This window comes from Crocodylus porosus, unplaced genomic scaffold, assembly GCF_001723895.1.
Source record: "Crocodylus porosus isolate Cpor-Errol unplaced genomic scaffold, CroPor_comp1, whole genome shotgun sequence".
In the NCBI taxonomy this organism is placed as follows: Eukaryota; Metazoa; Chordata; order Crocodylia; family Crocodylidae; genus Crocodylus; species Crocodylus porosus.
The window spans coordinates 33,698,993-33,767,991 of NW_017728947.1; the positions used below are offsets into that span (position 1 = coordinate 33,698,993).

The following is a 68,999-nucleotide window of genomic DNA, read 5'->3' on the forward strand; positions in this document are numbered from 1 at the left end:
CAAGCTTCTCCACATCCTTTTTGAATTGTGGAGCCCAAAACTGGACGCAGTACTCCAGCTGCGGCCTCACTAAGGCCGAGTACAAGGGGAGCTCTGGATGAGCTCAACCCAGACAGTAGCAGTGGCAGTGGCCAGGCAGGCAGGTTAGCTGCTCCCTGCCTGCTCCCCCAGGACAGACAATGGGGCAGGCACAAGGAAGCAAGGGGGGTGAGGGAAGGCAAGGGAGCCATGAGCAAGGGTCTGGGGTGCTGGGGAGGCTGGGAGGAACAGTGAGCCTGATCTGGGTTAATGGGAGAAGGGAGGCAGGTGAGGTATTTACACCAAGGTGTAGCCTAGAGTGGCTACAACTTAATCTAGGATGAGCTGTGTAATAGGGATCAGAGATAATCCCTGCCTGGAGTGGCATAACTTTGAGTCAGCTAACAAGCAGTTAAAACTAGTTTTAGGTGTCAATGTGCCTAAATCAAGGTGTCAATCCAGGGGTTAAGAGCTCCAAGAGCCATACAAAATTACTGTGTAACAAGGCCCTTATGGCATGTGCTCCAGGGGCAGGGCTGGATTAATGCATAGGCAAACTAGGCACATGCCTAGGGCTCTGAGCTGTGGGGGGGGGCCTGCTTCTTCCCTCCGCAGCGGCAGTGTGAATGGCCCCGTCAGGCTCCCTTCCCCTTCCTTTCTAGGGTTACCATATTTCCAAGATTAAAAAAAAAAAAAAAAAAAGGACACCTGCAGGGGAGAGGGGGCAGGGAGCCTCTGGAGGTGGTGGTGGGGGGGGTGGGATGTGGAGAAAGGGAGGGGTATGTGATTAGGGGGGGTAGTGATATGCCTGTGCCCTGCCTGTGCCCCTCACTCCTAAGCCTCCTGTCCCTCCAGCCCTGCCTGTGCTTCTCGCTCCCAACCTGCAGCCCCCTGCTCTCCAGTGCTGCTGATGCCCTTCACTCCCGACCCACAGCCCTGCCCCCCAAGTCCTGGCAGTGCCCCTCACTCCCGACCTGCAGCACTGTGTCCCACAGCCCTGCTGGTGCCCCTCACTCCTGACCCAGATCCCCCTGTCCCCCCAGGTCTGCTGCCTATATAGCTCCTGTGTGTACACACACACTTACTTGCCTGGGCCATGCGCAGAACATGTTACTCCCTACAACCAATCACCTTGCCCACTGCTCCCAGCCCCAAGCATCCAAGCTACTCATGCCTGGGAAAAGTGGAGGCAAAGCAAAAACCCAGACATTTGTTTGCATTTTAAAAACTGCAAAATAGACAACATGTCCAGGAAAACCTGGACATATGGTAATCCTATCCCCTCCCCACAGTTGGCCTCACCGCTGTGGTGGCTGCTTTTCACTAGCAGCTCCGAGCCCTGCTCCTTGCAGGTAGCAGTGCCGGGGTGGAGAGGGGGGTCGTGACTGGCCCAGGGCCCATGAGTTTGTGTGCCTAGGGCCCACTAAAAGGTTAATTTAGCCTAGTCCAGGGGTGGTGCTTTAATTTAAAGCATCTTCAAGAGCTGCTCTAATTAAAGCACCACTGCTTCTCCTGTATCTGCACTCTGACACTTAAAAATGGTGGTGGGGCTAGCCATTCAATGAGCTTCAGTTCAAGCACCCCCAGCACCATTTTTAAGCATGGGGGTGCTGATACATGAGATGCAGGAGGCTGCTGGGTTGCAGAAGTTGCCATGTTCCAGCAGACTCCAGCTGTGCTTCTATGCACGTGCCCTTAGATACTGTGTTGCTGAATATGGCAATGCATCAGTCTTTCTGGCTCTAGTCCTTAGTGTCTTCTAGAGCTCTGGCCAATCAATATCCCTCCTCTTGAGACCAAAAAATATTTTTGTTTGCTCTTAGGAATTAATTTAGTGCATAAAATATCATGAGAGTTTGTTTCAGTTGCTTTTGGGTCATTGGCCTGATTCATCAGATGAAATTGCTAAAACTATCTTTTACACTATGTTCACTCTATTAGCATTATATCAAAAATTAATCAGTGTATGCAATTTGGAGACATAAGTACATTGCCAGTGCCTTTTTTGATTAATGTAAATTTTCTCACAGTGCAGTAACTTTAAAGGTAATTTAGGTTATTCCTTTTTAGAATGTATTATCTAAACATACAAGATTTAGCCTGCAGTTGTAATATAGCTAAGGTTTTAGTATCTTTTAAAATTGATGACTAGCATAAAAAAATCCTGAGAGGCAGGGATGAAAATGGTAGGTTGTTTCTAATAATAGGTATCAAAATGTAAATATATTTAACCAAATGTGATTGCATTCTGTTGTTTTCAGCAGTTGATGACTGGCAAATGATAACTGTTAAATATACCATATATGTTATTTTTTTAAGATTACTTGGTTGCTATTCTTTTTGGCCAAGATCATTTAAGTTCCATGTCTTTTTCTCACATTCTGGAAAGAACCATGCTATAGAAGATTAAGGAAGACAGCCATATTCCAGCTCAAGGAATTATATTAATTGATCTCAATACTCAAGGTTCACTTGCATGCAGTAAATCTTTGTGCTAAGCTATGTAATATCACATGAGTTAGTCCATGTAGTAATGCTTCAGAATTAAGTGAGAGGATTTCAGTCAAGAGGACCCCTCTGTCCCCTCATTTTGGCCCCAGTGGCAATGATGCAACCTTAATGGGATCAGTATTATGCACATTGCTTGCTTCTCAGTTTAAAATTATAACAGATTTAGATGACTTCCAATGTAGATGGTGTTCCACAGCAGTATGAAATATGTAATAGATTATCTTAATGAAGGATATATCAGTAATGTTAACCTCAAACCTTTCCAAGTGTAATGTTGTAAGTGGTTAAAATGTGGAACAACACTAGAGGTGGCTGGTAAACTGTAATGGAAATTCAGGTTTAGAACTTACAATCTCATTTATCATATTGTGTCATATTGCACTGACTTACCCCAATGTAGTGTGGTGCAAACACCCAAGATGGATCTGAATGCAGCATTCCATTAGGGCTGATTAGGCCAGATGGGAAGGGCTGTTGTAATTAGAGGTGGCAAGCTGGTCAATATATATTTTTGACTGGTCAAACTTAAAGCAATTTTACAAAAAAGAACAATTTTTTTGGTCGTTTTCTTGAGACAAATATAATTTTTTATTGTTCTTTGACATGGTTCTTAATGGAAAATTTGTGCTTTTTCTGTGTCATTTGAACCTATTTGCAATTTTTTTACACAATTTTTCACAATATTTTTTGGTCAATTGATCAAACTTTATTTGACCGATCAAATACCCCACACTAGTTATAATAATAAACTCCCAGAAGCTGGGTGTATTAATCTGGATGGAGTGCTATGTTAACCTGGCTTGATTACTTCTGGTACCTGATCAAACTTGCTCAGAGGTTGTTCAGCTACTGTTCATGAAACCACATCATGCCATGCAGACATACCCATTGCAGACATGATGAACCAACACTTTATGCAGTATGTGGGCACAGTAATAAAGACATGGACCTGCTTTGGAAGATTGCACAGAAATGTTGTAGTGCATTCACAAGGGTTGCTGCGTAGTCTGTGAGCCTAGCTTTGATTCTTGTTATATTGGTATAATTCCTCTGCATTCCAGTGGAGCTATATACCTCTGTTTTTAACTTTTATTGAATATTCTTGAAAAAATGTGCCTAAAACAGAATGCACCTTTCTACTACTTGAAAATTGTTTTGACTGCTGTGCTGTATGAGGTAAGAGCTCTACTACCAACGGGAATTTAAGTGCAGATCTTGAGCAAATATAAACCATCATAGATTCTTTGAAGTCAATGGAGCTATAACAAATTTACCCTAGCTGAGGTTTTTTAAGACTACTTTTTAATGGTGTTCTAGTGGGCAGTTTCTTTTTTATGCTTAGATAACCCCTTTAGTTTATTTGAGAACAAACAAATTTCAGAATTTATTATGGTACTTTCTTTTGTCTGTTTAATAATAGAAATCATTTAATAAAAGTAGCTCTTCTGCAATAACTCTTGTGGTACCAGCACTCACTGCTGCTATTGCCATAAGTTGGTGAGCATAGAGATGTAACCCTACATGGTCATGCTTAATCTATACACCTAAGTAGGCTACTGGTGGAGCCAACATGGAAAACATAGAGTTGCTTCTTTCCTCACTTTGGCCTTTGCAACAGTTTTACCAAATGCTGCCGTGACACCAGCAACTCAGCAGAATAAAGGCAAAGGATTGATTTCCCCCTTGGGTACAACATAAGGTTATTTTCAATGTAACAGTCTTCTTCTAACTATTGTTGGTAGTTTGTAGTCTTCAGTTCTCTCTTTCGAGAGAGAGACAGTTCTAGTAAGTCCTTAATTAAAGGGCATTTTAGAACATTGTTCTATCCTTTTTCTTCTGAGTACATGCTGTGTTTGAACTGCAAACAGTAGTGCCCCTGTGGGCTACAAAAAATCCATTACAGATATCTTCTGTCTCAGATTTTACATATGCCTGGAGGCGTAATACAGCCTTTAGACCAGGCACTTAATCATAAAAGCAAAGCACCAAAAGGTTAGAGGGCTAGGTCTGGTTTTGCTATTAAATATTTGTTTCTGTCTGTAAAAAGCATAAGGGCACGATGGGTGCTGCTGATATGATTTACAAAACAAGCAAGCCACACATCTTACACATTAAATACTTCATTCACACAGTTTACAAACTGCAATTGGTTGGGAAATATCCAAATCCAAAAAATACATATCTTAGTCATTCAGATTTAAAACACTCACGATCAGTAAAACTTCATATCTTCACTTCTTTCTCTGTAATGCAGCTCAGTGCCTCTTGATTCATTGTCTTTTCATTGCCTGTGCTAGTTCAGTGGAAATGAGCATTGAACAGTACATCTGAGTAGAATCCACCAGTGATGATTTAATAGTATCAGACCAGAAAATACCAGGGAAGCTTGTGAAGGTTTAGAGGGCTTTGTTTTGATTATCATTGGTTGGAAAGTCAGAACATAATGTATTTGGGTGACATGCAACATTTGTAAAATTTAGCAAAAAGCATTTAAAAAAAAATGTTCAGTCTTGTGTGCCTTTTTGTTGTAAAATAGGGAGGGAGTTGTGGTATGTGAATATTGTGCCCTCATCGTGGTCCTGAACATGACAGTCATTCTTCTCTGTTTCTTTGAAGTTGGTCTTATGTCCTAAGCAATGGACAACTGCAAAAATTGCCAGCCAGATTTGTGGTTTGATGCCACAGCTTTCCTACCCCATTTGTCATGCTGAAAGGGTTAAAATTCACTCAGAGCTTACCTAGTTGTTAAAGAGATGAAAACAAGCAAAAATACTTGGAAGAACAGCAGTCACAGGAATCAGGGGGATACAGAGCACTCATGAATGCACTTCAGGTAATATGCATTAAATCTAGTACCTCCATTGTGAGGAACTAGAAAAAGGTACATTAGCCTATTTTAATGTGCATTAGCTAAAGAGCACTTTTTTGTGATGCTTTAATGCACATTAAAATAGGCTAATGCACATTAAAGCACACATGCAGACACACCCACAATGCAGAAGAATTTGTATGTGACCCTTAGGGTTTCATTTTCCATAATATAGGGAGGATATGTACACCTGGGGTTTGACCCAATGCCTGCTTAAGTCAATAACAACAACAGTGCATCTCCATTAGTTGCCCAGGGTCCTGATATGTATAATGCCCTACTAACAGGACAACTAACAGGTTGTTTCTGTATGAAACAACAAAAGAACAGTCACCACTGCACAACTATAATATTTCTGTTCGAGAGAGACAGATTCTAAGTAGCAAAAGGCAATGACTGGTGATGCACAACATTAAATTCAGGTTCCATAAAGAAATATGCAGCAGACCCACTTCTAAAAATGAAATCGGAGCTTCCACTGAACCCCTAAATACCATTAGAAATGAAGTAGGACTGTTGCTTAAGCCTTCAGGTGAAAAGGGCATATTGTTGTTAAGCTATAATGCACCCATGAAACTTTTAAATGGTTGGAGTTCTTAGAGTGCTGATATGCCACCTCCTCCACAAACAAGTGTACCCATTATCTGAGAGGTTTCACAGAGTTGAGGACAATTCGCCTGATGTTAATTTTAATAAAATATGTATAAGTATATTGTTGTGACTACTTTTGGGAAAGTTAACCAATATATGTAGAGGTATACAGCTATACACTGTATACAACCCTCCATAAGCTTCAAACTTATTTATTTCAGTAGTGCTTATGCCCCTTCAAGATTATTTCTCCCGAACAGTGGAGTGATGAGCTTCATTTTCAGGAAGGTTCAATGAAAGCAGAATTCAATCTCCTATGTATGAATATTAAATGGAGAGTAAATTTTTTAATTCACTTGAGTGAATTAATATACCAAAAGTGCTTACTATAAAAGAGCTACACTTATTCAGTCAATACCAGACTCAAAGCCATATTACCATGGTCATTAATTACCATAGCACAAATATTGAATGGTCGCCATGAATTTTTCATAGAATGAGCGGATTCTATGAAAAGAATAACAGATTCACCCCCCCTTAATATGGATGAATACATTTGCATAAGTCATATTTATAGGTAATGGAAGAAATCAAGTATTGAGATATTTTAAATTAGTATATTTTTCTTATTTCTTGATAGTAGAGTTGACCAGGCAGATTACTTCTGTGAAAATATACAGGACACTGAGCTGGCCAGATCTAGTATGAAAGAATCTATCAGACCTGAGAATTAGGTGCTTCTACCCATGTGCTTTAATATACATTAGCCTATTTTAACATGCATTAAGGTGCCACCCAAAACAAAAAGTGCTATTTAGTTGATATGCATTAAAATAGGCTAATGCACATTTTCTTAGTACCTTACAATGGAGGGATATGTGGGGAGCCTGCTCTGATGTGCTGGATTTGCATCAGAGCAGACTCAATTAATCGAGTCTGCTGGACCATGGAAATGGATGCACTCCAGCAGCCTTCCATGTCACGTGTATTAGCATCCCCATGCTGAAAAATGGCAGTGGGCTGCTTTGAAATAAAACCTGTTTGATGAGCTTTAGTCCAAAGTGCTATTTTTCAGCAAAGAGACACTGATACATGTGACACATGGGTGCTTTTAATTAGTGTGGCTCGTGTGGCAGGACGGTCCCTAGGGGTGCTGTGACCTCCCCTAGTGCCCTTGCCTACCGTGCCAACCTGGGTCATGAATGCACCCTCTCTCTCACCCGCCACGTCTTTGATCTTATTATTATTATTAATGGGAGGCTGCCTTCCTGCCCTCCTTGGCACGGGGCCAGTCTTGCTATACCGGGGTTCTGTTCTATTCCCTGTGGTGGTCCTCTCTCGGGGCCTACCTGATATGCTCGCCCCCTCTCCCAGGCCTACTCAATATACGCGCCCGCCCCTGGGGCCTCTCTCAGACTGCACCCTTTTGCCCTCCCTGGGTTTCTCAATGGGCTTACTCTCCTCTCGGGACTCCTCAATTACAGGTAGTGTCCGACCTGGGCCTGCCTCCCATACGTCCCGCGGTCACCCGCACTCAGGCCTGTGCCTCCCGCGGTTTCTATGCCTCAATGGGCTTGCTCCTCTCTCGGGGCTCCTCAATTACAGGCAGTGCCCGACTCAGGCCTGCCTCCCGTGGTCACCTGCACTCAGGCCTGTGCCTTGCGCTTCCCGCGGTCTCACGCACACTCAGGCCTTGTCCCCCGCGCTTCTCACAGTCCTGCCCTCACTGGGGCTTCACTCACACTTCCTGCGCTCGCGTGCTCCTTGCCCTCACTGGGGCCTTGCTCGCGCTTCCCACGCTCGCCCACACTGGGGCCTTCTATGCCCGACTCGGGCTTCCCAGAATTGGGGCTCAGGCAGCCTTAGCCTTACCTGGCCCCCAGACCCACTTTCTTGGGCCTACGCCCCACTGGGGCTCTTCCCAATTGGGGCTCATCCCCATATCGCCCACACTGGGTTGGGGGCAGGATACCCCACTAGCTCCTCCCAAAGTTGCCCAATGGGCTGGGGTTGGGACACCCCAAAACACAGTACCCTCTGTGATGCTAGAAACCCCTCTTCTATTGGGGAGATCCCTTGAGGCCTCTTCCACCTCTACAGCCTCGCCTGGTCCTCCAGTCTTACACAAACAACCAAACAGAAAACCCAAAGCTCTAAGCCAACCAGCAGCAACAGAAAACTAAGCCCCCCTGGCTTTAACATACACTCCTGTCAGGGTTCTCTCCCCCCCGTCTCATCATGTAGACTCTCAGTCAGTCAGACAGCTGTGCCATGCTCTGCTCCACAGCAGAGCTGCTGCTTCTCCCTTCTCTGTTTATAAAGGGCAGGCCCTGCCCCCTGGTGGTCAGCTGACCCACTTAGTTGCCATAGCAATTGGCACCTGCTGCCCTAATGAATGGCAGCTAAACCCATTTACTACTATTCAGTAGCAGGCAACCTAGTTCCCTGCTGCAGCTCGCTAATTAAAACACCTGGTGCCGCACCCCAGAGTAAGTGTAAAAATGCCCAGACGTACTAGATTTGATGCATATTAACTAAAGCATGTTAATGCATGTGTAAGTGCACCAGAAATGAGGCTAGGAACTTAGAAAATGCATCCTGGCCAAAATGCTGCTGTCTAAATGGATTAGGAGAATTCTAACCAAAGGTAGGGAAAGGCCTTATGTATTCTGCAAAATAGTTAAGAACAGAATGAAAAAATTCTTAACCAACCTCTTCCAAAAGGGAGTGACAGAAACAGAAATTTCATTTTGAGATCTGCTGGCTGATGACAAAAGCAATTCTTGACACAGAGACAGATATCACAGATACAACTATTACACTTAACAAAACCTTGAACGGCATCACAGATGCTATTTTCTTAAGGTTTGATGTTGGCCACAAGGTATGCTGTGGGGAAAAAGCCCCCAGATTTTAGTGCTTTCAAAATGGTACTCTGGCTTGTTTCTCAGAAATGGACCACCGCCCACTAGTTCAGCCTGTCAGAGAAGACAAAGGCAGGAGAAAAGTCTTTCTCTCAAGTGTCTGTTCCTGTCAAACACTTTGGGTTGCACAAGCAGTTTGCTGTGTGTGGGGAATTCATAGCTTGTTCTCTTGCCATCCATGGGCATTCTTGCCAAACTTGTAGACTAGCCTTCTGTCCACTCGTTCCAAAATTCCAGTTTTATAATAGTACCTGCGGTAACAAAATTTAAGTGGATTTTCTATTAAAAGCAATTCTTCACATGTAAGGTAAGATAGGAGAATAACACAGCAGTTAATTTCATGTTTTCCAAAGAGCTCTTGTCTTTTTCTTAAGTGGATAGTCTCACACCCACAGCTCCATTTACATTGCAGAGGTTCAAACTTTCCCAGAGTTCTTGAAGGGTGTACTTGGCTCCTTTGAGAACTCAGCCTGCGTGCTTTTCTTTTTACGATGACCACAATTCAAAATGAACTGCTAGGATTATTGCCGAGGCAGATAGTATCATTTTACAAACCTAGGCCAGATTCTCAGCTGATGTAAATTGGCATGGCTCTGCTGCCTTTGAGAAGGGCATGCCAATTTACAGCACTTGAGAATCTGGGCCCATAATCCCATCTGTAACCAAAAGAGCAGTAACTCTGGCTCAAACTTTGAATAAACATTTTTAAAGCTATGCAATAAGTATAATTGTGTCATATAGTGTATTTTATATAACCCCATATTAACACCATGTTAAATGTGGTGACTTTTCCACCTTTTAACTCACCGAAGAGCTCTGCTCAGTTTTTCATATGTCATTCTGTCATTTTTCTTCCTTTGTCCCCACATCTTTGCCAGTGCTTCTGACTTAACAACCCGAAAAATGCCTTGTTCTCTATCCTCCCATTCAAGAATACCGCAGTTTTCTTCAGGAGACAGGAGCAGGTCTCTTACAAATTCCCACAGGTGAGAACTCTGTAGGCCTGCAGCAGGAAAAAAATGTTTTAGCAGACCTTCCCAAAGGCTGAGTTCATGACACAGTACTTCAAAGAAAACATCTTTATAGCAGCTCTTTCAGTCTGGGCTCAAGATCATTAACTACTTGGTTATGCCATCCATTGAATTGTTCAACATTGAGTGCAATGCCTATCTGCATGGCAAGTGGGATCAAGTCACATTTTGCAGACAGAACAAATCCAGAATCTTCCTTTGGCCCCACTAAAATTTGGAATTTAACTCCTTTGTAGAGTTGGGATGAAGTTCTCTCCTTCAGAGGTTTAGCTGCCAGTTATATCACTGATATTTACAGAATGGTAATGTATTAAAGGACAATGGTATTTTCAATAATAATAACAATAACAATAATAACAATACCAATTTGAAGGTTCCCTATAAAATGTTTTAAGTATTTTTACTGCTGGTCAAAGGAGTTGGAGACACCAACATCTTCATTATACATGGACATAATATACATTCATTATACATTGTACATAATATATACATTATACAGGCAGCATCTGTGCAGCTCTCCTTACATTGCTAGATTCCTCTGTTCTGCTTCTGCTAAACCAGAGGTTTTCTTGAGCTGAAAACACTCTATGAGAGATGAGAACCTCCAAAGAAAGAAGATGAACATGGTTTGCATGGGTGCCAGACTGCACTTCTTGAAATCCTGAAGAAGCAAGACCCTAGGAACCAAGTAGATGGGGAAGCTACAAAGCCAGTATTGGTAACCTTAAGCATTCAAAAATCATGAGCCTTGTTCTTCAAAATCTTGAGATCAGCTTAAACATCACGAGAACTGCATTCTAATAACAGCAGCAGTACATTGGATTCTTTCATTTACTTCTGGATTTTGAGCTTCTAGGTTACATTTCATTCATTTTTTAGCTTTTCGCCACAGTTGTGAGGGCTAGAAACGTCCTTTATAAAAAAAAAATGCTTAAATTAACCCAATTCCAGGAGATAAGACTTAAAAAAAAAAAGCACCAAACAGCATGTGCTTCATGATACAAACCTGACAGCAAAATCTATAACTGGTTTAGGTTTGACTTATCTGAGCTATCAAGAAGTGACTCTACCATTTGTGTAATCTCTCAGGCACAATTTTTGTATTTCAAATCTATACTTACTTGTTCTGCCATGACTATGACATTCTTGACTCTTGATGCCACCTGCTCTCAGGCATGCCTTATCATTGTCTGGAACAAAATTACAAAATAATTTCAAGTGAAGGAGGAGGAATTTCTGAGCCTGGTAATACTTGGTCAGAAGGTCAGAGTGTTCAGCTAAGTAAATGCTATGGGGTAGTGGGGCAGTGTGATCTGTTAACTTTATCTTTTAATTAATATAAACAGTTCTATCATAATGATAATCCAAAGTGAACATTAACTCAGTCAGCTGGTTTGTACGATAGATAAGCACCACAACAGAAGGCTCTAAATCATCCTACATGTCATATACCGTATGTCTAGCAATTTTGTTTTATAGAACTTAGGTTGTGTTGTGTTTCTCAAGTGGATCTACAGCTATGATGGAGCTTCCTGCCTTAGTATTCAACATACTATGCGGTGCTTTGGTGCTGGCAAAGTGTTGCAGTGACAGATGAGCGTGAGATTTGGCAACAACCTTGCAGAGACACAAGCTATATCACCTTACCGATAAAGGGGGATTGCATAGTATTATGGTAACATAACGTAGAAGACAATACTGAATAACAACCTCTGGGGAGGGGGTCTCCTAGAATACTTAACATCATTAGTTCTGCAAAGCTAACTTCTACAAGTCACCAATCTATTGTGTCTTGTACACAGACAAGGACTTCAAAGGGAAGAGTTTAACCTTCTTCATAGCATAGCACTTTACAATGAAGACTCATGAAGATATTTTACTGGGTGGAGTAGCAGAGGGCTACTAAATAATCATGATGCAAAATATATTGTGCTGCCCGTGTCATTACTTTATACCATTATGTAAGCCAGTGTTCAATTTGTTACAAACCCTTTCTTAGCAGCTGATCCTCAGTGGTTAATGGGTTAATGGGTTTGCCACTGGTTACAGGGGAAGAGGGGGGATTTAGATTCAGGTCCTTAAAAGGTATTAATAAAGGGAAGTTAGATGCCCAAATCATTTGAGGATCTGGCCTTACTCTTTTTTTGCTGAAAGTGTAGGGGTTCATAACTTTAGTGCTCAGTGTCTAGATGTAAAACTCTGCTGTTGGCCTAACCATAGCAGGTAGAACTACACATTAGACACTATGCCCCACCAGGAAATGGTTAGACAGCACTTTCCCACCCACTTCCTGGGGTGGGATTCTAGCATCTAAGGTCTGGTCAATTTTTGAGTGTCCTTTGTGCTGTCTTGAAGGATGTAATCCCATGTTGAGGGTTTTCCTATACTGCCTAAATTGCGGAAGAATGATGGTAATTCAGTTATATATAAGGATTTTAGCTGAATGTGATTCTAAAAATCACAGGCTGACTCCTACACCTGGTCACAGCAGAACTGGCTGATTTGATTAAATCAAGAGATTTGAGGTGATGGTCCAGTTTCCCAAAGTACCGACAGAATCTAGGTCTTATTTCTTATCAATATGTCTGCCTGGATCCTTGATATGGCCCAATGGAGTGGGTTGCTAGAGGTCTGATTTTCCAGATCCCAAAGCCCTGCAACAGTCAGACTTGTTCCAGGCTTTGCAACTGTGGGAGTCCAGCTGCGTAGACTGCCCTGGAGTTTGGGACCCCTGGCTCTCAGGGCTCTGGCTTGTGTCTTGAAAAGTGGTGGTTGCCAGGTCACTGCACTAGGCCTCCAGTCCTGTACAAAGGGAATTGCAAAATACTTGGTTTTCATTTCAAAACCAGATTTCAAGCTGCCAACCTTCTCTGCAAAATAGAATCACCTTTCCCTGAACAGCTCAGGGTACCAGTGATAGAGCCTCTGATGCATAGGACCTCAGTAATTTCTGTGGTGGGGGCGAGGGGGAGGAGGAAGGTAGGCACCTATGCTGGGAACTTCGCCAAACTTTTCCTGCCCCTTACAGGAATTTGAAGTGTTAAAATGGAAACAAGTGAGATGTTTTGTCATTTGTGAAAAGTCCTCAATGTGGCTTCATACAGATGTAGTGCTAATAATCATGGAATACACTGCATCCTTCGTGGTGACCAAGTTGTGTGTATACAAAACAAATTTACTCACAATCTCCAATAGATGGCTTTGTTTCTTCATTGTCATTAAAAAAAGAAATGCCTGGGAGGAGGGGGAAAACACCCAATTAGGAGTTGAATTATATACTTCCACACTGAGCAGAATGTCTTTACACTGATCCTTAAGGCACAGGCAGAGTTATTTTTCATCATTTCCATTTTATGGACATGAAAGATTATGGTTAAACACCAAATGTAAGCATGACACAAGCCTTCAGATTTAAACATGTCCCTCCTTTCTTCAGATTTCTCCACCATCTTCCTATCATGTCTTGCATCAATTTTGAGCTTCTTAAGGACATTCTTGTGATCCTAGTCAACTATGACCTGCCCCCACTTGTTCCTCCACTTTTCTCCTTGCTGAATGCTTTATGCTTCTGTCACATTCTGTCTACCTCACCCTTGTGAACCATTCTCCTGCTCTCATACTTATTTTACTTTTCTTTACTCTTCCACACACATGAATTAGTCTTCCTTGATTCTTATCCCTCCTTTAAAGAGCACTGTGCAGAGATTTCCCCACTAAAAAGAGAGTTCATCTCCTGTGCCAAAAATCAGATTCTTAAGACGGTGTTGAGCCTTCCTCAATGGAAGTTGAAGATGCTTAATGCTTCATAGGATTGGATCCTTGGTTTGTAAAATCTATAAGACAGTGACTTTGCTGCGCATCAGTAAATGCATTCATCATACCTAGTAATTGCATTATATTAAAAATAATATATTAAATATATAAATGTACATGTGTGTCTATGTGTATAAACAACTTTATTAAGGTTACAATGGAAAAGTGAGGAAATGCCAAAAATAAGGCTACCTGCACTACTTGTATATGGCTCCTTTGTCCATTTTCATTATTATAAAGTCTTTGATTATATTACCACATACTATTTTTTCCACAAGACTTCTGCCTCATTCATTACCCAGGATGGAAGGTGCACAATGAACATCCATGCTTTATTTACTGCATAGTGTCCCATCTCTGAATACCGAGGAATTGTTAATGCCCTCATGGTCTTTTCTTTGGCACTGAGTGGGATTTATATTCCTAGATAACTTTTAAAACACATGGGAATATACCTGTCTCCTGCTACTGATAACAGCCAAGTAATAGTTGGGGATAGTACTATCTTATGGTGGAGTTGTTAGTTGTGGTGAAGCACATGTGTAAATGCTGACCCAGGTGTAAATTGTGCTCGGTCAGCCCAGGCAGCAGGGAGCCAGACACCTGCCTGCCACCCAGCCACATGGCTCTGCATGTTTGGCACTCTTGTGCCCCAGCTGCCCGTCTGCCATGCAGAGCCCCAGGCTGACCCCCTGAGCCCACTGCTAGCCCAGGCCTGCTCTGCTCCAGCAAAAAGTGCTGCTGTGCCTAGGAGCAGTTACCCTTGTTCAAACATCTCTGGAGTTTATCCATTCACATTAAATTGCACATGTGATGCCCAATGGGTGCATATAAATCTCCTCTCACCCACAGTTAAAATTTTAGAATAGCATTACCATCTTTCCTTCCACAAATTTACTTCCTTCTAAATGTCTTGCATAGACAGGCAAAGACTAATTCTTAGGGGAAATGTTCAGCTGTATAAACCATTTTATTTCCTGAAGTCTCCTTTCTTATCCACCAGATTCAGCAACCAGCAATATGGCAGCTTTCCTGTGGACACTAACTATATTCACTGCAACACCCTGATTTACTCAGTACATGTACCATCTGCTAATTCCCACCCTCCCTGCAGCCACTAACCTCCTGTCCCATCTTTTCCTGTCCCCTGCTGTTTTCATCTGAGCATCCTGCTTCAGTTTCCCTTGCGTTTTATGCCCCCAAGTTGTTCCTATCTCTTTTTGCCCCCATATCCTTCCTTGCCTGCCCAGTCCTTCCATTTACATTAAGGCTGTTTCTCTTTCTAGGACACAGACAGAGGGAGTCCTGAGAGCACAGGAAAGATGGTATACTGTCTCTCAGATCCTGTGTCTGGTATCATGATAGTCGCCAGCAGTCAGCAGGCTCAAGGAAAGGCTTGCAGTTTTACCAGCCTATAGATCTCCCAAGGCTACTCTATCCAAGATAGCCAGACTACAGGGACACTTAAACAATATCTTCTTTTTACATGGGCACATACTTTTGTACTAATGACCAACAGGCTTATTTCAACTCTAAACCATTTTGAAATTTGCCTAGATGAGAGGAGCCCTGAGGCTGCTTTGCCTGACATGGGTCTGCTTAGACCAGGGGCAGCATGAGGGACCAGACTGAGGGGCTTGGAGGGCTGGATCTGGTCAGTGGACTGCATATGTTTGGCACCCCTAATCTAAACTGCATTTTACCAAGTCATTCCAGCTAATTTATTCCCTTAATCTCTCATGGGTGACCAAATAGGAAATAAACTGCCCTTTCCATCATTTAAAGAAGACAGGTAATCATTTAAGAGAGATATGAAACTAAAATCAATTACATAAACCTCCCAAAATGTGTTGGAAAATAAATTAAAAAGAAGATTGTAGTCAGGAATGACAACAGGTATATTAAAGTTCCATATTGTACTGATAGCGCAGTTCAGCAACAATCTTTTGCTGGCTAAGTAATAACCAATGCAACCTTTGGTATTCTGTGCTGAACATGGTAACAGTGTACTGAGTTACCCGAGGAATGGACTTGTATTTGAGATTGAATAGGAATCCAGTGCTCATTTGAGATAAACCACAACCAGATTTTGCAACATGGGCAATTTCAGTGGTGAAGCCAAGATTTAGATAGATTTCAGAATTTGCACAGAGTTGTCTCACTTCTAGGGCTGAATGTCTCAAGTTAGGGACAAGGGAAATTGATGGGGTGTGGCTGGGAAACTTGTAGCTATGCAACCTGTTATCTGTTTGCATTTCTAATGTGGCCATCACCATTATCTATAGGGGGCCAAGATATCAGCCATATTCTAGCTTTTCTTTAGTCCCCAGACAATCAATCCAGCACCCTCTACTGGCATGGAGTTACCAAAATAAAATAAAATAAATTGTAAGACTTTTTCTTTATTTGATTACTGAAACACTAACCATGCATCCTGATGTTCTGTAGGATGACGTACAGGTATTCGCCGCAGATGCCCGCAGCATCTACAAACTCCTCTTGACTCATGCTGCACAGCTGCAAGCCATTAATATTAAAGTGGGAAAAGGAGATACAGTTGGCATCTAGTTTATATTGGTCACAGCAAAACTGCAGCCAGTCACAGACATTTTCTTTGCTCCAGTATTCCGGATGAATGGATGGCCAAAATAAGTCAGACCCTGCAACATATTTAGTAGGAAAGAGAACTGAAGTGGAAATACTTATAAAACTCATCATACAATTCATTCCAATAAGTATATTTTAAGCATGAAGAGTCTATACCGGTGGATCTCAACCTTTTTTGTACCAGGACCCATTTGTAAACATCAGTGGCCAGTCCCAACCCAGCGCCCCTCACTCCTGACCCAGTGCCCTCCACCGCTAGGCCCCAGCCCTTCAGTGTGTGGGGCAGGGGGTGGGTGTATGCAGCAGGGGGCAGTGGGTGTGGGGCATGGGGGGTCCCCAAGCAGCCCCTTGCAAGCTGGAACTCTGCCAGCCTTCAAGGGAAAAGCCACATTTACCTCCCTTAAAGGAGAATTCATTTTTAAAGTTTGTTCATGACCCTTTCATATATTTTCTTGCAACCCACTTTTTGGTTGACCCATGGGTTGAGAAACGCTGGCCTACACCTTGTTCTATTAAGACCATAAGCATCTTCCATTATTCCTTTGAATGTATACCAAATACCATCTATGTTGTGGTATCTAGTACAGTGGTTTTCAACCTGTGGTCTGTGGACCTCTGGAGGTCTGGAGACTGTGTCTAAGGGGTCCACAAAAGATGACTATGATCAATCAAAAGTTTGTGAAGTCACCACACCCACACTTACAATTCAAAGAGGTTCAAACTTCTATTCAAAATTTCCAAAGGGGTTCGCACCTCCATTCAAAATGTTTTAGGGGTCCACAAATGAAAAAAGGTTGAAAACCCCTGATCTAGTATAATCTAACTCTTACATCTCATGTACTACTATTCATTATTATTGTACGTCATTCATCCACAGAATCTCAGAGTACACATCTTGTAACCTGATAGGCCCTTAATGTGAGAAACAATGTCTGGCAAAGACCCCAAACCAGAAGCACAATATATTATTTATGCAGGAAATTTAAAATAGCATGGAATCAAATCTTTTAGCATAAGTAACAATGCATGCTACATCCATTTTATGACATTTTTCCTCTTACATACAATTTCCAACCATGAAAGTAGGGGGTGCATCACATCTATGTGGAATATCGATAATTTTGTGAACAAATAGACCATTTTTCTCAAAATGTGACGCATTGGAGATAGTCAAAGCTCTACACAGGCAATACCTGATGAAAATCAGCAATACCCCAGGCTTTATAGATACATAAATATTGTAAACTTCACAGAAATGCTTACTTAGAAGTGCTCTGGAAGTTATAATCACTCACTTCATTTGAGAGACCATAATAAGTGTTAACGCTGTTTAGATCTGTTGAGCTGTGTGAATTGTTTATTTTTAGATAATATGTTAAAAACTGTTGGTAACATTTTGCAGGAACGGGTAAAACATTTTTCTCTCTGTTGCGTAAAAGAAGGAGCAAAGCTGGTGGGACATTTCAGTTGAAAATATTTCAATAAAAAGCATTCAATTTTTTTTCCCAGCAAAGATGGAAGGTTTGCTGAGCAGCAGTATAGCTGTTGGCAAATATTGCAGCATTATTTTTAAGCATAAAATGTGACATTTGCTTTTCTGTGAACATTTTTATGGAAAAAAGTATCCAAAATATATATTTGGAGAAGGCAAAACATAAGACCAAAATAATGAATCCACATGCTATTGGAAGTAGTCACAGACTAGCTATAAATCGCGTACACACAAACAGGCATAGTCAACATGGAATCCAAACTTTTTTAGGAGGCAGAAACATATGTCATTACCACCCAAGCTAACAGATAATATGTATAGCTGACTCCAAGAAAGAGGCTCTTTGACACACTTGCTAGAGGGAAACAAGACCGTGGTATTCTCTCTCTTGGATGTCTATGAATATGCAGACTATGTATATCCTGCACTAGAGTAGCTTCAAGAATTATAGCCAGAGCCGATACAGAGCCCTTTAGTTTTACCTTCATTCTCCCAAATGGAGTTTGTAGGAAATAGAAATGACTTGATATTTCTTTTAACTCATTACATCCATTCTTTTCATTCAAGTCCATGGGGATGACTAATACTTTAGTCTCAAGGGAGCTTCTGGGACAGTGACAAAGATCTCAGCTTTGGAGATTATGGCAGTTTCCACTTTAAAGGGGTTATATCAATTTATAGCAGCTGAGGATCTGGCCCCACATCAATCAAGAGGTTCTTACAGCAGCTCTGATCAAACATATGATAATAAATAGCACTGGAATGGGACTCAGATGTCACAAGGATGAGACCAGTACACATGAGGAAAGTAGATTAGATGGGAGACCCATCCCCCCACCCACTTTTGACTCTTTCATCTGTCTCCACATTGCATCAAGCATGCTGCAGAAAATAAATCATATCACTGCTTTCAAACAAGGTGAACTAAAATGTTCTTTGACGTTCACTTAGTCAAGCAATTTATTTAAGAGAGTAAATGATGCAGCTGGGCTGAATCAATTGACACAAAAATGAGTCTAAATGGTTTAAATTATGACAAATGGCAGAAGCATCAAGAGAACTTTGATTTTGTTCATGTATCATCCATGTACTATAAATACCTTCATTTGTATGTGCAGAATTAATATAAAGTAATATTGAATAAAGTGTCTCAGATCTTGTAAGGCTATGCCCTCCTATCTAGTGCAGGTAGCTTGGAAGGAGAAGAATAGGGCAAAAGAAGCAAAATTTCAATCAGTATTTGAGTTTCAAATACCCAAGAAAGGAGGATGGTTAAATCTGAGGTTTTGTAAAGGCACTTCTAAAGACAAACACCAGAAGTGAAATATAGACTGACACCTGGCCAGAGTATGAGGCCTGGAGCCGTGTGACAATGATTGATTCATGATTTCAAAGGAGAAGTAGAACATCACCATACCAACCTCCTTGGGGTTCATTCCAGGGTTGGGGGAAAGCTTTAAAGTCAGGTTCCTACTTCAAAAGAGTCCTGACTCCAGGGGCAGCTCAGAAGGAAACTGAATCAGTCACTTCCTAGACATAAGTTATCCTATGCTATTGACTGGCTCTAGGTCCCCCCTCTTCCAACCCTGGGAGAATTGGAACTGGGGCAGCCTGCATGACTCCTAGTTAAAGTGGATGTACTTCTTACCCCATTTGAGTTTCCTCTTGTGCAACTGGAGTGATTGAGCTTGGATTTTTTTGTTGTTGTTCTATTCATGTAGAAGATGGGGGAGTGAGGATAAATTCACAACTTTTTATTGCTGAAAAATGAAATGAAGTTTGCATTTTTAGTGCAGCTATTTTTACTACTTCAAGATCACACAAGAAGAAATTAGCTACTTTTCTACAGTTACATGTGTACAGTAAGTAACCTTGAAATACTATAGCATGGTAAAGCAGTGGTACTTGGTACTGACTTTTGAGCTGACTGATAAATATCAGCTTTGCTGGCAATATAGAAATGCAACAGCCTGTTCCTCTCATGGAATAGTTCTTGTCAGGTCTAGTTTCCCTGTTTGCTCTGACTTCTGAAAGGATCAGATTATTTTTGGAAGTCAGAAAAATATTCCAGAAGTGCTGATGTGTGTAGCAGGCAGTCAAAAGGTGCTGACAGTAAGGTTTGGCTCTTTTGAATGCACTCTCTATTGCTTACAGGAAAGGTTAATTCCCTGAAGAGCTGTCTCTTGAAGGAGAATGTACTGCACCAAGATGTTATACCATTTGGAATATTCTTCTGGAAAAAAGATCAGCTGGACAACAGAGCTTCTGCAAGAGATTTATAAGTTTCCTTTGAGTGGGAGAGAAAGGGCCACTACGTAAAGAGGACAGAAGCAAAAACTTTATCTAAACGAGATAAGATGAAGAGCGAATAAGTTATACTACATCCAGGAACACTTCAAAAAGGTGCCCCAAGCTACTTCTCAGAGGGGAAGAGAGGCAGAGAGTTAAAAAGTGGGAGGTGAAGGAGCCATAGAGTTTATACCATTGTCTGACCCTTCCTAAAATGTTGAGGCATTACTCTCTTCAAGGATTCAGATTTCCATTATTATTTCCACTCTCCACTGGCATCCCTTGCTAGACCTGATGTGTTGGTCAAATTTCAACCCAGAGGGTTGACAGCTTTTCCAGATTGGAAGGATTTCCCCAACTTAGAGTAGTGATTCATGTCCCATATCTAAAGCTTGCATGCATTGTGACAAAAAGACTTCTAATTCACAGTTGAAAAAGTTCTATTGGTGCTAACAACAATCAAAGTTTTAGTGAATACATGGCTCAAGCAAGCACAGAGAGTTTTACTGCTATATTCTGAACTCAGGGCCCTGGATTTTCCCACAATGTACAGATGGCTATAGGATTCTACAGCATGGCATGGGCGGGTTAGAGAACATGATCTACATGTAGGGAAAAATGTCACTGTGTTGACATGAACTATGTCAGCTGTAATCAAATAAGATAATTGTATCAGAGCCTGGCTGCATGCTTCCTAAAGCAGAGCAAAATAAGCCTATAATATCTCTCCACTGGGCAGTTCCATGTTTTCAGAAGAAGTGTGCTAAAAGTTACCACGCATACTTCTTTTTAAATATAGGAGTCCTGTTGCCAGTGTAGTTCTGATTCCAAGTCAGTCAGGAGCTGAGGTGAGAGCTAGCCTTTCACTGAATGAGTTCTGCATGCCTTATTATGAACTTCTACACATTTTGTCATTAAAAGTCACATGGTCCTTTTGTTTAAGAAATGTCAATACCTTCGCTCCATTCTCATGGACAGCTTCCAATGTGTGCCATGTCATACTCTGCTAGCTTAGATTCTTTTGCTCTAGATCAAGAAAGTGTTGTCTTTCTTTTCCATTTTAGTCTGCTTGGGTCGGACGATTGGATCTAGGACAGAAGTTCCATAGATCACTTTAACCTAAATCAGTTAAAATCTGATCCATCCAGGTCTATCTTAAACTGGCTTCAGCCATTTTGAAAGCATTTTGTGTGCCCTGAACTTCTGTTCTGTTACAGGTTTGAACTAGTTTCTGATCAGTTATCCCGATTTATGTGTAACTTTGTTCCTAGCCCAGGTACCTCATATGCATGCCCCACATATTTTATTTTGAGGCCACTTGGGGAGGAAGGAAGTGAAAACTATCTAGGGGGTCTACAAGAACATGAAAGACATTACTGCAACCCCACAGGACTCTCGGAATATCTAGAAGCATCCAACATTGAGCAATTGACATTTAAACTGAACAGTGAGGGACCTATCCTCTGACATGCCCAGAACAATGAGGGTAGATGCTAGAGAGAGTTTGAGCAGAGGATAGATCACTATAGATATAACTGGTTCCTATGCTTTCCCTGTAAAGCATCTACTCCTTCCATTATTGGAGAAAGTATATGTTGGTCTGACCCAGTATGGCACTTTTTATGTTCTCCTATGTAATCATAGAAAAAACATGGAGGAAGCTATACGGTAAAACAAAGGCGAGCTGTTTGCTCAGCTCAACTCTGCTTAGCATATGAGCTCTGACAGGATCTCTGCACCAAGTCATATTCCTAGATTCATAGATTGTAAGGGGCTGGAAGGGACCTTGGAAGATCATTGGATTCAGCCCCCTGCACCAGGCAGGACAGATAGTTGGGGTCAGGTGACCCCAGCAAGGTGACTGTCCAGTCTCTTCTTGAAGATTTCCAGGGTAGGTGATTGCACCACTTCCAGAGGGAGCTTATTCCACAGTCTGGACACCCTGACTGTGAAGAAGTTTTTCCCAATGTTGAGCCTGAAACGGTTTTCCAGGAGTTTGTGGCCATTACTCCTTGTTTTCCCCAAGGATGCCCCGGTGAACAGTTCTTTGCTGAGCCCTTGATGTACTCCCCAGATATAGCAGTAAGCTGCTACCAAGTCCCCTCTCAGCCTTCTTTTCCCCAGGCTGAAGAGTCCCAGGTCCCTCAGCCTTTCCTTGTATGGCTTGCCAGGCAAGTCACTATTCATATGGGTGGTCCTTCTCCGGACTGTCTCAAGTTTTACCACATCCTTGTTAAAGTACGGTGCCCAGAACTGGAGGTGAGACTCCAGCTGTGGTCTCACCAGTGCTGAGTAGAATGGAAGAATCACTTCCTTGGTTTACCTGGAGATGCATCAATTGATGCATGCCAGAGTATTATTTGTCCTGCTGGCAACAGCATTGCACTGATGCTTATATTCATGCTGTGGTCTATTGTTACCCCCAGGTCCCTTTTGTTTGTGGTGCTGGTCAGTTTGGCACTGCCAAGTCTGTAGGTGTGTAGGGGTTGTTCATCCCTAGGTGGAACACATTTCTCAAATGCTGAATTTCATCTGGTTTCAACTTGCCCAACTTGCTTGCCTGTTTAGATCTGCCTGTATCTGTAGCCAGTCTTCAAGCATGACCATGCTTCGCCATAACTTGGTGTCATCTGTGAACTTGGCTAGTAAGCTCTTCACCCCAATCACTGATATATCTATAAGCTAATGAAATATTTTTAGAGGTGGGTTTATTTTTTCACATGGAATTATTTATCATGGAACAATTCTGAGCCATTGAAATCAGAACAGCCCACTAGAAAGTGTTAATTTTAATAATGGTTTGTTCTGAGAACTTTTAAAAAAGTTTGGAGAATGGCAAAATTAATCATATAAATGAAAAAGGCAAAAGGTGAAATGAGATATTTCAATTTTATTAACACTGGCTACCAATTAAAAAAATGTTGCAGGAACTGACTTTTTTGTTTTATTTTAAAAATGAAGCAAGTTTTAAATTGTCAGAATTTCTTGTTTCCTGCACAGCCTTAGATATTCTCTTTCAGTGGAAACTACAGGGACATGTGTTTTTAGGACAGGCATCTGAATCTTTTCTGCAATGGCAAGGTTTACAACACATGAAGCATGGAATCCCTGATCATCATGAATTTGTCACAGTATAAACTGTTTGGAAAATGCTGTTTTAAATTGCATTCTGAAAGGTTGAGTTTGTTTTTTAAGAAGAGCACAGTTGTTTGAAAGCACAAATACAGTTTTGGGAGAATACTGCATGAAATGTGAATCAGATATAATTTTTATCACAAGTCTGGCACAGTAATGTTATAGGAGCTGTGCTATACTTGCTTTCAAAACCTGTTGAATAAGTTAGCCTGAGCAAGGAGAAAAATAAGCCAGCCTCTTTAGGAATTTAAATCAACTATTAAGGAAGGAAAAAGGTTTCTAATGGGGGATGCTAACTGAGCCTTTTTAGCAGGGATCTGGCCTGAGCACATGCCATTCAGAGTGAATTCCTTAAAATGTATTATAGTCTCCAAATGAGTTCTGTGACCTGATGAAGTGTAAGGTTTCAATATACTTGTGGCGGGGGAAGAAGAATGGTAGACTAAACATTGGGAAGTAACACCAAGCAATCCAGCAAGGAATTATTGAGTTATTACCAAACACATTTGGTCCAAGCCACAAAGTTCTGTGATGCTCTTTGAAATCCCCAGCCTCACAAGTGAACTCTGTATTTAACTGGTCATTTCCAGTTAACAAATATATATGAAGTTGAAGAACATTTAAAGAGATGTCACCCTATCCAACTAAATTACTATGCCATGCTACAGTTGAAATTCAGTATTAGTCAAAGGGTTTCAAAGACAGCTGCTTCATTTCAAGTGGATAAAGTAAAAACCTGGGAATCAGAAGTATTAGGATCTACTCCTAAACTGCTGTTGACTCACTTGGTAACCCTAAATTTACCATCTTGCAATAATGAAGATAACATTCTATGGTGAGACTTAATTAACTCATTAATCTAGTGCTCATTAATCACTAGACGTGTCATGAAATCACAAAGGTCAAGATTCAGGAGTTTTGGGTTCAATTCCTGATTCTACCACAAACTTTGGGCAAGTCATTCAACCTCTCCCAGACTTACTCCCATCTACAAAATGGGAATAATACTTTCATATCCCACCAGGGTATTGTGGTAAGGAATACATTTATGTTGCAACCATACACTGAAAGGATGCGGGAAATCAAAGTAGACAGCGATACTTAGATATAAATATCAGCGCGCGCTCTTATTATTATTGTTCTTTAGTGCTTCCAGACCTTGTACAGTTCTGTACTATAAGTACAGCTGTATTGAATTGAATACATATGTGCTGACAGGTTTCACAGTGAGTTCATATTTAAAAGTGTTAAATTCTAACTTTGGACACAGACAGAGCACTTTTTTCAAGGTAGACCTATGTACACACCTGTCTGATGGTCAACGGTGGGATAATAATCTTCAGCTGTCCCAAACAATTCTGTCCAAGACATCAGGGGTTCACAGCCCATTGTGTTTGGCAGAAAGATGCTGTGAGTTACGGAGTCCAACATTGCCCTAAAATATTAATCACATTAGTCAGATCAGGAGAAGATGATATCAAGGATCCAAGTTCTAAAGCCCCCGGCACACTTTCTCTAACAAGGAATGGTGCATGCCTTGGGTCTTCAATGGACTTCTAGGTGTACATAAACATTTTGGTAAGTAAATGGATGATCTGTTGGAAATTGTTGGCATCAGTGAAGGGACTAATAAGTGCATCAAAATGTTACCATCTGAAAAGGACCTATAAGCACATTTATGATAAAAGCTGAGGTGGGTAATAGGAAATTATCCAACTGATTGCCTCAAGGGACCAATGGAACCTTTCATAGGCATGTAAAAGCGTGGGGAAGAACAGACCTAGAGTAATGTCCACAGGCATATGGTCAATGTTTATTGTTTGCTGAACAGGCCCTTGTGCAAACAAATGGGAAACATGGTTCTGTCTCCAAGGATGCAAATGCAGACATCAGACAGTTCAGGGTTTGTGGGGAAAGTGAAATATTTGAAAATCAGTCACAAATTGAGGACACGCTCTCTCTTGTTGCTTCTAAAGCACGGTCAAAGCTTGGAGTTTCAGGAGAACCTTGCTAAATTAAACCAACAGCAGCAACTACCTTACACCTTCATCCAAGCAAGTTGTGGAGTTGCTGAAAAAATCGCTACAATTCTACCATGAAACACTAAAGAGAAAGAAGAATTAAAAGGTCTAGCAGGAAGGAACTTGGGTAATATACAATGATAATATCACTGTAACGGTTAACATTTAGTATAATGCCAAAATAGCTGTGTGTGGTGGAGAGGGATCCAGATCCATACCATTTGTATTGCAATAGTGGCTATGCACTCCATTTGACTTAGGTCAAAGGTGAACCATCTTTTCAGTTGGTGTGTGAGGGAGGGCAGCATGAGAGTAAGGTATTGACAGTTATGGTTATTAGTAGTGATGATGCTCTGAGGATTTGCCTACCTACTGCACTTTGTAAAATTTGTAGTAGATTAACTAGCTTTGTTATCTCTTTCCCCAGCTGAAGAGGGGAGGGAGTTGCTTTCTGTCTTCTACAACTAATTGGAAATTTGGCAATTCTTAGCAGAAAGAAATTTAAGTAAACTAATATGATAATATGGCCACAAAGTCTAACTTTTAGTATAAGACTAAGGTCTTTGCCTGAATGAAGGGCGATCAGATATAGGAAGTGGAAACATTTGGGATGCCCGCAGGGTCCCCAAGGTAGACTGGATCCAGCGTGTGTAAATGTTGAAGAAATTGCATGTGCACAAATTAGGCTTCAAACATTTCAACTAATAAAATCCACCTTTTATATTTTATATTCATTGTCTTCAGTGGACCTAGTATAAGCCTAGTGTTACACATACAATGTACTTTAGACTGAACATCATCATTAAAAAGAAGCTAATCTACTAATACAATTCAAAAAACTTTCCAGGAAGTTGTATGAAAAGAACTGTCATGGTTGCGACACAAAAGTAATAATAAATACATGATAAATTCACTGTAGTAAATGTTAGATTCTACTATGGGCCTTATGCCTTCAGCAATCTATGCTGGACACACAGGTTTGATGGCATATATTACACTCAGAGACACAGGTCAGAAGGTGGGAGTAATGGCATGTTTATCAGTTCATAGTTGCTGCAGGATATAGTATTACATAAAAAGCTTTCCTGATTCTTCTCCAAGCAAAGCAATTAACTCTTATAGCTGCATTAGATCACAGTGGATTAATATCTGTGGAGCTATGACACTCAGTAGTTCAGGTAGAAACATCACAGAATTATAGGGTTGGAAGTGACCTCAACAACTTTCAAGAACCTGCAGTAGAGAAAGCTCATCAGTCCAGTAGGTACAGAAGGCAGATAGATATCTGGGACCACTACATGCCTCCTGCTATAAAAGAGTGTCTTCTTGATTTTGTCACAGGAAAATGCCTGGGAGGAAATCCTGCTCCTATTAAGGTGAATGACTTTTTTCCACCAACTTCAACAAATTCAATAAATGTTAGATTTCATCCCTAGTTTGGACCATGTCAATGGGTGACAAGACAGAGAACCCAATGAACCTGACAACACCAAAAACTTAGACAGACACTTCATATAGAAACAGAGATGAAGACAGGAAGAACTAAGACTCACCAATGACCCCACCTTAGCAATCACAGGATAGTGATAGTGTAGAATGTGTCTATGTGATCCCAACAGATAATCCCTGTTCACTGACTCAAATCAAGGTCAAAACCTCCAGGATCCTGTAACATGCCCAAGGGAAATGCCCTTTCACATTTGCAGGGACCCTATATGTCCCTGTATAAGACAGTAGGAAATCCCCACGACTGTGATTAATATGGAACAGCCATTTCCAAACACATGCTTCCATGAGCACAGTAAACAAGCAACAGGCAAACTAGAAGCTTGGGGTAGAAACAAGTATAAGACCATCTACAATAGTGGAAGTGCATTGGTCTGAGACACTGTACAGACAGATGGGAAATGCAGCTCTGAGACCACGCCATGCTTGCCTCTTGCAACTCAAGAAAATTTGGGGCGAATTTGGATCCTGTTGATATCACTGAGAATTTTTCCATCACCTTCAAAGGCAGGATTTTGCCTATCGTTTCTACTAACTGCCAAGAGTTGATGGGGCAACCGACCCCCACCATGCCTGTTTAAAAAGACTCTATTTTAAAGAACTGCTTTAATAGAAATGCTGACAATGCCCCTTCTTTGTAGTGAATATTACTTTGAAGTTGATTTTTAAATTAATAGTTTAAAGAGAGTTAGTTAATATCATTTGGAAGTGTGCCTGTACTTAGGTAAGGGAAAATACTATCCTTGAAAGATTCTAATAAACTTATCTGACATAACATTTTTGCTATACTCAGGTAAAAGCCTGTGAGCATTTACATCCTTACAGGCATCATGTAATGGTGGGTGGTTAGATTTCACACTTTGGCTACATTTTCATGATGATTTTCCAAGGCTGAAATACATTTCGAGTAGGATGCCACCACTTAGGATACAGGGGTTCCGTTCGAAGTAAAGCTGGGCCTGAATCAAAGCTGAACCAACTGGACCCTTGGGAACTCCAGCTCTGTCTCTACATCTAACTTCTGAAGTTTAATTCACCTATAGACTGTTTATCCAAATTGGAAAAATTTAGTTCCATACAGGTCCAAGCCCGAGCTCCTGTCTGATGCTTGGCTTGTAGCCATGTGACAAAGTTACTCCCAGCAACTACCACTGGAGGGCCCAGCAATATGCAATAATAGCAAAATCAACTTAAAGGTGAGAAAGCCCCATTGTGTTCAGGTATACAGTTTATACCAGTGGCTCCTTACACAATATGTATATGTCAACCAAAAATATTTATTCTTAACATTACTAGCAGGTCTAATTTGCTTTGCAAATCTCCTAGGCAAACAGGATATCTCTATGTGTCACATCAGATAATCTCTCAGCTTTACCTGGTACCTCATTTACATACACACATATCTGACTAAATATACTCTGGAGGGAAAAAAAAGAGAAGAGAGAGACAGTTGTTTAAACAGGAAATCTTTTGTTCGGTAGTAGTTTTAACTCCCACTGGTATAGTGCTGTAAAAAGCAATTAATTAGCTTTCATGCTACAAACATTTTCTCTTGATTTAATGAGACAGGTCTGGATTGTTCATTTATTAAATTATAATTGATGAGGTTCACATGTATGTCTCCCACTAATTTGTTAAACTGAAATCAAATTCTTGTTGTCGAGACAGGTGGTGTGATGCACAACTCAGAAGGACAGATAGTGCATCAGGTAGGTGACTGATAAATCACTACCACAGACATAGACACACACCACCTTGGCAGCTTGCAGCTCTTAAAAATAGCGACATCGATAAATTAAACTGAGCTTACGTGCGGATGGGATCTTATTCCTGTTGCAGTGCTTAAGTCCAAAAGTAGGTCTCAGACGCAAGGGGAATGAGGAGGCTTCTGGCAGCAATGCACTACACTGTGGAAATAAAGCCACCTGCAGTGCTGTGATATATGGAACACGTTACAGACAGGTTTGTTTGGTTTTTCAGGTTCTTTTACACACCCCCTCTGATGACAGTGATAATATACAGTGCAACAGCTCAAGGAGTGGGGGGAGAAACATTCTTAAGTGCAAAACATTTACCTTTATCCTGTATGGCTTTTTACTCCTCCCCTAAATGCTGTTAATTTAAGTAAGTGTGACTTGGGCCACATTAAGCAAATCAAGTACATTTAGGTGCCTGAAGATGGGACAGGTCTCCTACAGTTCTTTCTTTCCAAATCTTGGCACTTAAAAAGAAGTCACATTTCCTCCTCAGGTCTCAAGGTACTGAAATCTGATGAGCGGCGTTATCCCCATTTTACAGAAGCCAAGAAGCAGAGTTGTAAAATGACTTGCCTATAGTCAACCAAGCAAGCCAACGGCAGTGCTGAGAAATGGAATCAACTCATCATTTTTCTAAGCTCCTATCCACTGGATCATACTGCCTCCCATGTCCCCAAAAGAACATCTGCTGAGTCCTACCCCAGGTGTGGCTGTCTTTTAGTAGTCAATCAGGGATGTCAAACATATGACCTGTAGGCCTGATTCAGCCCACAGAACCATTCTGCTGGGCTTACCAGTAGTCTGACAGGCTACTAGAAGTTGCTGGGTGAAGTCTGCCTTAGAATATGGGGTCCAGGGACTCTGATGGATGTGGCCATCAGCAGCAGGCCCATGCACTTGACCCTGCCACTGGACTTAAGCTGCTGCCTGGCTGCAGACATGACTTATGCTCCTGCCACCCAAACATAGACCCGACCCATGCTGCCACCCTAATGTGGACCCCTGCAGCTGCAGCGGTCCCCATGGATCAGGCCTGGGAGGAGCCTCCATGCTCCAGATCTGGCCTGAGGCTCGAGGTAAATTTGACACCCCTATACATCTGTACATGTAGATGAATAATTGCAAAGTGTTTTGGACTCTTTCTAAACAAAGATGATGGTCATTGTTAGAAGTGACAGAAGAGCGACACAGGCAGGGTAGATGGAAAAAAAAAGGACATGGGAAGAGCTATTACAAAAGGATAGCTACAGTTTAATTCCAATGAGTAAGAATTTTTTGGAGGTAGATCAAAATCTTTTAATACCCCAAAACTCTACTGTTTAGTGGATCTTTGTTGTGCACAGAAAGAAGAACTGAAAATATGGGTAAATAGTTATGTCAAATCTGCTCTTCTTCTGGGAGACATCCTTGTAGTAGCTGTTTGTTACTTGCCTTAATTGTTGTTTTTCATAAGAGTTTCTAACTCCAGAAGTTGTCTAATGCATATTTTCATTCCACTGGAAAGAAAAAACTAACACTATTAAATGTCATGAACAGATTTGTCAAAGCTTGCAAATTCTCTTTGAAATAGGCTGCTTTTCTTTTAAGTTCCTCCCTTCCCCCACCTCCTCACCACCAAATCTAAGGGTATCTATACATGTGCATTGAGGCTGCTCTGATGCGCTTTAATTACAACATGTTGGAGCAGACTCATAGTTTCATAGTTTCTGAAACTATGTTTCAGAAGGGACCTGAGTAGATCATCCTGCCATGGCAGGAAAGAGTACTGGGGTCAAATGACCCCAGCAAGGTGTACATCTAGCCTCCTCTTAAAGACCCCCAGGGTAGGAGCCAGCACCACTTCTCTTGGAAGTTGGTTCCAGATCCTAGCCGCCCTGACCGTGAAGTAGCACCTCCTGGTATCTAACCTAAATCTACCCTCTGCCAGCTTGTGACCCTTATTTCTAGTCACTCCTGGGAGTGCTCGGGGGAACAGTGACTTCCCCAGTGCCTGCTGGTCCCCTCTGACTAGTTTGTAACAGGCCACTAGATCCCCCCTCAGCCTTCTCTTGTGGAGGCTGAACAGGTTCAGGTCCCGTAGCCTCTCCTCATAAGGCCTGCCCTGCTGCCCCCTGATCATGCGAGTGGCCCTCCTCTGGACCCTCTCCGTGTTGTCCACATCCCTCTTGGAGTGCTGCACTCAACTGAATCTGCTGGAGCACGGTAATTACCATGCTCTAGCAGACTCCAGTGTCATGAATATCAGTGTCTCTGTGCTGAAAAATAGCAGTGGGGGCACTTTAACTAAAGCTTGTTCAACAAGGTGAAGTGTCCCCACCACCATTATTCAGTGCGGGGATACTTATGCGTGTGACCCTCCGGGTGCTTTAATTAGAGTAGCTCTAATTAAAATGCCTCCCCCCCACCACCTCCCAGAGCACATATTTATATGATCCCCTTACAGAAAGGTATGAGCATCTCACAGTCTTTCATGTATTTATCCTCATGTCACCCCTGAGAGGGAAGAAAGTTATTTTATCTGTGTTTGACAGATAGGAAAGGGAAGTATTGGAACTAAGTGACTTGTCCAGGGTTACAAAGGAAGTTTGGCAGATGGGACTTGATCTGAAGACTCCCAAGTCCCAGAGCAGTGTCCTAACAACTAGAGTATAACGTCTTTCTTTTCTTTTCCTCTGTTTTTTCTGTCCTGGTCAATGAAGTTTCATTACTTTTTCTCATTCCCTCACTCCCACATGCACTCATCTTTTTTCCCCCTTTCCTCCTTTCATTTCTTACTCTTCCTTGTTTACTTCTCTGCTTCTCTCCATTCTGTCTCTTTCCTCATCTATCTCCCTCTCTCTCCTTTCATAATTCTCTTTCACAATTAAGAAGGCAGAATGGCTGATACAAACATGACATTTTCTTGCAAATGTTTGCTTATTTTAACAGGGGAAAGAAAAGCATGTTAACACTAAAAACTCACTGGGAGCTAGACCATCCCTGAAAACCTATCATGGATATATACCACTAAGATGAAGTCCAAACATTTGTATTAAAAAATCCCCTAAAATGTCAGAATCAGTAGCCAACCTTCCTTTAATTGAGCTGTATAGTTGACTTTAATGTGAATTTTATATTGAGTAGAGACTTTGGGAAGAAATTGTATCAATAGGAAATTGTCATGAGCTTTGCAAAAATCTGACTGAATAGATAGAAATGATATCTGTTATCTGGGGTCCCTAATAACACAATGGATTTGATAGGCTATATAACAATGTGACTGATGCAGCCCAGAGAGACAAGCCAAGGTGTTTTTCAAAATTCAGATTCATTAAATACATCTCCACTTTCAAGCAAGATAGACAAAATCCTGCCTTCTAAAGATAAGGAAACACATTTTTGCATCGCAGGTATCAGGACGAGATCATATTTGCTATTATTAAGCTTGTGGAAGCACCAGTGGTAGGTGCTGTGTAAACATGATTGCGTACATTTCTGTCCGGACTTTAAAGTTTAGTGAATGAACAAAAATGCATATTGATTCTGAGTTAAAGAAGACTAGAGTCTTGAGACTAGAGGGAAGAAGTTTTTCATTTTCCCTACTAACTTATAGCGCCATTTTACTCTCCCAGAATCATGTGCTCTTGTAGGTAGAAGTATTAGTGGGCAGTACAAATGGATACTGAAGATTTCCACCCTAAGATTTCTGACTCAAAGCTCAGCGTTCTACTAGTCCAAACTAATTTTGTTCATAGTCTGTTAAACTAGGTTCATTTGATAGTTTTTCATTTTACAACCCATCATTGTTTTTTATCTCTTGTGGTCAGCTGAGTAGCTTCAAGAGCACAGTGAGGCATGTTACCATACATAGACTATGTGTGATGGTGAAACAACTGTGAAAATAAATACAGAAAATACTAGCCTTGAGTTGTCTTCCAGCTACAGCAATACAAAATCCTACTTTCTTTTGCTCTGTATTGGCTGGCAGACCTGGCTGAATATTCAGAATGAAGTGTACTGCAACATCCCAGTAGAAATTGCAATGGACACAATTTCTAAGTACCAAAGAGCCCGGATGGCAGTTGTCTCTTCTTTGGCTCATGTACTTCACACAGCAGGTAGCTCCAATGAGTCCTAAATTATTTGAATTAAACTGAATTGTATTCTGCAGTTAGACTGCTGGAGTGTCACTACATGGCGGTGAATGAATCCTGAGCAGTTGTTAAGAGTTTCCTAAACTTGCCCAGTACCTCGTATTCTCTGTCTTTTCTTATGTTGGTTCTGGTATCTTTTCTGTTTTATAGCAGACTACCAGGCTACAGTGAGTTAGGGTACAAGGAAAGGTTAACATTCCTATACCTATTGCAAATGTTGGGTCAGCAGGTATGACTGGCAGTTAAATAGTGTCTCAGGGCTTTCTTGCAGGGGACACTCAACATGTGGTATATTTAGATTATAGCAAGTATTACCGTGACATATTACAAGTCAAAATGTGTTCTAAGCAGTCACAGCATAATGCTTACTACAATCTCAGCTTGCTCTGGAGAGAGCTGGAGCTAGCAGCACACTCTCCCTCTGCCTCCCCTTCCTTCCCAACCCCCTCCAACCACAGACACTGCCCTTGGTACTGGGTACCACAGCTTACACATCCATCCATGAAGACGAGCAATGCCCACACCTGGGACCCACACTGTCCCTGCTGCATGCCCAGCACTGCCCAGTCCAGGATCACCCGCCCATAGCGCATCAAATGAGCCAGGTCTCTGCTGCTGGAAGCAGGCAGTGAGGGGCACAGTGAGTCCAGCCACTGGATCTGCACTTGCCACTGGGTCTCTGCTATTGGCAGTCTTGAACTGGCTGTGGTGCAGTGCAGTGTGGGGGTTGGGACTGACAATTAACTGTAGTGAGTTAGTGTATGAGGAGAGGTTTGGCTATTTCACCTGACTGTAGGAAGGTTGAACTTGTATAATCTCCATGGCGCAGTCTGACAATAACTGAACACATGCTACTTTATATGATCTGGAGATGCTCCTCCTGCAAAAGTTGTAACCTTGCTATGATACGATCACGCTTATCATATTTGTTGTTCAAACCTGTGAGTTCTTATTTTTTAAGTGCAGTTAACACATCCTAAACATAATGAGCAATGTGGTGTTCAGTTAAATCATTCCTCTGTATAAAAATATCAGTTGAGGGTCGGTCTGCAATTAAGAAAACGCATTGCATAGGGTTTTTCAGAGCTGTTCAGAGTCCTGCATGTAAAGAAAACGTTTTTCCACATCCTCTCCCCTCAAAGCTCCTGTCCAAACCTACTCAACCACCACAGCACAGAACTGAACTATGACATATTGTATTTAAAATTCCCCAGATTTAAGGAGATGTATAAAAATGCACAGGCTATGACTGTGTGACCAACCATACACACGTATTATAGGTATGCAAACAGCACTGACAGCCCCACCCTTTTCCTAGGAACTGTATTGCCGCAGTCAGAAAACAACAACAATGGCCTAAAATCTAGATGTTTAGCTAAACTCAGCTAGTATTGTTGAGTGATTAAGTCTTGAATTTCTAGTGCACCTGGATTGGCACAAAGCTACCATTCATGCATTTTTAGATTACTTCAGGTAAATTTGTTCTAGGGACAGGAGGCGTGGATGCAGAATTCAGACCCAGAGCTGGTCCTGGACCCTTCCCAAGTTCCTTTTGCTGGGCAGTGGAAAATTGAACCCCATGGTTTATAGACAAGAGTGAGACAGGAATTTGAGACCCATTTCTGAGACTTAGATTTCTAAAGCTACTCCAGCTTTACTGTCCTCCCCTTAATAATTGGTTGATCATTACTGCTCACAGAAATAATAATCCTATAGTATTATCCTGTGATATGATGATAACATTATATTACTTATATTAAGAATAGTAATCATGCCAATGATTCAGTTAAATCTCCCTTCTGCAAATGGATACTGATAAGAAATATATGCCATGAAGGGTATATCTATAATGCAGTAAAAGGTGAGCTGCATTTCATATTGATTTACCTAAGCTACCTTTAGATTAGCTACCTTGTGAGCCGATAACAGTGTAGGCCCAGTTGTATGGACTTCTGAGTGTTTACTTGTGATTCAAGTTACGTTTTCCAAGCTACTGCATGAATGACTGGTGCCTCCTGAATCTGGAGGGCCGCCGACCCTGCCGGGGGGCACCAGCCTTACCGACAGCATTAGTGTCAGCCACTGGGGGGGCACTGGCCCCATCGGGGGGGGGCTCGTGCACCCCCTGCCAGCCGCCTATGCTCTTCTGAACAATTGTACAAGTTCTGTATCTTTTTTATATCAAATCCCAAATAGGGACAGTTGGACTGACTAGCAACAGCATGGCCTATTAGAGATAATTAAATTAATGACATGTTTAAACAAGGTTGACAACATGCCACAGATTCTTACCATCTTGCCTTTTCAAACCGACGTAGTACTTCATAGAATCCTACAGAGCAGTGACCACCCTTTTTATAGCTGAGGTGGTGGCAGGCAATGACTGAAGCAATAACACTCCAATTCACGTCATCCGTGATAATCAGTCTGATGATCATCCTGCATCAGGAGATTTTTGGGCAATGCATTTCCTGTGCTGAGGGACTTTCCTGAGAGGCAAGTGACAGGTTCTTTCAGCAATTTGAAAAGTCATCCTCTAAAAGTGCTGGTTTTACCCGCTAAACCTCAGGGTTGAAAAGGAACCTCAAAGCTGCATCTAAATTCTGGTTGTAGTTTTGCATCCCAATACTTTTGAACGTCTGTAGTTTCATCTATGTACACAGTTCTACACTGCATTCAGATGTGAAATTGGGACCTGATTCTAGTCCCACTTACCAGCTGTCAAATCATGGGACAATTGGTTCCACCAAAGCCAAAGTGATTGGATTTGCTGCTTTTTGAGGAACGCTTTTCTGCTGTTCATGCCTACAGAGTGCAAAGGAAACCTTTGGCATCACCTGTACCTGGCATCGGGGGAGGGGGAAGTTGTATATGGGAGGAGAAAGATGAGGGAGGAGCATGGTGAATAAAGGATTTGCTAACACTTGACTCGCCAATGGTTTGATGTCCATGAGGGTCCTTACCTCTCTCCTCCTGTATGCCTTTCACTTGCAGCTGCACTGAATGGAGTGACCAGCTCCATGACTGTTTCCTCAGAGACCATGGCCAGTAAAAATATCAAAGCCAATGGAGTTAAGCTGGTGTGAGAACAGGACCAGGTCTTTGTCACGAGGTAGGCACTGTTTAAACACACAAATCTGAAGCTCTACGTATACAATTTAGAACTTAATGTGTATGGAAAACGTTTATCTTAGCTAGTTGAATGCTACGTAAGTGAGTGTAATGGACTAATACTAACAACATGGCTGTCAAATTCTGTCACCTTTCTCTAATGAAACATATGAGCCTTTCCCTAGCCTGTTGTCTGCATGGCATCTGCCGCAGTGACATTGTAAATGAACACTTCACTGCTTTCAGCTAACCATGAGGGTGTGTACTGGGCATTGCCAGTTCTAAGCATACCTGCAATATCAGATTATAGTCAAATAGCTGAAAGAAAAAAGAAACTGAGAAACCAAAAAACCAGACAGACCTGAACTGGGATCCTGGATTTGAAGATTCTTGAACTCTGGTAGTTTGAATCTGGATCCAAAAGTTAACTGTTTACATACATCTGTAAGATAGATCCAAACCAACATCCAAACACTGGCTCCAAATCCCTTTCAGGTATGCTGTTTAATCTCTGTCAAAAACCAAGTTCCTGAAGTTGCTATTTGCACTAGCCTTTTTATACATTTCTCCCGTCAAGCCACTTAGGGTTTCTTACATCACAGATACACCATTGGTTTCTCTTTTGCATATCCTTCCTCCTTGCTAGACTGACCAAAAGCGCAGAGCTTTCATGCCTTTTAGACACCAGTCCTCCATAACAGTGTGAAACAGTGACTCTACTCTTAACCCTCAGTTTTTCTTCCACAATATTTGCTCCCCCCAAAGCAACCTGAGGTTCTAGCAAGGCAGTGGTTACCATAAATATCACTTTTGAAGTGACTCAGGGAGGACTATAACCATATCTTTAATGTCTGGAGACAGAAGAACGTCTGGGTCCAGCAAAATGCTTTCACAACATTGTCATTTTGAAAGAAGAGAAAACCAAGTCTTCACATCTCTGATCTTCAGAAATAGGAGGGAAATTCCCCTAAAGATTTCAGCTTTTAATTGACAAAATAAGTATAGATTGAGGCAGCCTCATTTCACAGTTATGTGCCACCCCACATGTTAAAGATGACTGGCCTTCTTTAATGTCTTTTATTGGGTCAACTATTTAAAGACTCACAGGACTCCTACATAAAGGAAAAGGGGTATTGTTAGGAAACCTCAGTGAAGTTAGGCAGCTTGAGTGCCCAACAAGTCTGAAGCCAGTGTCATCCAGCAACAGAATCTAGGATTTCTTGGATTATGTGTCCCCATTTCAAGCCACTCATCTATTCCACTCCCTCCAGCCCCTAAAAATAAAGAATTAGGCAGTATTCTGAGGTTAAAAGACAATTGCAAATATAATGATAAGAGGTTGTCTTGTGACTGATAGATAAGTCTAAGACTCAGACAACCTGGGCTGTATTCTTGATTTCACTAGATCCTGTGTGTTCCTGGGCAAGCCATTTAGTGAAGCTATTCCTTTCTTTGTTTTTGCGGTGATGTCCCTATTACTTCCCTGCTATGTGGGGGCCAAGGGAAGCCAAGTTCACCAAAGTTTGAATACTGCTTTGAGCTAGATCCAAAGAAGGATGGATGCGTCCTACTCCCTAATGGAGACCAGTACCCCAGTTAAATTTCTAGGCTCCCCACACAACACATAGGAAGAAGCTGATGCCTAAAAATGGGATCCACAAAAAAACAGATACTGAATAGGGAGCTGCCCTATCCAGCCACTACAAGATCCAAGAGCTAGATGCCTAATTCTTGCCTGTAGGGAGGCACTCTCTCCACTCAAACTTTCTGGGAGCTAGGCATTTCCCAAAAACAGCATCAGGAGGTCCTTCTCAGATAGAGGAGATCCATGATCAAATCCTACTACTTTCTCAAATTAAGAGGAATCAAACCCACATCTCCACTCTGACAGAAGAGAATACCCTAACCAATACAATATAGGATATCCTGGGTTGAGATTCTCTGTGTCTCCTGTTGGAGCTTTTCATTTTATTTGGCACAATTAAATATTCATAGCGAGAGAAAGCGGGAGAGAGAGAGAGAGAGAGAGAAAGAGAGAGAAAGAAACCAAAGAATCACAAAAGGATAAGGGTGAAAGGGGTCATGTAGTGCAAGATCCTGCTTAAGGCAGAATCATCTCTAATCCATTGCAGATGAACGGTTGTCTAACCTGCACTTAAAAGCTTCTACTGGCAGAGATTCTACAACCCACAGCTTAATGAGGGAAAGCTTCATCAGTGAGAGAGCCACACCCTGGAATATCCTATAGCTTCCTTGTCAGGACACTTTTCTGGTAGTGGTATATTAGATGAAGGCACCTCAGGCAGAGGAGGGATTTGACCAGGGCCTTCTGCATCCTAGGCAAGTACTCCAATTACTGCCTTATTGGAAAAAGGTGGAGTGTATTCTGTGGCTGCATTTTGTTTGAAGGGTGATTTGGCAAATATGCCTTCTAAATACCTACTAGATCGGGCTTCTCAACTGAGATAGTTGGGGGATACCTATTTTGTAAATACCAGCAAAGCTGAGACATTAGGTAATGGTTTATCTATGGAGATAGATGTGGTTCTGGGCAGAAGCTAATATTTAGGAAAATTTGTCACAGACAAAAATGTGGGTCCATAGGGACTTGGGTTTACTTTAGAGTTAATTAGGTCTTTGAAGATATACATTTTGGACTTAGATGCCAAAGTGGTGGTTCAGCAGAAGCTGAGCACCTGTATATGCTTGTGAATCCGTGTCCTTTGAAATTCTTGGTTAGAATCAGAGAAGTAGGGCTGGAAGGGACTCCCATAGGTCCCATAGTCCAACCCCCTGCCTAGGGCAGGATGATCCCTGTCCAAACAATCCTATTCAAATCCATAATTTAACCTCGTAGGAAAACTACACAGTTAATGCTGATGAAACACAAGACATCACACCCTAACCTGGTAAGGCAGGGGCACTACAGCAGCGAACATTCTGCTTCCTGTAAAAGGTTGTTAATATATGCTCAAGAGATCCCAGAAAGAGGGCCATGTCCCCAGCTACAGAGAAAAGCAAAAATCCCCACAGTCTATACCAATCTTACCATCTTGACCCCAAATATAATGATTGGTCTTACACTGAGTGGAGGAGTAAGACCTTCAAGCTAGGAACCTCCAGTTTTGGTCCCAGTGGGAGCACTGGCACACCCTAGCCAAAATCCGCATCCTTGGCTGCAGCCAACACCCACAGGATCTGAGAAAGGCTTAAAAAACCCTGATAGGAAGTGCTATATAAATGCAAATGTTATTATATAATTAGATTAATCAAAAGGTCCCCATTGGCACCTTTTAGTCTTCCCAGGCAACTACTGTGAAATACTATTCTCCCAGAGACAACACATGGGCAGCTCGAACTTTCTTATATCTTTCCACAGGAACCACCATAACAGAGAAATAAGCTTAGTACAGTAACCCTGAGGCTTCAGAGGAAAGGGAAATCCCCCAGAAGGCACCTGGTTAATTATGAAATGCTTGTTCACAGGGGAAAAAGTTCCTTCTTGACCTCAACAGATGATCAGCTGATGCCTTGAAGTGTGAGATTTGAGTACCTATATCATTATCCTAGGTTGCATAACTGTAAAGGTAATTTATGCTGCTATAGTCACTAAAGTCTTGGTGCTACATTTGTCATGATGATAACCTCCTGAAGTAGTCAATTTCACAGCCTGCAAAAAAACATTTCCTTGTATGGGTTTAGCTCTGTAAGTCAACTTTACTCTGAAGACATTGCTTAAAAGATACGACAAGCTATTAAAGCAGCAATAAGGGAAGTAAGCAGACTTTCTTTTGTTTTCTATCCTCTACTTGTGTGACTGTTCATCTAAGTCATAGAAGTCTCACTAAGTCTCACATAGTCTGCTCCTAATAGAAACTCAGGGGCAGACGATATGAGAGAACTCAGTGTATATAACTCAAGGCTTCAGATATCAATTACCAGTTACTGTGGCAATATTCAAAACCTGCGGAGTCGAACTGAATCATCTTCTGCACCGTTTTTGCTATTAAGAAAGATCACTTGTGGGTCACTATCACAAAAGGGGGAAAGGAGGCAGGAAGTAAGAACAAGCAAGAGAAAGAAATGCACGTTTTCAGTTGCCATATGAAGAGCCATGTAGAGGAAAAGAAATGGTGTATCAAGTGATTGTCTTTGATTGCAGGCAGTGATCAGCCACAATGGATCATGGTCTCTGTATACACTGAACAGAGATGTGAAGCTGACAGTGAGCTGTCCATGCTCAGTCTTCAACATACATTAAAGGAGCCCTAGTGCTGATGTAATATGTTCCACTTAAAAGTGGGCATTCACAAGATGGTGATTGGCAGAGCAAATGGCACTCCAGAGGGCTCTGAGCCCTGTTGGGAATTATAAGGAAGATAGTTTAGCATCTAGTTCCATAAACACTGGGGACTCCCTCAATACTAGGGGAATGCCCAGGTCCTAGCCAAAATCCATGTCCTTTGCTCTGCCTGGATGATGCTAAAGCTATGAATAGAAGTGACAAACTGGTATAAATGATTGGAAACCAGTTCAGATCTGTGTTTATGTGCACTGAACAACAGAAGTTCAGTGCACATAAACCACTTTTCAAATGGCCGAAACTAGTTTAAGATAAAGCTGGATGGATGTAGTATCAGACATAACTGATCTAGGCTAAATCAGTTTATTGAACTCCTGCCCCAGATCCTCTCCAGAGTCAAGTTAACAGCCCCCAGCATGCTTTGCACCTCCCCAACAAGGCTCCCCCCTCCCTTACAGGGTGGGCAGGCTAGACTTGGCCCAAGCTGTTTGCTCCAGCTGAACAGGAAGGCAGGCTCTACCACCCTCCAGCTTCTACCTTAGGCCACTGCAGGCATGTGGCTGCATTTATGGAATCAAAAGTGAATGCCTGTACACCTGCTTATTGGTTCAATCTATGCAGCTTAGACTAACCTGTGAAGAGTGAACTGATTCAGCCTCAGGCTTTTTGATTGTCTGTACTTAGCCCATGTGTACACTATAAAATACATAAGATATAAAATCTTGATGTCAGTTTTCATGTAGAGAACATTTTAGGTGTCCCTTTAATTGCATTAAGTCTTGCACTGAATATAGATAAAATATAATGTGTCAATTCTGACCAAGACCCATCTTTAACTTAAGGACTTAGCCTAAGGGAGCAGAGAGCCTTCCCAATGAGTACAAATTCTGCTCTCACCGACACCACTGTAAAGCTGGGGTAACTGTTTTTAAGTCACTGGAGTCCCAGTGAATTTATATAAGCACAGAATTTGGACCGTTTGTTCTGTGGTTTCTTTTTAGCTCTGTTCCCATCTCTGCACCAATGCTGTCCTTAGCACGAAGTAGACAGCTCAGCTCCTAAAGCACTGAAGCATGGGGTGTGACTCTGCAATAGCACTAAGTGAATATTCAACACTGTTTGCATCAACAAGTCTCTCTCTCATGTGTCCGTAGACAAAAGGATCAACCCAACCCACTGTGATATGCTCATGTTTGTTCTGGCTTATGGATCTTGAATAAGTTCCCTAACAATCACTGGTTGCAGCTCACCAACTATTAGCTTATGAGGCTTAAGGACCCAAAGTCACAGACTGCAAGAGTCAAAACCAGCTTCTATGAATGTGGCCAAATGTGCATATTATTCATGCATATTTCCCACCCCCCCCGACTGTTCTACAACTGTGGGAAGCAACCTGAGAAGCTGTAACAGAACCCTAGGGCTCATAGCTGAACCCTTGCTTACACAGCCTTGGATTTAAACAGAAGGTCAGTGTGGTTGTCAGGAAAGAAACTCTAGAGTAAAAGTATGAACAAATGGATGAAAAATGGTGCCAAATTTGGAGGGATTATCAGATTCAGTGAAAGATGAAACCTCAAAGAGTTGGAGCCTCTGTTTCTTAATCCTTGAAATTCAAAGGGACAGAAAAAGTAACCTCTTCATTGCTGTGCACCTGTGCATGCCTTTGCTTTTTTTCTGTGAAGTCATCTCTTGTATTTTGTAGGGGTTGGGAAGATGGGCATCCATCAATAGAAATGCGCTAAGGTGCTTTAGCAAAATGATTTCCTTTTCTCTGAGTGGCTACTTATGGGCAAAGAAAATTGCCCACAATAGCCGGGTCTCCCCTGTCTTTGACTAACCTACTTCCAGGTGTTTAAACACCTAAAGCACAGATTTTGGATTGGGGTGAAGAATTGTTCATGTGATCCTCAGCGAAGTGTGGACAACTCAGACTGGGAAACTAGTTAACTCACACAAGACCATGAGCCGGTATATCAACATATGAATCAATAGGACTTAATAAATCCCTTTCTCCTCCTTCTTCCTCCTTCCTAAAGGCAGAAGATCATGAATGAAATAACATGTACAATTAAATATCAATAGGAACTTCTTCACTGACTTCACTGGAGCCAGGATTTTCCCTCTCTTCAGTATTCCCCTTTTTCACCTAAACAGGTGAAAAAAGGCAGTTGCTTGGGATAATGTCAATCATTGAAGTAATCCTTTCCAAACCCAGCTGAATGGAGAAACAAAGACTGTCTTCAGACATTGGCTTTCAGCAGGGCAGTTCCCTGTTGAGATCCTCTGGAATATCATAGAGAATGTCTGTATGCATGGTCTGGGGCAAGGAATCAGGACAGCCGGGGTGTTTTTTCAGCTTGGTCATTCATTTCTTTTGTGGGATAAAGATATTTATGGATCTGGTTCTGTTTAATCACCTGTACAAGGGGGATATCAGTACTTCCCTACCTTACAGAGGTACAATGTAAATCAGGTAGTGTTTGAAAAAAGTTTCAAAGTCTGTCTTATTTTTTTAGCTTGATGAGTTCTTCCTTAGAATGACCTTGTGTGTGAGCTCTGAAAAGCAGCAGCCAGATGAAACCAACCCTTTGCTTAGTGACGTTCCAGAAAGAAAAAGAAACCTTCTGTGCCTCCTGTTTCTCAGACATTTTGGGCAGTAAAGAAAGCTAACTGTTGCCAGTGTGTTGGCTCAGACAACGCTTCTAGCAGCTAAAGAACTAAGCGTAAAGGATTAACAGTTAAATGGCACATTGTTGTGCATATGAATGAAGAGTGGTTTTTAACCCCTTGTGCTTCCCAGCATGGCATGCTTAGTGAAAAGACATTCAGCAGTGGCTAGCTGACTCTGTGCCATTCATTATAGGGCCATTTTCATGTTAGGGGGCTGCATCTTAATTGACAGTGGTTGCAAGGCAATCTTGTTACATGCACAGCAAATACATTTGTGTGGAATGAGGAAAGGTTTGAAAGAACATGACAAAGACTGGGGAGGTGAAAGTGAAGGAATCAGAGACAATAGGAATAATTTGGGCAAATACATTCACATGTGCCACTGTACTGTGGGAGCGTGGAATATAATAGATTTGTTTCACCAGTCTTAATTAAAAAAAAAAATCAGATCAAAAGGTATGATTGTGTGAGGAGATATGTGTTGCAGTTAACAACCTTAACTCCCTGTGGGGAAACGTATTTGATTCAGCAGACAGTTAGTTCCTCTATACCTCAGTTTCAGAAATATTTAAAAAGATTAATGTGCCCCTGTTGGATGACAGAAGAATCTGAAGGCAGGAGAATCACAGGCATAAATATACGGATGGTGCCTATCATGACCTGTTAAATGAAAACCAGTTTATAGACTGAATATCAGGCTGTTCAAACAATCAGATAACCAGGGATCCTGGTTTTCTCTAATAAAAAAAAAAAAATCCCCAATTTTCAGATTAAAAAAGTAACCCCAAATTCACATTTTTCCTTGATTTAAAATTAAACACCACTATAGATGTACCTATATATTAGTAACATTTCATTTTAATCATGGAAAAAATGTGGATTTGGGGTTACTTTTTTAAATCTGAAAGTTGGGGATTTTTTTTTTTTAAATCCGAGAAAACCAGGATCTCTACAGATAACCTTGGAAATGGAGGGAACCAACATCTTTCTGTTTTTAAAGAAACCCAGTGAATCTTTTGTATATGAACCATAACATTTCATATTTTTTTGAGGATGGTTTGCTGGTTTCCTGGCTGCTTCCATGCCAAAAAGCATCCCCCCACCCAAGGAAGTAAAAGGAATAAAAAAAAAATAACTGAAGGGGTAAATTGGTGATATTGTAGATATGAGGAGTGGTGGAACGAAAAAGAGAGATTATTAGATAAAAACCCTCTTAATAAATGTTTAGTATAGGGCAGTAATAGCACCTTTCTTTCTGATCTGTCTGCTAGAATGGCTTTGAGGAAATAAGCTGAACACAGCTCTTATTTTGAAAGACAGAGAAATTTCCCTTAGCCTATAGGCCTGTGTCAGATGCACAAGCCTAGCGGTGTACATGAAGTGGGACAAATTCTTATTTCCACTGATCTTTATGGGTTTTGATTTTGATCAAACAGGTCCAAAGCTAAGATGGAGGCTACATGAATGATAGTGTCTGGTTGGGATACCCGACACATTTGACATACATCTGAATAGGAACAAAATGGGTGAAGCTAAAGATCCTATCAGAGACTAGTTCAAGTGTAAAAGGAGCACTTTTACAAGGCAGCAAGGGAGAGGTAGAAGAACATGTAGGTTCTCACTTTCATGTCGGTTCATGTTCATTTGTTTGTTTCTGGTGCTATGGATTTAGTTCTCTGGTGAATAGTATTGCCCAATAAGATACTGCATTTGCCACATATGTATTTAACATATTTATGTATAGTGAGGGTAACATGCAAATGGATGTGCTCTCATGCAGGCAAGGTTGAAAATCTGGACCTTAACAATTAGAAAGCAGCAAAAAACCTAGCGGTTTCTTCCACCAAAGGCATGCGTTACAAACCTATTGGCTTAACAAGAATAGTGATAGTCCATGCTTTTCTAGAAGGTTAACCCTCCAGCTGGCAACTATTGTCCTGAGTTTCTATATCACATTGTTACTAATCTTCCTCTCTGATTAAGGGAGATGAGCAAAAGAAAGACCAAAAAAAAAAAAAGGATAGAAATCACTTCACCCCAAACTGAAATGCAGCCACCTCCAGCCCAGTCGTATTACAATCAATGTAGCTACAATTACTTATCACCTGGGGTTACTAGGAAAAACGGCCACAAATTGTTAGAGAGAAGGTTCAGGCTGGACATCAGGAGGCACTACTTTACAGTTAGGGCTGCCAGGCTCTGGAATGGGCTCCCAAGTGGGGTGGTGCTCTCTCCTACCCTGGGGGTCTTCAAGAGGAGGCTGGACAGATATTTGGCTGGGGTGATATGACCCCAGCGCCTGTTCCTGCACAGGGCAAGGGGTCAGAGCTAATGATCTGTTTAGGTCCCTTCTGACCCCAAGTACTATGATACTATTAAAGAAACTAGTTGGCAAGTCAGCACAATCTGCTCCTGATATTGCTAGTTCTGAATTTCAAATGCTCTTACTGTTCGACTTATTGCCCAGTTATGATATTCCTTGATTTCCACTATGGCTCCGAGAAGGAAGTCATTTTCACTGCCCAAAACATGAGAGCTCAAATCAATACCCTGGATTTCCCTAATGAGAGAATTGCTGGGGAATGACCACATGACTGAATTTCTTGACCCCTCACTTGTGCTTCACTCTTCCAAAGGCAAACTTCATATATAGTATGTAAAGCCATACAGCCAGGAAGTTACCCTATTGTCTGTCAGCCCCAGATCCTTGACATATTCTTACATTGTTTTTGTTGCAGGAATACAATGAAAGATTAGAGTAAGAGCCAAGCACAACAATCAGATATGATAATATCTTTCCGGCTTTCTTCTTTTGTTTTAAATCTGCAGTTTTTCAAGATGTTACTTGCAAACTACAAGAAAAATTAAAAGGTCCAGTGTGCCTAATCAGGTACTTGAAATTCAGTGACATTCCAGTTGAGAACAGTAGGAGGGAAGGGGGCACTATATATCAGTGAACTGTATAGATTTTGGGGGTTGCATTTTGCAATGGCTATAATAAACAAAAGTAAAGAGACGCAGAGTGGCAGTAGAGAATAAAAACAGGAGAGTTAGTACCTTTTACCTCTAGGCAGCAACTACAGGGTTGTCCTTGTACTCACAATGAAATGGAGTCCCCTGCTTTTTTTTCCTTTTAAAAGATGCCCTATCAAGGTTTTAATTTCATCTGGTTCTTTAAATCAAAATCTTCAGCCAATTCCAGACCTGTCCAGACCTTCTGCTGTTATATTTCTAGCCTGAAACCCACTCATTTGTGAAATCCTCTTGATTATTGTTACATAAGAAACAGAGATTATGATTGTAGGGTCAGCTGTTTAAACACCACAAAGGGTATTATATTTTCAGGGGTTCCCAATTTGTCGTACATGAGTTTGCTTTTCCATCGAGCCAGTTCGTATTTTAAAAAAGGTGGTATGTGAGCCAATGAAGTTTGGATTATTACTCTCAATCTGGTATACTTGTCCACCAGATGGTGCTCTTTCCTCTACCCAGGAGTTGTTTTTCATCTACTGGAATACAGCTTTGTAACTAGTAAGATTTGCCATCACGTGGATGTATCCATTTATCCACATGTATTCATGCCACAGTCAATTCAGGGCTGATGCATCCTAGTCACAAATGCCCAGAACAACAGAATTGGAGGGGTGATGCCTCATGGAGCTGATTAGATAGGTCAGCACAGTCAGTTATGCGAACACAAGAGAACAGGCAGCAACAGTGATTTTACCCAGAATGGTGAAACAGTCCTAGCCCTAGTCATGCTATACTAGGGGAGAGTAGGTTTCCACCTCTCCTAGAAGTTGTCAGCTATTCCTGCTTTGCCAAATCAGTTTCTCATCTTACATGACCCACCTAAGCTGTTTAGAGTCCAGAATTACTCAAAATTGCCGTTTCTGTGGGTGGCCCTGGGAATTTGGGATGAAGGCAAGTTCTTAAGGCAGGACTTGTCCTCTCCCTTATACCCACACACCTTTTTTTGTGGGTTCTGAATTTAGGTTCCTAGCTCTTTTTAGTTGTGATCATATTTTAAGCAAGAGTAATATGGTCCTATCCTGGTTTTAACATAATAGAAAGAGAGTATTTTATGTAATGGCCATTTGTGACCTATTACAAAAAAAAAAAAAAGGAACCAGCCAGTCTGGCCCCATTAGTATATCCAGGCTCTGGAGAAAATTTCCATTTGTTGTCTAAGAGCCTTGTCATGCTTCATTGTGAAATGGACATACTATAGCCGACTATGACAGCGTTGTGTCACTGTCTCACAATACTATAGCATTGTCATAGTGCCCTGTGACATCATGGCATGATTTGAGACAAGTTGCCAGAGAGAACAAACAAAGGCGGTGTCCCCCAAGCATACCCACACACCTAGCTGAATATAATTGTTTTCTAGGTCACAGCATGTTTACTAGGCATGTAAATATCCCAGAAGCTGCCTCTGGTGTGTGCTCTGCCTTCTGAAGTCACAGACTGGCTGGTTACCCCAGATTGGGTCTACATCCCAATGGCCAAAACCCTGCACAAATAATGAGCCAATTTAAAACAATCTGATAGAAAATATTGCTACTGCCACCTTGAATCCTGAGAAGTCCATAGCCCTTACTTCATTCTGTGAGAAATTCTACTCCTCTGAACCAGGATAAGGTTATGGACATGAATACAGAGGGTTATAGTCTTTTGGACAGACAGACCGATTTCAAGTTTCCAGAATGTAAGCTAGTATTAGAAGGGCAGCAAGGGAAAAGGAGAAACAAACAGCATGGGCTGCTTTATCTGCATTTTAAGAAAAAAAAGTTAATTCATTGTGTCCCATGTTCTAGCCCCTGGGCCACTCACTCACTCTTACAGATTCTAGATGTATATAGAAACATTGTATTCACAACAACCTGACTCCTGGCCTACATTAAGCCCTCTTTGAACTCTACAGTTTTCTCAGGTATTTGTGGCTAAGAATACCTATCCACACTTGCAGTAGTTACATTCACTAACTTGCAGATTTTCTCATAGTGTATCACGTTGCACACCACAAGAGTTCTCATCCTGCTCTGAACTCCAAATAATCTAAACTTGCTCTTCTTTCTAGGTTATAGATTTTCTTGATAATTGAGACACCAGCAAAAACCTGTTCTTCAGCCTAAACCTCCTTTTCTGAATCTAGCCCAGAATCAGCCCCCTTCTTATATCCTTGTTGCAGTTAACAAGCTGCACTTGCCAAATTGATTAATCTATAATTATGCAGCACCTTCATGCCGCTGTTCAAGCACCTGACATACAGGGGGTTAGAGAGGAGAGCACTACTGCCCAGTGCAGGCTCCTGCAGGCTGCTACTCCTGTTATGATTATTAGCATTTATCATACTTGATAGGCTGGATATAGCACTTTTCACATACAGATCTCTAGCCATTTCACAAAAGTGAGAATTATTAGCCCCATTTTATAGATCTAGCACCTGAGTTGCAGAGGTTACATGACTTGCCCAAGGCCACCTACTAAGTCAATAACATGCTTTAAAATAAAAATGGGGTCTCTTAGTTGCTAATAAAACTTAGAGGGCAGTATATCAACACAAGATTTAAAAGGGCTGTAAGAAGAAAGCTGAAAGAAATGCTATTACACAAAAAAGTACCGGTAAGGAATAGGAAACTGTAAGGTATGCTGAGGTCACTGAGTCCAGTCTTTTGCTAGTGTAGGCTTTATAAATCCCTTTGAACAAACTTCATTTCTTCATTTTGAAACCAATCAGGTATTAGTACTCTATCTTCTTCTATTGGGAGACTGTTCCAGAACTGTATTGCTCTGGTACTTAGACATCTTCTAATTTCCAGCCTAAATTATTTCTGGATTAGCTTATTTCTATGTGCTCTTGTGACAATATTGTCCTTTAGCTTAAACAGTTCTTTTCCTTTCTTGGGGTTTATTACATTCCCTGACAAGAATTTGAGTCCCACAGACACCTTCTTCAGTGATTCTCCATACACAGCAATAAAAAGAACACCCTCAAAGCTTATGACACCCTCGAAGCTTGTGTTTGCTATCCATTTAAAACAATTCTAAGCGTAGTATTCAATTATCTTGTGTTTTATTAAGGGATATATCAAATCAGTTCTTTGGCCTTGAAGTGAGGGCTTCATGCTCAAATAAATATGTGTTGATCAAAATAGCCATTGTCTTCAAGTAATAGATCAGTGAATATAAAAGAAAGAAACAAAACCTTATTTAAAAGCATGATTACAATTCTAGAGCCATTATGTATGTTCATATCAAATGTGGCATGGATTAATGACGGAAGACAGGCTTTGTTGATCAAACTCCCTGAAAGCAACAATGTTCAGTGTAACTGGGCCCTTTTCTACAAGGTGGTTTATGTGTCAGGGTGGATTGCCATCTTTGATGTAGCACCAGAATTAAGGACTTGTACCCATTTTCTTTTCAGCCCCACCTTTCTTTCCATTTTCCTGTCACATGATTTACTTCTACCTGCCTGTCATTTACATACTTCTGGTGCTTGTGGAATGGAAATACCTGTGTGTTTCAAGGCCCACACCTGCCAGTAATAAGGACAGTCTGCACAGTACTTGGGGCTTAATGGATTTTCTTTCTTGTGTTCAGAAATGCCTGTTTTAGGTCTCATTTGAAATCATTTATGAGAGGTAACCTAGCTTCTCTCACAGGAAGTGAATACAAACAGATTCAGCAGCACTCATCACGGGCAGCAGGGCTGTGGGAAATGCTTCCTCTAACACAGAAATGAATATTATTTCACAATGAGATCCTGGAAAAGCTAATCCTTATTTGCATCTTTATATGTGCTCCAGGGGTGGGGGAAGGAGGAGGATGCTTTAATTAGAGTGGATCCAAGAGCCACTCTAATTAAAGTGCCCACAACATCTCATCTATCAGTGTTCCCAAACTTCAAAATGGCAGCGGGGGCCCTTTAACTAAAGCTCATTTGCTGGGGATGCTGATACATGAGATGCAGAGGCTGCTGGCCATGCTAATTAGCAGGCTCCAACAGAATCAATTAATTGAGTCTGTTCTGATGCACTGTAATTACAGCACGTTGGAGTAGCATTCATGTATGTGTACAGGCACCTTATGAGCCTTTTTATCTCATTAAGTACACTTGTATACAGTTGTGAAACCTAATGCAAAAGATACTACATTGCTCTTCCCTAGGCACTTTCATATCAGATGGGAACAGATAAACTCCCACTCAGCAAGGTGACAGCAAGTAGGCATAACCTTTTCTTCTAAGCACTAAGAAACAAATGACTTTCCAGTTGGTTCCTAAGCTCCTATTCTTGGGGTGGGGCTTGTGTGGGTGAGCAAGATCAGAAGAAATGTGCAAGACATCCCAAGAAAAGAGATGACCCTTTTTCCTCTTTATATCTGCTGGCACAGAAAATCAGTTGCAGAGGGTACTTCATTCTACTCATAGGCTAAGTAGCGACAGTCAAAAAGCCTGAGGCTGAATCGATTCAGTCTTCACAGGTTATGCTAAGCTGTGTAGATTGAACTGATAAACAAGTGAACTGATCTTTTGATTCCAGAAATGCAGCCAGAAACCAGGGGGTACTAGAGCACTAGAGCATGCCTCTCTGCTATGCTGGAGCAGACAGCTTGGGCCAAGGCTAGCCCACCCATTCTGTGAGGTGGGGGAGGTTTGCAGGGCAGTAGTAAAGGATCCTGGGATGCTGGGAAATTGTTAACTTGGGAGGGTGGTCTGGGACAGAAGTTCAGTAAACCAATTTAACCTAAATCAGTTGAATCTGATAATACATCCATCCAGGTTTACTTTAAACCAGTTTTGGCCACTTTGAAAGTGGTTTATGTGCAATGAACTTTTGTTATGTTACAGATTTGAGACAATTTCTGATCGCTTATACCAGTTTGTGTGTACTTTTTGTCCCTACCCATAGAGTGCAACACAGTGGCTGTGCATCTCCAGAAATATGGAGGAGGTTGGGTGCTAAAATTTTCTGTGTGGTAGATCAGTTGAGTATCACTTCCAACATTACCCTAGGCATAAAAAACACCCAGGCTAAGGACAGACATTACACACAAACTAGTTTAAGTGATCAGAAACTGGTTTAAACCTGTAACAGACCAAACGTCCAGTGCACAAAAAGCAGTTTGAAAATGGCTCAAACTGGTTTGAGATAAACCAGGTTGAATGTAGTATCAGACTGATTTGGGTCACACTGGGTTATGCAATGTCTGTCCCAGACTCCTTCCTGGCTTAAGTTAAATCAACATCCTCCAGCATCCCAGATGCATTGCAGCCCTGGGTGAGGCTCTGCTCCAGCTGAGCAGGGCTGGCCCCTCCCCTCCCCTCCCCTCCCCTCCTCTCTGCTCCCTGGCTGCAGCTCCTGCAGAGACTGCAGGTACAGCAACATCTGCCTGGCTTCCTCCTGCTTCCCTCCCTTCCCCCCTCCCAGCTAAAGCAGGGATTTCCCCTGCCCCTCTGCCTTACACAGACACCTCTCAGCATTAGCTACCAGACCACATGCTGGCTACAGTCTGTTCTGTGGAGACAGGACAAAAACAGAGAGGACAGTGTCCACTTAGGGCTTTTTGGAGCTAATCAATAGGTAGTTGGTAATCTCCCTCCATTCCTTCTTTGGAAAAAGTTGTTTAAGAAGAGATTGATCAAATGAGATGAGTTTTGTGTTGTTCGATGGACTGATAAATACTAACTTCCTGTTAAACTCCCTGCTGTGTAACTCAATGTTCTGTTATCAGAGTGTCCTGCTGGGGCCTGGCCATGCCCCACCTCAGCTCAGCACTCTAGAAGGGGAGGGAGGGCTGCTCTAGTGCCCCCTGGCTTCTAGCCTGAGCCCTGCATTTCTGGGTTGTCTGTACAGTTACAAACTGATTTAGCTTAGCCAGGTTAGACTAACTTGCAAAGATTGAATCAATTCAGGCTCAGGATTTTTAAATGTCTGTTCCTAGTCCCACTGGCCCTTGGAGTTTTACTAAGAGATCCAGGTATAGCTAATACTACAAATTTTACTGAGATCAGTAAATATTACTGAGATGTTTACACATCTATTCCTTAAATAAAGTGATTCAGAATACCAGAAGGAAAGAATATATTCTGTTGCCTGAAATGGACATTGGCCTGTCAGTGTTATCAAGGCACTGCAGTGACTCAGATTTTAATATCTGAACAAAAGCGACAAAATGAGAATGCAGATAGCTTCCAGCTATGGCACCCACCGGCATAGTACTTGCTGTGCAACAACTCAGCAAGGTATTGATTGCTGATTTAATGTTATCTGATGTCCTTGAAGCTGACTGTGTATCTCTCCTGATTTACATTCTGGGATTAGATCAGCACAGCCAGGCCTTCAGAGATGTTTACTAGGGACACATTCTTTCCCTGCACAATTAAGGCCAAGTTCTCATCCATCCCAAACTACAGGGAAGATCTGCATAGGTAAAAGAGAAGGACTAAAATTCTCCCTTGCAGATCACTCAGCAGAAGCAGCTTGATTAGTAGGATTCTTCTGCATCAATGGGACAGCAGTTGCTCCCATGGTTGGGGCACCCTTCCCAAGAATGGTGTGAGAATTCACTGTTGGATGCATGTATTTGAGGAGGCATCAGCCATGTCCCAGTCTCTGTTCCAAGATGGGCCTCAGGAAGAGTCAACACAACTGTGCTCCACCAAGTGTGGGTAGTGTGAATGTTAACTCAACAATGACACACTTCTTTCTCTCGCTCTGTCTTTTTCTGCCATCTCCAGGGAAATCTGGGTAAATAGTAGGGAAAAAATACAGAAGCAGAATTGGGGAACAGACAACTCTTTGACAGTACTCACTAGCCCTCTCATTCACTTTTCTTGACCTTCGTATTATTAACATTTTGCTTCCTTAATGCTTCTAAAATGAGGAAGTACTGAATGCACACACATGCAACTGTGCATTTGCGTTGATGTGCATATGAAAATATATTTGCATGTTTACTCCCTGATGAAGTAACCATGTCATAATCTTGAAGGATCTTTGTGGGTTTTGAGGTCCTGCAATTAGGAAGGAGAAATAATATGGTGACTTAGGTCACAATTAATAAGGACCTGTGAAAAGGAGATATGCTGGGCAGAAGGTATGACGACTAGCTGGTGAAAAATATGTAAGCTGAACAAAATCTATAAATCATTCATAGATTTGCTATAAAGCAAATGGATAATTCATAAAGAGAAAGGGGCTAATTTAATTGAATATGCTGATCACTGTGAATGGCTTTCTCAACCCTACTCATTTCTGTCAAGCATCATTAGCAAATTCCTTTGATGGTAAATCATTGAGTAAAAATCCTTGAGGAAAAAAATCAATATGTCAGCTTTACCATTTATTACAGATAGATGGAGCAGTGAATAAATGATTCATGTTACTGTGGCAACCAGTGTTCCAAATGAAGATCCTAAAACATGGAAACAGAGTATCACTGGTGACATCTGACTGAAAACAAAGGGCTAAAGATTTCCTCTTGTTTGTGCTCTCAGCCTAGATGTGAGCCTCTCTCATCTCACAGTGATGCCAGAGTTACTAAATGAGGCAGAAATAAATGTGATGCAGGGAATGTATTGTAAGATAAGAGAGCTGAGGATGTGCCTATACTACTTCTATGCTGCTCTTGAGAAACATGGCCCTACTTCTACTTTGCATGTGCTAGATAGGGAAGTGTGTCGATGAAACTTTTCTGGGGTACCCTAAATCACTGGTCTCATCTGTGCAGCAAACAGAGAGCTTAACAAAAGTGGTAGGGACTGCCCCCAAGGCATTGCCATATTTCTGGGGCTCACATAGGTGGAAAGGGTGTTGGGTGGCTGCGCCAGGCTTATTTGTAGCACCCTCAAGACACTGTGAAAGCAGTACACTCACTAGGACATATGAACTGAAGGGATCAGCAGTACAGACAAGCATGTGGGTCTAAATAAGTAGTTCAAAGTAGAAGAAAATGAAGTAAAGCTCTGACAGAAAGTTTGAAAGAAAGAAAAGCACTGGGAAATGGCAGTGTAATCACAGAGCTACTGCAAGCAGGTCACAAATGCACACAGTAAAAGCCATGCACAAATATTTAGTAAGATTTTTTGACAGAAACAACTGCAAAGTGACTGGGACAAATGATGAGAGTACTGATTCATAAAAAGAAGACAAGAGGAGTGTGAGACCTATAGAAGAATCTGCTTAACAATTGTCAAAAGGAAAGAATTCGCCATATGTCTGCAGAAGAGAATGAAGGCGTATATGGAGGAACAGGGCAGATTTAGACAGGGTGGGGTCTAGTTATTTGTGATAAGACAGGTATCAGAGGAGGGTATAGAACATAACTGAGCCTTTTATAATTTTATAGCATTCAAACAGACTTTTGATAGCATCAGGCAGGAGGGCTTACAGAGAGTTTTAGGAATATATGGTATTTACAAAGAATTGATGGGGTTGCTAGATGACTGTGGGAAGAATAGTTTAAAAGCAGATGGAGCAATTCAGGAGGACTGTGGGAGTAAGACAGAGGTGGGCGCTGTCACCAGATTTGTACAACTTGGTACTGAAAGCAGTAGTTCCTTTGGTTCTGCATAGAGATGAAATGAGAGGAGTCGCATTATGTGAAAGGAACATGAGTTACCTTAGATCTACATATGGTGATAGTCTAGCAGCATTGGCTGGGGATGACCTGCAGAGACTTATGCATGGAATGGAGTGGGACAGCAGAAAATTTAGGCTGCATATCAATGTGGAGAAGACAAGATGAAGTCATAAAGATAGAAGTTTGAAGCAAAGAACTGGAACAAATGGGAAAATGTGTATATCTGGGTGGATTAGTATTGAGGAATAGGCATTGTGAAGTTGATGTAAAAAGAATTTGACTGGCCTCTACTGAATTTTGAAAACTTTGTAGGATCTGGATGGCTAAAATGTTTCAATAAAAATGAAAATCAGGGTACATGAGACAATTATTATGCTATACAGATTGAAATATGAGGAAAGTAAATGAACAGAAATTGACTGCAGCAATGATGTGGCGGAAAGGAATATCACGTCTCAAAATCACAGAAAGCAAAAAAGAGGAAATGATAAAACATGTATAACAAGAAATAACACTATCAGAAAATCCATGAAAGAGGGCTACATTGGGCTGGGAATATGTCAATAATAACCCCAGTAAGAATACTACATTTGGCAACAGGGCCACCCCTCCGGGGGGCAAATTGGGACGACCTCCCTGGGCCCTGCACTTGGGAGGCCCTGAAGAGCTGGGCAGAGCAGCGCGGTGACTCCACACTGCCGCCAGCATTGCATCTGGCTGCTCAGCACCCCCCGCTTCCCACCCCCTGCCAAATCTGCTGCTGAATCTGGTACATCTGACTGTTCGCCACCCTGCTCCCCACCATCGAATCTGCTGCCAGCTTCCTTGCATCCGGGGCAGGGCCCCGCACAAGCTGGTTTGCCCTGGGCCCTGCACCCTGCTTGCATTGTGTCTGTTTGGTAATACATATCAGGATGTAGGCAACAAGGAATATGGAAAGACCAAGGATGTATTGAATAGGCAGAGAAAAGACTGGTATGCAACAGAAAGACTTAAAGATCAGCAAAGCCATGAAGGTGATTCAACATAGAATGGTAGCAAATAGGGGTTGGAAGGGACCTCAGGAAGTCATCTAGTCCTTTGTAACCACCTGTAGCAGGGTGTCCCTCTATCAGCTTGGCCCAGGAGCCAACTTCCTTATAAAGGCTTGGCAGCGCTAAGGTCCCACTTCCATTTTGTTTACTTGTACATGCAAAAAACTTGTCCCCATGACAAAGTCAGTAATAACATAAACAAACATACAAATAAGAAACAAAAGTAAAACCTCAGGTCTTCTCCAACCTAGAGAAGCCACCTAGGTTTAGTGGTTTTCTCCCAGCATACCAGCCTCCTCTCTGTTTTCCTCTCTCCCAGCTACTCTTCCTGGGAGCTTAAACTTCCCTGAGGGCTAGCCAATCATTCCTGTCAGTTTTCCTAGGCAGGCAGGCTATTACCTCCTAACCCCTTGCAGTTCCAGTCCCTGAGCCATGAACGCTGTTATAGCATCCTTCAGATAGTTAAATCAGCCCTCCATCTTATCTTCTCCCAACTAAATAAGCCCAGTTCCCTCAGCCCCTCCTCAGATGTCATGTGTCCCAGGCTTCTAACCTTTTTCACTGCCCTCCACTGGACTCTTTCCAATTTGTCCACATCCTTTCTGTAGTAGGGGGCCCGGAATGGACACAGTACTCCAGATGTGGCCTCACCAGTGCCAAATTGAGGGGAATAATCACTTCTCTTGATCTGATGGCAATGCGCCTGCTAATGCAGCCCAGAATGCCATTAGGCTTCTTTGCAAAGAGGGCACACTGTTGGCTCATATTGCTGTAACCCCCAGGTCTTTTTCTGTTAGCCAGCTGGTTCCCAGCTTGTACCGGTGCATGGGATTGTTCTGTCCTAAGTGCAGGACTTTGCACTTGTCCTTATTGAAACTTGTGCAATTTCTTCTGGGCCATGAGGGTCCATCCCATCTTCTAGGATGTTGATGAAGATAATGAACAAAACCAACCTTGGGGCTGATGCCTGGAGCACTCCACTTGATACTGGCTGCCAACTAGACACTTTGCCATTGACTACTACCCTTTAGGCCCTATGATCCAGCCATTTTTCTTTTCACCTTATGGTCCATTCATCCAACCAGTCCTTCCTTAGCTTGATTAGAAGAATGTTGTGAGAGACCATATCAAAAGCCTTGCTAAAGTCAGGTTATATCACATCTACTGATCTTCCTGCATCTACAGAGCTAGACATTTCAGCATAGAGGGCAATCAGGTTGGTCAAGCATGACTTGCCCTTGCTGACTGTTCCTAATCACCTTCTCCTCCTCCAGGTATTTAGAAATGGATTCCTTGAGGACATGCTCCTTGATCTTTCTAATGACCAGTCTGTAGTTCCCCAGATCTTCCTTCTTCCCTTTCTTAAAGATGGGCACTAGATTTGACCTTTTCCAAATCTGGGATCTGCTAGTATAATCCGGGACCTCTCCTGATTGCTATGAATTTTCAAAGATAATGGCCAACAGCTTTGCAATCACAGCAGCCAACTCCCTCAGCACCCTTGGGTGCATTGCGTCCAGTCCCATTGACTTGTATACATCCAGATTTTCTAAACAGTCCCTTCTGGACTCCCTTCCCAGCTCTCCTGGACTCTCTTCCCCCTCATAGTGGCCTCCCAAGAGATCCTGCTCATCAACTGCCTGAGTGAGTTGAAGTCTGATTTTCTGAAGTCCGGGGTCCTTACTTTGCTGCTCTCATTACTTCTTTTCCTCAGGATCCTGAACTTAACCATCTCAACTTCACTGCTGCCCAAGTTGCCATTCACTACTACTACATTCCCCACCAATTCTTCCCTGTTTGTGAGCAGCAGATCAAGAAGAGCACGGCTCCTGGTTGGTTGCTCCAGCACTTGTAGCAGGAAGTTATTCCCAACACTCTCAAAAAATGTCCTGGATTGCCTGTGAACTGCTGTATTGCCCTCCCATCCAATGTCAAGGTGATTGAAGTCCCCCATGAGAATCAGGGCCTGTGATATGGAAACTCCCACTAGCTGTTTGAAGAAAGCCATATATACCTCATCCTCCTGGTCTGGTGGTGTATAGCAGACACCCACCATGACATCACCCTTGTTGCTCTCCTCTTCCCCTCTGGGTTCCTAACCCAGAGACTGTCAACAGGCCTGTCTCCAATTTCATACGGGAGGCACTTTTACTAAAAGCACAATTCCTTCTCCTTTTCTCTCTCTTCTCTCCTTCCTGTCCTTCCTGAACAGTTTATACCCATCCATGACAGTGTTCAGCCATGTGAAGTATCCCACCAAGTCTCTCTTATTCCAATCACAGCATAGTTCTGGGACTATGCAAGGACTTCCAATTCTTCCTGCTTGTTTCTCAGGCTCTGTTCATTGTTTACAGACACCTGAGGTATCTAGCCAATTGCCCTATTTTCTCAGGAAAAATGAGAAAGCCTCCTCTGTTGCCCCTTCCTGCTTGTGTTTCCTCTAGGTCACTGCTTCCCCACTTAGCACAAGGCTTAGGTCTCCATCCCCAAGCAAACCTAGTTTAACATACTCATCAATAGGATAACTGTGGTAACACTTACTTGGCACCATTTTCATTGCTGAACTTATAGACAGGAATCAAAGAAGAAAACATCTGATCCTACCTTCTGCATCCTGTGTGCATATCTGCACAGACATCTGCACAAAAATTTCTCTGGCAAAAAAAATGTCTTCCTCAGACACCCTCCTTTAGAAGAATAAGACCATTATACCAGTGCACTTCTTTACTCAATAACATGCAGCCAAAAAGCCCATTGGTAATTTAACTCTGTTCTACCTGAAAGCTAAAAATGATTCAAATGTGTTCAAGAGTGTATTAAAAGGCTTTCTATGGCAGTCCTCCCAAATGCTCATGTGAGGTAGGAAGGCTGTATTATTCTATTTTACAGATAATAGAATAGAGGCATCAAGAACTTGCCAGAAGTCACACAGGAAGTCTGTGATGAGCCTGAAATTAAGCCAACACCTTGTGAGACCTAGTCCGGTGCCTTAAACACAAGACCACTATGGCCAAACTTTGACTCTATTTTGAAACCAGAGTTACAGGAATTTGAAACCAGAAAAAAAGAAAGGCAAGTAGTGAGCATTGTTTTAGAGCACATCTTCTCTTGATATGATCTATGGAAGAAATATGATGATACTAAATGATGTCAAGCAAGTAATTATTAGGGTAATTATTAGAGTATCTAGAGTATCTGCATATTTTGGGTTTACAAAATCCTTGCACTGTGACTTGCTATTCTCTCCTTGTGTGAATTCCACATCTATAAAAGTGAGAAACAAACAAAATAAGACCTGGTCCAAAACAGCAGGTTGGAAGGTAATGATCATAGAGAATCAGAGAGATGAGTTTTTGTAACTCTGGAAAAGGAAACCATTTTATTACTCAGTGCTACTCTTTTCCCTACTTTGTGGCTGAAGATTCAAAAAAAAGAAAACAGAGAGTAATGCTTTTTCTTTAGGTGACAATGCAGGTGAATAGCAATGCAAAGTTTCTTATGTATGTACATCCATTCATAATCTTCAATACCAGCTCTACTGTGCTTGTCCTGGGTTTCCCTTGAGTGTTGGCTGCTACTTGGGCAGCAGATTTATGATATGGATGATTATCCACCAGGGCTAGGACAACTTCCCCACATTCATTTTTTTGGCAATGGAGGATTAAATCCTTCAAGGTGCGGGCCCCTCTCAAATCCCAAAGGTTTCAAGATACACCACTAAGGTTTTGAATGTGTGGCTGCAAAAAATTGAAACAAAGGGTGTTTTTACAAGTGGGGAGGAGGCATTTTAAATAGAAGGGCTCTTGAATCACTCTATAACACCTGCAGTGTCTCATGTATTCAGTATCCTGCACCTCAAAATGGCAGTGGGGACACTTTAATTGAAGCTTGTTTGATGAGCTTTAGTTAAGGTGCCCCTGCCACCATTTTGAAATGCGAGGATGCTGAATACGTGTAATGCTGAGGTTGCTGGAGCGTTTTAATTAGAATGTGTAGTAGCAGATGTTGGGCATATATACAGGTGCCTTAAATGCCTATAAATGATCGTTAAATGCTATAATTGACTGAATATACTTCTCCCTTGCTGGGCTTAACATGGTAGCTTAAAATAACGCAACACATATTATCATAAGGCATAAACCTTAAATACACATTTAAGTTGTAACAGTCAGATCTGCATCAGTGTTTCACACTCTGAGATTTTTTTCATCATTTTGTCTATATCTGACCTGCAAGAGAAAACCAGTAACTCTGCTTGTTTCAACCTTTGATGGCTACTAATCTTTTTGACTAAGGGGTAATGACGCACAAAACAGAGTGAATATTACTGTTATAATTATATGCATTTTAACATACACTTCCCAGTAGTATCTGAACACTGGGGTGGAAGGAAGTACCTTCTATGAACCTGTTACTAACAGGAATCTGAAAACCAACCCATCCCACTAAATAAATGCAAAACTGTTTGGCTAGACAACTGTCCTATATGTCACTAAAAGGTGGAGAGTATTTTTGGGTTCCTGTAGACATGCTGTGAGGCTGCTCTGACATGCTGTAATTACAGCATGTCAGAACTGGCTCAATGAAAGCATCAGAACCGAGTCCACTGGAGTGTGGTAAATTACGGTTTACCATGGAAGCCAGCTTCCATGTCTCATGTATCAGAATCGCCGTGCTTCATAATGGTGGTAGGGGTGCTTGAACTAAAGTGTGTCGAATGAGCTTTAGTTCAAGCCCCTGCTGCCATTTTGAAGTCCAGGGATGCTGATACACAAGATGCTGAGGTGCTTTAATTAAGGTGGGTCTCAGAGGTGCTCTAATTAAAGCACCCTGCCCACCCGCAGAGCATGTGTAAAAGGCCCTAAGTGTTCAGTGTTTCAAACTGAATTATTTTTCAGAAAGTTTCCTGAGAAATCCGGAATATTTCCATATATTATAGTGACAAATATCTGGTACTTTTCAAATGTGGTAGTTGATGTATTTTAGTTGCACTTTGTATTTCTGGCTTATGGCCTGGATGGATCATACATTTATACTGGTGTAATCAGCCATATACTGGTATAAAAAGTTGCAGAAAGAAGATGCAAACCCCAAAGAAGATAATTTCCAATCTCTTGGGGGATTGCCACTGCATAAATTACAGCATAAACCCTACCAGGATAAATGACATAATTTCAGGGTCTTTTGTCTGTAACCTATCTTGGGGTACTTGTTTACTAACAGTAAACAGGCTACTATATGCTCCCTGACACAAAATAGTGAAGCACGGGAACAACTGCCTACTGCATGAGCTAATGAAAGGTAGTACATGTGTGTCTATTTCTAATCCTGGTATAATTTACATCAATATGCAAAACTGATGTAAATTATACCAAGGTATATGTATTTCTATTTATGTACTCACTCGCACCCATTCCCATTATTGACACAATATGCAAATACTGTTACCAACCAGAAAACCAAATAAAGTTTTCAAGGTAAGAACATAACTGGGGTCATCCTTCTTCCCATGGAACAAATACTATGATTACACTGGAGACCTAAAATCACAAATTTAGCTACCAGAATTTTCAAGTATTGTAGTTGCTTTGGACTTAAAGTATTAAAAAAGAGAATGATTTGCTATCCGTAATTTAGGAAAGTGACTAACAATGAGATTGCAACTACAGAGCAAGAAGATAATGGTAATAATATTAGAAGGCAAGACAAGCTCTTTGATCTCCTAATTCATTACTATACAACTGAGCACTTTTATCTCAGCTCCATCGAATAATTAACAGAGTAGCAGGTTGCAGTCAGTTCTAATTTAAATAGGTTCCCTTTCATTTTCCATCCATTACATAGTGAGTCATAAGGGTCTTGATTTATTATCTCAGCTTTACAAGAAATTTTTTATCTGCATAACTCCTGGCTCAAGTGACTTTTGGGCTATAAAGTTGTCAGTACAGTTTGAAAGATACTGACAATAGGGAGACAATACATCTATTCTTTAGGGAAATAATTTTATATTGACAATTAAGAAGATTTCTTTTAAATAGGGAATTTCAAACCTGTCCAAAGGCAATATTGGAATGAATATCAGTCTTCAATAAGTACTTAGTATAATGGATTTGCTGTACCCTCATGATTTCTTCTTTTAATTCCTAATTTTCATTAGGATGCTAAAACTCTGTCTTTGAATATAAACGTATGTGAAAGGTATAACTAAAAAGTGACAGAGATGAATTTGCAGACCTACCATTCTCTGTACTGAAGTACCGCATATACTCAACTGTAACATTACCCTGGATATAAGATGACCCTCAATAATTATTAGGTCTATGTAAGGAAATATATATACATTTGTTGTAATTTTCCAGGTGTAGAATCTAATTATTGGAGGTTTACCTTGAATTGTCCCTCTCCCACTGCTACATCAGTGAAAATAAATCTGGGAGTGGGGGGTGGGGGTCAGGTGGTCCCCTTGTCCCCTGCCCCTCAACTTCTTTATCCCCTCCTTACTGTCAACCCATACTCTCCCTGAGCACATGAAAATGAGGGGCAAATTTGAAAAAACTCACTTTGAAATAATGCCTGTAGTAATTTGCATATATTACCCATAGACTTAGTTGAAATGGAGCTAATGCATTTTACCTTTTTTGAAACTACTGCGTTTCAAAAGTTAAACATACTTTTTTACCAATTTATATATAGTAAAAACTATGCATGATATTAGTCCAAAACCAAAAGGCTCATTATTTACCATATAGTTCAATGGGATGGGCCCCAACAGAGTTGACAGCATTACAAGCTATGATGACTCCACAGCTCAGCACTGCTCAATACGTGTGTACTCCAGAAACCCCTCACAAAGGATCAATTTGCCAATTAGCTCCCATCTCATGACTGAAACTGGGTGTTCTTGTCACAGGTCCTGGGATCATCCAAAATTTATATGCAATGAGGTGCAGGACAACCTGGTATGAATCCACCTCATGGAGAGTGGGGCCTGTGGCAGGGCACTGTTGGTGCCTGCCACTTTAAGGGCTGAGCTAAGCAGCCAGCAGGTGCTTAATTGTGGCAGCCATTTTAGATCCATGGCTGGCTATATAAACAGGGCAGTTGCCTGCTGGCAGGCCAGGCAGTAACATTGCCTGGCTGCAAGGCTGAATGCAACATCCTGGAGGAAGGGCTGGAGCTGTAGTGGATGGTTTGGAGGCTCCTGAGCCTGCTGGGGGGTGACCCTGCAGACCCAGGCATGCTTCCAGGAGCACCTGAGCCTGGAGTGGGGGACAGGAGGTGAAAACCCAGCCGAGGCACTCGACTGGTCAATTCTGGGACCAGAACTGGAAGGGTCAAAAGGGCCAGGGGCCCACCATGAGGGACGCCCATGAAAAGCAAAGAATCTTGGGGTCCCGACTAGCCTGAGATGTGGCCAGGGCTTATGGAAGCCGAAGGTCCCATGATTGGGGGCCACAGCTAATGGGTGAAGGGGACGGTTTAGTCAACTGCCTGAGATGTCAAATGTGAGGCTTGGGCCATGCTGCAGGGATAGAAGGGAGCCATGGATAGCCCCGCCAATATTGGGGTGCACAATGGGCAGCCTCTTACCTAAGTAACTTTCAAGTATATTCCATCAAGGTGTGGCATGAGAGACAGGTGTGTGGCGTGCCCAGAGGCAGGTGAGAAAACTATCTCTGTGGCTAGTCAGGGAGCCCACTTTGCCACAGAGCTACACTAATCATGTGTGATAGACTGAGAGAAGGGGTGACAGAGAGATTCTAGATGAACTGTTTGGGGCTCCATTTGGTGATGTTTGCAAGACATTTAAGGCAGGAAGAAGCAGGAATCATTGGCAATGGGGAAAAAAAAGGGTCAGGTCAGCTGTGGGTGGGAAGTGGAAGTAAAAATGTATTCAACATAGTGGCTCACCATGACTTGAAAATACTTGGCTGTGAGGGGGACTGAATGCAATGGCCTCTACTATATATGTTATTCATATGGGCTGTACTAGCTAGTCCTTGTGTTAAGTGCCTGCCTTCCTGGAAAAAAATGACCATGATAATGCTGAGTACACAGCCAGTGATGATTGCAGGGGATTTCAACTGCATCAACAACAAGGGAAACAGAGTAAGCAGAACCCAAAAGATGGGCCTGGACAGAACCTCCAGCCGCTGAAGCAGCTCATCATCAACTGTAGCCTGGTGGATACAGAAAAAGGAGCCCAGGGCCCCAGGGGAACTTTACCTGTGTTGACCTGGCAGGGAAGATGAAATCATGAATAAACTTATATTCCTCCCGTTCTGTGCTCACTGACTTCTGCAACTACTGCCTCCCAACAGTCCAGGCAGAGCTAGGGGGGCAATCTGAGAGAGACAGAGGGGTGTGGAAGCAAAACGTGAGCCTCTTGGAAGATAAAAGACCCAGCAGGACTTCAAGCAGTGCTACAGAGGGTAGCCAAGTATTGAACCAAGAGCCAAGTACTGAAACCACAGAGTGGTGAGCCAGCATCAAGGAGAGGATGAAGGCCTTCTTCTAATAGGCTGGCAGATGGTGAGCCCAGATAGAGGAGGCACCACAAGCACCTGGACCACAAGTTGCAGAACCTGCATAAGCAGGTGGCTTCAGTGTGGGATGTGAGGCCAAATGGGAGGTGAAGAACCAGATCAGAGCATGGTACAGGGAAAAAGCTAGGAAGAAGATCTTCCAGGCCTGGGCTCCCTGGGTAGAAGGGGATGAGTGGTCTCCTTAGTTCAGCAGGTTGAAGAAGATCAAAAAGGAGTCCATGGCCAGGTTGAGAGACAGAGCAGATGTGGAGTACAGGTTGAATGAGGAAATGCTGGAGATGGTGGCAACTTTCTACCAGGAGCTCCATACCACACATCCAGAGAACCTGGGTACCATTCAGCAATGACAGCAGGAGCTCACCCAGGCTCTCAGGAAGGATGAAAGGCAGAAACTGAAGGAGGAGTGGATGCTGGAGGAGATTGAAAGGACCCTCCACATGTTCAAGAGTGGTAAGACTTCTGGGGCACCAGATGGGAGAAGGTGGTAAGGACTGAGCTGTGTAAGACAAAAAAAACTGGAGGCTGAGGAATGCCAGACATCCAGCTTTTCCTTTGGGCCAAGTACATAAGCCAGATCTGCAACTTGGCAGCAGGGGCAGACTCCAAAACTCCCTGCTTCATGAAATATTTTGGGAGGAACCTGCTACAATGCTGGGTGGTACACAATAGGGGTATGTGAAGTGGGCTGTATTTGATTCAGATTTGGCCCAAATCAGGGACAGTGATTATATTAATTGATTCAGATCACTATCCCTGATTCAATCTGGCTGAATCTGAATCTGAAGATTTGATGCTGATTCAGAGAATTGGAGATTCGAATATAAGCACAGCTTTAAATGTTTTTTCTACATACCTCAAGGTACCAGCACAGCTTGTGAATGCTGCGATGCTGAGGAACATGGAACATCCCACTGTGGGGGGAGTGCATCCTTCCACATGATCAGCAGTGAACCCAGAAGTGGACTGGAAGTACTTGTTGTCCACTTCTGGGTCCACTGCGGAGCGCACTGGCCCCCCCCATACCCCCTGGCTCAGTGATCAGCTGTGGGGGGACCCTATGTGCCCCCCCCAGACCCAGGAAGCACCGGTTGCCGAGCTGGGGGATATGGGGGGTGGGGCCCGGCAGACCTAGAAGTGGATCAGAAGTGCTTCAAGTCCACTTCTGGGTCTGCTGCTGAGTATGCTGGGGAGCTCCCCTTGCTTCTGTGGAACACTCTGTGTCCCAGTATTGCAGCATTCATGAGCCATCTGTTACCTAGAGGTATGGAGAAAAAACATTAAAAATTGTCTCTATGTTCAAATTGCCGAATCTCTCTGAATCAATTTGGAGGGTTCTGATTCAATTTGGAGACATTAAAGGGTCCTCTGATTTGATTCGGATTTGGGGATTCGGCCACCAGATTGGATCGAAGCTCTGCTGAATTGAATCAGGGACTTAAGCATTGCACATCCCTAGTGCACATGCCGCCAAATGTGCCCGTAGACAAGGGAACTACCGTGATTCTACAAGGTCCTGAAAAACTTCTGGAGCAGATACAAGCTACAAAAAGAAGTCCTGACAACTCTGAACAACTACCATAAGATACAGGAGGTTGTAAGAGCAAGGGACAGAATGTCAACCGTGAACATGCTCTCCAGTGATGGCAGCAAGGCCATGTGGGAACAAATCTTCTACAAGGACATGCAGAAGGAACACAGGGACCTGAACTGGCAGGTAGCCCATGGGGCTCTCCCCATGAGGGCACTGAAAAACACAGAAGGACAGAAACATCCACTGAAAAGAGGACCCTGCTTGAGGAAGGCAGAAACAATTGACCACTTCCCTTGGTACTTGCCATATGCCAAGGTGGTGTGGAAGAGGATGAGCCTACTCCCCTGGATGGTGACAGGGACCATGACTATGACCAGAGGGGTGGTGCTGTATGGGCTCCAGACCAAGCAACAGGGGAACCCATCAGCCTGCTTCAACCAGGTCATTTTCTGTGTCAGGGTGCCCTGTGGAAGACCAGGAACCTACTCATGTACTGGCACACAAACCTTTCAGTTGAGTGTTGTGTCAATGTGGGACTGATCAAGTTGCAGGCATGCTACCAAAAGATACGGGAAGATGACAGTGAGGAGATGGGGGAAATCATCCGGAGGAGAAGCAAGTGGCACAGACTTTTCAAGAACAAGGCCCCCAAGAAAGACAGTAATGATGATGATGACAATGATGAGGAAGAAGACAGGGACAGTGATAAAGGAGGAGTGAGCAATAAGGACAATGGATGAGAAGGTTATGAAGATGACAATGATATGGACTAAGGACTAAGGAGAGGAACAGAGGGGTGGGAAGGGGGTGGAAAGTGGAGTGGGAGAGAGAGGGAATGGAGGCAGTTCAGTGGGATTGTAATGGGTAAAAAGATGCAGATGGAAATGGAGGTATGTGGGTATGTGAGTACAAGTATCCAAATGGGAAATTGATGTTGTAAAGGTCTATGTATGCCAGAGCCTATCAAGTGAACTGAACTGGTCAAGAGACAGAGCTGTGAAAGAATAAGTGTCTGTCTGTCTGTCTATCTATCTATCTATCTATCTATCTATCTATCTATCTATCTCTTTTTGGGAAAAAAAAAGGCCCACCAGTATGTTTTCCTAATATGGGCCATGTGTTTTATAGTCATGATCAGTGTTGGCTGCATTTAATCAACTTCATAGTTTGTTTCTATTACTGAGCATGTGCTGCTTTTGGCAGCAGTTGAATATTAGACAATGTATTTAATAAGGTTTCTTTGTATGTGACTATAAGATGAAAAGGGTTTTTTCCCTTGCTGATTGGGGAAAAAAGCCATATCTTATATTTGAGTAAACATAACATATTCTGAGAAATACATGGCAGTCAGTTCCCTCTTGGAGGACTTTGTTTTCTAGATTGCCCTGAGCCAAATCTATAAATGTTATGGTAGTTCAACTTTAAACCCATTCCAAATTTTGCAAATACATTCAATCAAAACTTTCTCTTATAAAAAGCCTGAATTTTGGATGTTTGAAATCTGGACCTAGATCTTTCTTAATTTTACAGGATGGATTCATCTGTGCTTTATATACAAATCATGAATTTTACCTGCACAGTTCCAGGTAGATCCAGAGATATTAAATGATGTTTCATAGTAGACCTTTAAATACCTATGGATATTTTTTATAAGTAACATAGCTTGAAGTGAACAAGAGACTCTCAAATATGGAAAAGAGATATCTGCCCTGTGGCTCACAAACAAAATAATTTATAATACCTGTCGGGTGCATCTACACATGAAATTAATGTGAAGCAATAAACTCTGGCAGATATTGAGCTGGAGTTTACTGCTTCCAGGCACCATGTTGGCACGTATGCCCAGAACTGTAGCATGTTGAGCTGGGTCAGAGCAGCCCCAACTGGCAGGGGGCACAGGGGGTCAACATGCCAGCCTGGGGCAACTCTAACCTGGCTCAACACACTGTGGAGAGGCTGGCTGGGATGTGAGGGGGTTTCCCTGTGGTGCGAGCCAGCAGGCAGCCCCTGCACTGAAGCACCCTCATGCCCCAGCTAGCTGCATCAGCATCTACACATGTGTTGCTGCACAGTACAGAACTCTGTCTCAGGGCAGTACTTGTATTTACAAGGAATAACCTATGGTGGAATTAATTAGTTTATTGTGGCCTAATAGGACCACACGTGTAGATGCAGAGACTTTTCTGCAGATCCAATTAGTCAACTTAAGTAAATGTCTCATGTAGATGTGCCCATTATCATTTAAATTATGTATTTTCTATCTCTGTAAGCATAGTACTCTTAATGAATTAGCTAGAAAGATCAGTTCTGAAGTATACTCATTCTTTAAATGAAAATACTAGGACCTTGCATTCTTGTAGTGATATGATAAATATATGCAATGGTAGAGGTCTTGACATGCATGCGCTTTCTAACAGCATTTGTCTTTCTTTGCAAACCCAGGGAATGGTAGGTCCATCTAGAATGATATCTATGTGAAAAGGGATTTACCTGTTCTGACTGCAAGAACGATTCTCAGGGAAAAGTCTTAAAACCAGAAGAATTATATTTGGAAATATTTATGCTTATTTCTCATCATCAGGATGTTCTGAGGATTTTTTTTGTCGCTTTTAACTTAATAACTCAGTACAACTGCATGGAAACAGGTCATTTTTTCTCCTTTTTGAGCTCAAAGTCTGATTCCTTATTGAAAGGTAAATTTCAATATTCATCCACTTCAACTAAACACAGATATAATTGCAGAGGGAGAATTAGCCAAGTGTAAAAACCAAGAAGGGAGGAGCACTTTTCAAGATACTCCAGTAGAGTACAGCCAAGAGTAAATGAATGAAAATATGAAGGACAGACTTAGGGTTGACTATCAGGTTAAACTTCCTGACAGTAAAAAAGGTCATGTTAGGCTGTGGAATAGTTTTCTAAGGGAAGCAATGTAAGTGCTATAAATAGGGATGTTTGTAGCTGCACTGGATAGTGCACAGATTGTAATTCTATTTATATCATGTAACTCATGATATAAATATAATATGGTATCAATCCTGCTCTGACAAGTCACTGGACATACAGTATAGTATGGTCCCATTATGGGTATGGGGCGAACTGTAACAGTTCTCATGTCTCTCTCTATTAGCCCATCCTAAGAACACTTACACAAACTAATTCAGACTTTTCCTTTAGACTTGCCTCTTTCTTAGATTTTGCTTTCAGGCATGGTCCAGTAAGAAACATCTTTCTGCTTTTTGTGTATCATATGGGAATGATGAGTCATCTACACAATAAGTCACCAGAACACACTGACGCTTTTCTGAACAGGATCAAAACCTGGAAACAGAGTGGGGCAATTCAAATAAATATTGCCGGCCTTTACAATAGCCTGACACAGAAATAGAATTATCTCCAGAGAGAAGGCTTGTTAACTTGGTAACAAGAGATTGATGTCATATATCTTGACTTCAAAAAAGCTTTTGATCTGGTATCCCATGATCACCTCTTGGCCAAACTGCCCAGTTGTGGCTTTG

General features: G+C 41.9%; 1 protein-coding gene across 1 annotated transcript; it reads right to left on the reverse strand.

Annotated features, from left to right (window-relative positions):
• Positions 1 to 8,712: 8,712 nt before the first annotated feature.
• Positions 8,713 to 28,704, reverse strand: ELF5 (E74 like ETS transcription factor 5). Its single transcript, XM_019552368.1, has 7 exons — positions 28,618 to 28,704; positions 24,588 to 24,715; positions 16,184 to 16,417; positions 13,128 to 13,178; positions 11,066 to 11,134; positions 9,721 to 9,916; positions 8,713 to 9,164 (listed from the first exon to the last, which is right to left on the reverse strand). The coding sequence occupies exons 2-7, from the start codon at positions 24,709 to 24,711 to the stop codon at positions 9,068 to 9,070; spliced, it is 771 nt and encodes a 256-aa protein (XP_019407913.1). The 5' UTR covers positions 24,712 to 24,715; positions 28,618 to 28,704; the 3' UTR covers positions 8,713 to 9,067.
• Between the last annotated feature and the right edge of the window lie 40,295 nt (positions 28,705 to 68,999).

What these genes read in the sequence shown, in the direction of transcription:
- ELF5 (XM_019552368.1), bottom strand. Translation starts at nt 24,711, where the DNA reads ATGTTGGACTCCGTAACTCACAGCATCTTTCTGCCAAACACAATGGGC. An exon ending in ACAGAACATCAGGATGCATG is followed by an intron (nt 13,179 to 16,183) that starts GTTAGTGTTTCA and finishes CCCTCCTCCCAG; the next exon opens with GCATTTCTTTTTTTAATGAC. An exon ending in AAAGCCATCTATTGGAGATT is followed by an intron (nt 11,135 to 13,127) that starts GTGAGTAAATTT and finishes ATTTTGTTCCAG; the next exon opens with ACAATGATAAGGCATGCCTG.